At 32.2% G+C, this 72,089-nt stretch overlaps 1 protein-coding gene across 1 annotated transcript; it reads right to left on the bottom strand.

Annotated features, from left to right (window-relative positions):
• Positions 1 to 6,776: 6,776 nt before the first annotated feature.
• LOC113512126 (leucine-rich repeat-containing protein 24-like) lies at positions 6,777 to 53,901 on the bottom strand. Its single transcript, XM_026895912.3, has 2 exons — positions 53,798 to 53,901; positions 6,777 to 9,904 (listed from the first exon to the last, which is right to left on the bottom strand). The coding sequence occupies exon 2, from the start codon at positions 9,880 to 9,882 to the stop codon at positions 8,125 to 8,127; it is 1,758 nt and encodes a 585-aa protein (XP_026751713.1). The 5' UTR covers positions 9,883 to 9,904; positions 53,798 to 53,901; the 3' UTR covers positions 6,777 to 8,124.
• Between the last annotated feature and the right edge of the window lie 18,188 nt (positions 53,902 to 72,089).

Consider the following 72,089-nt stretch of genomic DNA (forward strand, 5'->3'; position numbering starts at 1 on the left):
AAATTAATCAAAATTTAATCAAACAGGGTCTTGCCCAGTCTATTTCCTTCTACAGAAAATGTTTAAGATTAGTTTAAATATGAGCTAAGTGAAAATTAAGTGCTAACATTTCACTTTAATAAACTCGAAGACACCTTTCATTTATCTTTACATTTCACCAGTGAAGCTAACTCTTCTGACCTTCGTTACATTGTAGTTTATTTAAGTTAAAAGATGAGAAATTTTACACACTTAATTTTAGGGTAAAAGTAGGTAATTAAATAATTTTTAACAGAAAATATAGCTGCTTAGTAGATACACAATCTTTTTTCCAACTGTTAGCAGCAAAAAGCAGTATTAGTACTGTTTTTTTAATGGATGAAAATAGCATGGTAACCCCGCCTGCGCTATTGGTATACACTGGCGGGGTACCAGTGAGAGGTGATAGGTGATGATGAAAAGGCAGTTCAGTTAACTTATCCTGACGAATTCAACGACAATTATTAAATTGAAGGTCCTAATTTATAAAAAAAAAGGTTTGTAAGAAATCTTCCTCTGTTTTCATTATTGTTGATTAACTAAATAAGTAAGACTCCAAAAAAACATACATACTGCTAACGACTAAGATTGATTTTAGGTCGAGATTAGTATTATTAGTGAATAATAGTACTGTTATTTAATAGTTCAATAAAACGACAGTTCTCAATGAGTTTTCAAGCAATGCATGACATACAGTTCGACAAGGGTTAAGATTGAGAGCATGACTCGTTCAACCCCTTGTCGAAGTTGACTCATTCGAATTGGGGATATTGTGAAGAGTGGACAAATTAGAAATACCCATAACTGATAAGCGTGTATACCTTTATCATATTTTTATTTACATTAAAATAGAAATAAACAATTGTCTATACACGATTATTTACTGCGAATTGTAAATGAGAAAATGCATCTTACTCCAGAAAAACGTAAGGTTATGTTTTGTTTTTTATACAACTTAGAATGGCAACCGATGGGGTTCATGAGTGGCGACCGCATATGAGTAAATGCAGTGTAGAATGACCCCCGCACTAGATGGGATGACGACCTGAAATGCATTGCAGGAAGTCAGTGGATGCAGGTGGCTCAGGACCGTTCCTTATGGCAGTCTATAGGGGAGGCTTGTGTCCAGCAGTGGACGGATAATGGCTGAAACGATGATGATGAAGATAATGATGATTATATTCATAAAGAAGATACAATCATAAAGAAATACAGGAATGTACGTTAAAAGGATTCCTAGAAACACTAAATTGAAAATAAATCCATTTAGAACGTGGACTCGTGTGTAAACTGATTTTTACAAACTTTTATTTGACTTGCAATATTTTGAGATTGTTTTCTACAAAAAACAAACAGACTCCATTTGTGACAAAAAATAGTTATTTTAATTTAAAAACTTAACTACTGTATCGATTTTGTTAAAATTACTGTTGTACGAATTTATAAGTATATCCTTTCAGACACAATGAAATTTTGCCAAATGGGGTATACAACTGACGAAGTTATAAGATGACAAACATATTTTTTTATACAACTTAGAATGACAAACAAGCTGACGGTCCACCTGATGGAAATTGGTAACCGTCCCCTATAGACATGAGCAGTACCATAGACATAACAGAGTATACTGTTTCGCCCATGATACCCCCCATACATTGCCATTCCTAAGGACTCAGGTGTTATTCCTCTGTACCCAGTAAATTCACGCTCAATAATTAAAAATATTGAGAATCTCATTTTTGAAGTTGGTTGACAAAATTTATGTCACTTTGTTTATTTAGGTCAAATCTTGCAAATTAATTTAGTACTATTGTTACGGCACACGCACAAACGAAAAATTGTATTTGGCTTTATGTATTTTTTTTATAATAATTTATGTTATCTCGCTTTTTATGTATATTAGTATATGTTGTAATTTGTTTGCTTTAAGTAATGCAAATAAACTATCTGTCTATCTATCTACTACTTCTTGACATCTGATTAAGTTGAATTATTACAAACATGAAGTTCTAATAACAATATACGTATATGAAATACTGAATATTGCATGAATTTCAAAATGGCCACTTTCAAAAGGTGATTAAGTGTTTTTATTTTTAACTGTCCTAATATAAATCTAATGAAAGGGCCTAAAAAGCAGAAAACATTATAACGTTGAGCGCTACCAGAGGGAGACTTTGTACAAAAGTCGATTGCTTGGGTACCTCTGTCCCATTCGTGTTTCAACCGTGAAGCAGTTGTGTTTGCATGGCTGTGTTTCGGTTTGAAAGGTGGGATATGGCGTGAATTTACTGGGTACAGAGGAATAACACCTGAGTCCTCAGGAATGGCAACGCATGGGGGGTATCATGGGCGAAACAGTATACTCTGTTATGTCCATGGTACTGCTCATGTCTATAGGCGACGGTTACCACTTTCCATCAGGTGGGCCGTCAGCTTGTTTGCCATTCTAAGTTCTATAAAAAAAAAAAAGCCATGTCAGCCATCGGTGGCTGACACTAGACTTTCCGTTTAGGCCGCGTCAGCCATCGGTGTCTGACTGCGTGTAACATGAGAACTATAAAATTTTACACTATTTTACGGAATTACAGAAAACAAAACAGACTTGGTGCGTAACGTATTCAATGAACGCCTATAGGAATCACGTTCCAAACGTAAACTACCTTCCATACGATAGGAAACACCAGCTCCTGCAGTACCAGCGCTTCGAAGCGGCGCGCGTGGCCTGAACGGGACTGCTCTAGAAATACGCGTGGCGCTCAACGTGTTAAAGTAAATGATATTACACTAAATTCAATATGGCCGCTGCTTCAAGATCACAGATTACATTACAGGTAGACTTGTTTGATTAGTAAATTAAATTAGTAGCTTCGATTAAATAAGAAACTCTATAGACTGCAAAAAAAATCCTTAACCACATAATCACATAACTATCACGCCATAAGAAAAAAAAACTAAAAAGTGTTTATTACTAAAAAAGAAATAACTGAAAAAAGAATCAAAAGTATCATTTATACTAGAGCTTGTATCTAGTTATGTTATGGAAAATCCGCATTACCATCAATCCTCAAACTAGGTCAGACTTGTATCTTGAGGGTAAGAGGAATCTACTAGCAAGATATATATACTATATCACTTGGCCATGTGGTCCCGGTGTAGAATAGGCCACCCTTTCCTTTCCCGTGAGTGTCGTAAGAGCCGACTGGGGGAGGGTGAGGGATGGGCAGCAGCGTACCTCTTAAAACATCTCGAAAGCCTGACTGCGGTTGCCAATCCGCCTGCTAAGCGTGGCAACTACTAGCAAAAACCCCCAAGGGGGAGGTTTATGTCCGGTTGACAGTTAAAAGCTGTGATGATGATTATACTATATTACTAACAACAAACAGAGGGAGACTTTGTACAAAAGTCGATTGCTTGGGTACCTCTGTACCATTCGTGTTTCAACCATGAAGCAGTTGTGTTTGCATGGCTGTGTTTCGGTTTGAAGAGTGGTATATGACGTGAATTTACTGGGTACAGAGGAATAACACCTGAGTCTAACTTGTATAAAAAAATCAATAGAGAACATCTGGCTAATAAACACATGTTCGAAAGTCGCTTAAAAAGCCTGCAATTGCAAATAAAAAAAAAAAAAAACTCCATAAATCCAGCAAAACAACAAGAATATCAAGCAACCAGGGATAGCCAAATCAGCTCCGGTGACATTTCAATTTGTATAAAATAATGGGGCCATTGTAAGTCTACGGGCACGCTCCCAGAAACTGACGCGCATACAAAATGGCCGAAGCTCAAACCGAATTTGCCTACCGAGCCCGACTATCAAACATAGAACCAACTCTTTATTGCGTTATAAATGAAGGCCATTTCTATTAAACATCGCAAAGGTCAAGGAAACTTATGTGGTGGGCGGAAAGAAATTGTTAGTAATAGAATCAAATAGCCCCATTACTGGAAAAATACCCTGTCAGGTCGACCTCCACGTAGTTCCCCCTGGAAACCATCGCGGCTAATTCTAGTTGAATTCGTCAGGATGGGCTAACTGACCTGCTTTCATCCTCATTAGTCATCTATCACTAGTGTCCCGCCGTTGTATACCGATAGTGCAGACAGGGTTACCATACCATTATCACCCATTTAAAAAAACTTATGTGGTGTTATTTTAAAGGTAAAAATCAGAAATAAAATCATTTTAATTAATTTCTTTTGATTCTTTATTTATAATTTAATTTAATTTATAATTTTATTTTTATTCTTTATTAGGTAATCAAATGTACAAAGGCGAGCTCAAATCTAATAGAGTTTTCTTCCAGCAAACCCAAAGTGGAAAGGAGCATCAATGTCAGCGGGTACAGCGGTGTACAATATTGTGAAAAATTTTAAAAAATATATACCTACATATATAGATAAATAAATATATATTCATAAAAATAGAATACACTCTTTAAGTCTACTCTTAAAAATATGAAGGGATTGACTTTCGCGGATAGGTATGAGAAGAGAAATCCACCAAAATCAGCTATAATTTTGGTTTTATTTTGTTACCACTTAAAAAGTCTTCTCAATTTGTGTATTTTTTTTCTCTATATCTTCTTTGATTTTGAACATTTCGTATATAAATTCATAAATAAGGGAAAACATCCTAGTGGAAGCGTTTTATAAGGAAAAATTCTGTCAGTCAAGAAGAACCAACTTGGCATCGGCTTTGTGACTTCTCTCTGCTGTAGATGGTCAGCAGTTCTTCCTCAAATCGAATGTGCACGTAAACATAATTTTTTACAGGTCCTTCAAGGCACATACAGTTTAAAACACTCAAATCATAAATTTCATAAGAGCAAGCGTTCGCGCACACACCTCCATCCAGTCGGTACTTTTATTGAAGTTAAACTAAGGTGAAAGGAAAACAATATTGACGGACGCCAATATTATAAACAAGTTTTTGGGTATTGCACCCAAAATCATAACTGTATATTTTTTTTTATTAAGTATAATATTGTTAAGACACGTGTCTTAATTATCTTAATACACAACTAAATCAATTAGTTTTCCGTGAAAGTTTAATGTTCATTAATTTACAGTTTATTTCTCATCAGTTAAATGGTAACTTATCTAAAGCAATACAGTTAGATTCGAGTGAGAATTCGTACCAAGCTGTTTCAGATGTTCTTGTTTATTTTCAATTTCTTATTAAAAGTTCTCGTTCGTTGATGTGAGTCCTTTGTTAAATTTTAGATTTTATCGGAGGGACCATTGTTTTTTATATAAGTCGTTTTTTTTAAAGTATTATATTGGCTGACCACAAAATGATGGTGAGAAGGGATTGTTAGTAAAGGGGACAAGTGGCCCCATTACTAGATATATATCTGATCCGACTGATCTCTACAAGTTTCACCTTGGAATATATTGTGGTTAATTTTTGATGAATTCATAACCTGTTTCTGTCCTTACCTGTCATCCTTTACTGGTACCTCGCTAATGTATACCGATAGTGTAGACGGGGTGATTCATTTCATATTCATCCCATAAAGATTCCCATTTATCGTATGATTATGGCATAGAATGGGGCATCCCTTCCTTTTCCGTAGGTGTTGTAAGAACCGATTAAAATATCTTAATGGTCGAGGGATAGGTAGCAGCGTCCCTCTTATCATCAAAGCCTAACTGCGGTTGCCAATCTGCCTGCCAAGCGTGAAAACTACTGGCAAAACTCTCCTTCGTGGCTATGCCCAGCAGTGGACAGATAATGGATGATATGATGATGATGATGAATGATTCCTAAACAGTAGTAAGTATATAGAAGCACCCGTTCATAGGATGCTCGCGTATTTTTCCGTCGTTTTATTTTGGCCCTTAAGTACGATGAAATAATAACTTCTTAAAAGGAAATTACTTTCAGTATAGCCTATTTTTACCATTTTAGACAATCTAATTTTCCAAACGTAATTTAAAAGCTTATTTTTTTTTGTAAAAGTAAATTGAATTTTATTTTGTTCGAAGGTCTGATGACAGTGATTAGTGAACACTGATATAATATTTATTTACTTATTTATTAGTACAAATATGTGTACATAGCGGACATAATGCTAAAAGCATTCTCTCCCAGTCAACCATAGGGAAGTGTCAGAATACTTGATATATAAACGATTAAATATATATATAAATAACAAGTATACTCACACATATAAAATGTACTATATTATACACGAAATCAAAATATAATATAAGGTACTTACGTATATATATATATATATATATATATATATATATATATAGTATGTAATGAGCTTTCTGCCGGGGATTTCCAAAACTGCAATATAGTTTTCCAAAAAGGGTGTATTAAAGATTTCTTCAGGGTTAAAACGATAGTTTACCCCTAGTTTTAAAACGATACAACATACGATGTATCTTGAACTTTACTTTTATAACAAATAAATTTCATTTCATTTCATTTCATTTCAAAGCAAAGGCCGTATGGTTCCAACATAGAAGAGGCCATCCCTTCCTTTTCCGTGGGTGTCGTAAGAGGCGACTAAGGGAGGGTCAACGATGGGCAGCAGCATTCCTTTAAAAATATCTCCAAAGCCTAACTGCCGTTGCCAATAACAACAAGGGGGAAGGGGGATAACAAGAGGGAGGCTTATGTTCAGAAGTGGACAATTAAAGATTAATATGATAACATATTACAAAATAATCTTAAACTTATTTACAAAATAATCCATCAGTGAAGAGGAAAAATAATAAATAGATTTATGTAAGTTGCAATCTTTTATTCTCTCTTTAAAATTTAAAGCAATGAACTTCGATCAAAAAATCTTATAAATACATACAATTATCGTTCAATATACAGGTATAGATTCTTTTTAACTCTTATTTAAGAAATAATATACAATTTATTAAAGAATTAATATTAACTATTTGATAAATATAAAAAAAAAAATGCATATCAGAGCTACTTACGCAACCACACTAGTGAAACGTGTTATTCAGTTATTTTTCTTTTATCTATATAAATCAAAATTAAATGCTATTTGCAGGTAAGAATATCACTTGGAAATGATTGGACAGATTTGATTATTTTTGTATTACTTTAATTACTTTGGGGGAAATAATTGGAAATTTGATTAGAATGAATCTTAGAATAATAAAAGACAAAGATACATAATAAGATATTTAAGACAATGCCTCGTTCAGTAAAATAATTATAATTTAGACAAGACATCTTCAATATGTTTTACAAACTTGCCTCTTTTAAAAGAATGTAAATTTGAATACAGATAATTTCAACAAAGCTAATAAATTGTATATTTACATAACGTAACGTAAATTTCGTATTTTTTTTTAGATTTAAAATAACTCGTATTACAACATGTTTTTTTTTTAACTTTGTTAAATATCTAATAAACTTTACATAAAGTAACTAAAAATACAGATTTAGAGGAATCTAAATTTGTCAGCAAAGCTGAATAAATAGTTCCTTTATTTTTAAATAAAAAAGTATTTGAAAATTTTTAAATACATGAAAAAATTAAGATTAAAAATTATTATTGTAGTATTATAATACCGTAGATCATATAGGTACCTCAACATGAAGCGTTGAGTATCAAAGAATTGGTAAAAAGGAAATGGCTGACTTTTGGCTCACGCATATATTTTTTTCAAACAAAACTGAGCGTGTCATTTCTAGGGTGTGTATTTTTCAAAAAGAACTGAGTACTACTTATATTTATATAAATAAACTCGTGTACATACAAATTAATATATACGTACTATTTAAAATTGAAGCAATATTAAATATGAAAAATAATCTAATAATGATATTGGTCATTAATCGTAGAATCTGATTGATATCGTGATGATCATGATAAAGTCATGATGTGGTTAAATTAATATCTAGAATTGATGATATCGTATACACTCTAATCAGTCCTATTTTCTATATTCAATGAAATACTGAATACAACATAATTATTTCTCTACATAATAAACTAACTGAATGACAAAAACATTATATTAACATCTATTTAACTGATATGTTACGTAATAGATTTTATCGTTCATTTATACACACAAAACAATTGAAATTCTGTACATTATACTTAAAGATTATTTTTACAGGGCAGTAAATTCAGTAGAGAAAGTCGACAGAGGCGTGGATAGATCATTGTCTTTATCTACTCCTACATTATCTGCGTTAGCATCTGGAAGAGACCAAGTTGAGCTACCAGCAGCAGTGATTCTAGGGCCCATATTATCGTAGGCCGATTTTAGGAAACATGTTCTACTTCGTCTAGGCAAAGTGGCTCCTCCCCCTAATAAATCTGGATATTTATCGTTATGGGCAGCAACTTGAACTGATATAAAGATATTTCCATAGGGAGCTGGTAAAGCAAACTCTGCTGGAGGTGGCGGAAATGTTCCTGGAGGGCCTTCTATTGTTATTTGCACTGGTTCAAGACATCTTTGCGTATCTTCACTCTCTAAAGACATAGATCTGTCCAACATTTCAAATCCATAAGAGGATCCTAAGTCAGCACTAGTCCTGTCACAACTAGCTGCCAATGATGTATCTAATAACTTCTTCTCTTGGTCAGTAAAACTCCTGCTTGGTGGCATTCTTCGACGTTTAGTTTTCCAGCATATACAGGCGGCTATAAAACCTACACTAGTCATGGCTATCATAGAACCAGCTAAAATGAAGAAGGTCGAGTAGTCTGGTGCAACACGAGCAGTAGCTGTTCGAGCTTTTGGTAAGAATAACGTCAAATAAGCAGATGCTTCACCTACAGGGCTCTTTGCACTACACTTCCACTCACCAGATAAGTCACTAGTTACATTAGTTATAGTTACATTAACCCACTGTGCACTCTTGTTTATAAAGTCATCTCTATATTCATCGAAATATTCTGCTTGATATTTATAAACTAATATATCACTATGTTTATATGTTTTGTTATGAATTTCATTGTGATGAAAAGTCCATGTAATTGTGGGCTTTGGGTCACCTCGTACAAAGCATCCAAAAGAGATTTCTGCTCCTGCTTCTGTTCTTATAACAGATGGAGTAGAATACGCGGAAGGAGGACACACCATATCAATACCTTTCAAGGTGCGCCAGGATTTATGCGTTTTTTTCTCGGGACCTTCACAAAATACCTCCTCATTTCCAAGATTACTATGCAAAAACCATTCGTGAAAGTCTCTTAATCTACAATCACAGTACCAAGGATTATCAGAAAGCGTTAACGTTTTTAATACTGGAAGGTTGAATGTATTTGGATGCAAATATGAAAGTTGGTTCTGATGAACATGAATTGTTTCCAGTGCTTGCAAGTTCACAAAGGCAAATGGGTGAATATTTTGAAGTTTACATCTCGAGAGTTCTAATTTCTTCAAATGTTGTAGCACAGGGAACTGCTCTACTACTAACGATGACAAAGGATTATCGTTCAAAATTAATAGCCTTAATCGGTCGTTGCCTCTGAAAGTGTCAGGTGACAATTGAAATAATTCGTTTTGAGACAGATCCAGTTCTATTAGTATACGCAGTTCTCTGAACGTATCTGAATGTAGAGAACGGAGATTTGTCATACTTAAATTCAGTCGTTGTAAATTCAATAATTCTATATTCGCAAATGCATCTTGGCCTAAAGTTTTTAAGGAGTTTCCGTGCAAATCGAGAACTTGAATTTCGGCTGCCAAATGAGGAAGTTCTTTTAACCCCGCCGAGACGCATGACGCTGTTTTCTTGCCAGAAGACCATTTGCAGATACACACTGATATATCACCGCAGCTGAGCCAATCGCTTCCGGTTAGATTTATCACTAGTAAAATCAACCAGCATCCACATCGAAGTACTCGAATGCCCATTTCATAGCAGAGGCCTGTTTACCTGAAACAAAATAAAAATAATTGTTTAACGGTATCCTTCAAATGGATTAATTCTTTTGTGGTCATTGGATAAAGACGTTCCGTGATGTTGAAGTAATTAATAAAAGTCACTTAAGCATGTTATATCTCAGTGACCTATCTATGGAACGTGCCTAATGAAGATCAGACGTAAGATAAGGACTTGTTTAATTACGAGGGAGCACAAAGGGCTCTGTGAAGATGTTGGTTATGAGAAGCAGTTGTTCAAAGGGTGCAAGCTTTGAGTTCTCTGTAATGTCGGTTTGCGGTATTGCGTATTAACATTCGAGCGGTTTTCGGTGAAATATGGGGCTCTTTACGATGGAGTAACCGTTAATAATGTATGTATTGGTGCTTATAGTTCAATAGGCAACTAGATTCTGTTATGTTACTGTTTATAGTAGTGTATGTTATTGTAGTATACATGTTTATATACTTCCTCATGTAACAATAGTTATTGCTTATATTACTTGAAACGGGAAATTATTGTATGGTTTTCTTTTGTTCAATTTTTAGTGGCTTCTTTTAAATATTATAGAAAAATATTTCGAACCTCGTACTGGAATCATAAAAAATCACTAATTTATATGTATATCATCATTATCACCAAAGGTTGACTGGAAGAGAATGCTATATATTATAGTATTAAGTCCGCCTTTTGTACCAGACTTTTTTTTATTGACCAAATTATTTCATTATTTTTATTCTTTATTGACCAAATTACAAATCCCAAAGAGGGTTGACGTCAGCCAGGTGGCCGGTCGTAAAACTAAAAACCAAATCTTTTTGTAATATGGATAAAATCATATTACGCCGACCCCAAATGATTGGGATAAGGGTAGGAAGATGATGATGATGATTGACCAAATTACAAAAATTTTGTCAATAAAGAATAAATAAATAAATCATCATTTTTTTACGAGACAGGCTTTGTTTAGTGTGGGGTCATAGCTATATTGTACCGTAGGCGAATTTTTTTTAAAGACAATAATTTATTATTATTATTATTTCAGCCATTATCTGTCCACTGCTGAATATAGACCTCCTCTATAGACTGCCATATAAAACGGTCCTGAGCCATCCGCTTTCATTAGCTTCCTGCAATGCATTTGAGGTCGTCACTACATCTAGTTGTTCTACATTGTATTTGTTCGTACCGTACCGTTACTATACCGTTCCCATCGGTTGTTGGTTCTTCAAGCCATATGACCAGCTCATTGCAACATCAGCATGCTTATTTTTATATGTATTTACATTTACTTAAATATATATTAGTTTCCATTATTGCTATAAGAGATAATCTTAATTTTCCATAATAACTATTTTTAATGTATTTAAACAAACAAATTATTTTGCTTTTTTGTGCCATCTGTCTAAAAGCTATGTCGTTAGAGGCCTTCATATCCTGTAATTTCACTGTCATTATATTTTTAAACGGAAATTAAACCATTTAATTAGAGTTGCTCCATGGCAAAAAACGTAGGATAAGGGTACAACCTGACCTTTGTAAGATGTCTCTCTGGTCTTTCTCTTTATTATAACCGTTGGGAACATCAATCAGCAATTAGTAATTGTATTTATAACAAAATATGGTTATTAGTTATCATTTCTTAATTTATTTATACTTTATTGACTACATTACAAAAAAAAAAATTACAAAAGGCGGACTTAATTCTATATAGCATTCTCTCCCAGTTAACCTTTAGCAAAACAGAATTTTAATTATGGGGTGAAAAAAATTTAAAATTGTTGCAGATAAACAATTATACGTACGTATAATACTATACGTACTATATATACTTACAAATCACAACATATACAGTGGAGAACTACTGGACATTATATATATATATATATATATATATATATATATATATATATATAGAGTTCAAGTATAGTGCCAGAGGGAGACTTTGTACAAAAGTCGATTGTTTGGGTACCTCTGTCACATTCGTATTTCAACCGTAAAGCAGTTGTATTTCGGTTTGAAGCATTTGTTTGAAGTTTGAAGGTTTATGGCGTGAATTTACTGGGTACAGAGAAATAACACCTGAGTCCTCAGGAATGACACCGCATGGGGGGTATCATGGGCGAAACAGTATACTCTGTTATGTTCATGGTACTGCTCATGTCTATAGGCGACGGTTACCACTTTACAACAGATGGGCCGTCAGCTTGTTTGCCATTATAAATTGTATAAAAAAAAATGTATAATTAAATTTATCAAAATAAAAGTTATATACCTCTAATCTCCAAATACAGTAATGAAACAAACTAATAATTAACCCCAAAAATCTTCAAAGCATTTCTCGTGAAAGGCTAAAGAATATTTATTAATATTGAAGCTAAAATTAGCTTTGAGGCTCAGACATCGTTTACTGTGGTGGAGAGGCTAACCGTGCCGACGTTCAATAAGGACGTATTCGTAATAAGTTTAGAAATTATTCGTGATCTTTTAAATACGAGCGGTAAATTTTATTGAAGCCGTATTCAATATCGTTTCATTGGAATTATTAAAATGGCAAAAGTAGTCAATGTAAAATAAATATTGGAAATAAAATAGAGGAACATAATGTTATTGGAATTATAAGAAATAAGAACGTTTAGGAAAATTAATATTTATTGGATATAAAGCTTAGAACAGGTATTTATAGATTTCAATTGTCTAGGCATATATTACTTCCCATTAAATAGACCTACGATATCCACTCTAATATTTTTAACAATATTTTTAGACATAATTATATCCCATTAAAGATTATAGTACCCACACCTTTATGGGGGAGGCTTATGTTCAACAGTGGACGGTCAATAGCTAAGATGATGACGATGAAAGATGACAGTCGTAAGATTATTTATTTATTTTTATTTATATAATAAAATTTTGATAGTATTATAAAAATATTTTGCTACATTATCACAGTACTCGCCCAGTTTCACATTTCAATATATGCTCAAAGTTCCGCCAAGTGCAAATAACTTTTTTTATTTTTATTAAAAATAAATATGAACATAAAATATCTAGTGTCATAGTACCTCAATATGACCCGGACATTGTGTGTGAACATATTTTTAATTTAATTGAACATGAAGCTAGCAGTGAATTTAAAACAAAAACATTTTCAACTAGTGTAAAATCAAAGTTTTGTGACTGGGCCACGTTTGGTATTTATAAGTCTAGGGCTAATCTTTACGAACTTTACGAAAAACGAAGCTATATATCCGATCCCTTATTTCATGAACATGTAAAATCTTATTCGAAAATATTTAAAAAGGTTTGTCATACAGCTAAGTCTCTCTATTTAGGTAAAATAATAACTAAATCTAAAGATAAAATAAAAGCCACTTGGAAAGTAATAAATAGCGAAACTGGAAAAGTTAATTTTCAAAATAGCAAAATAGCTTTAAATATTAATAACAAATTGGTAAATTCCGACACAGAGGTCGCGCATACATTCGAATCTTATTTTACTAATATTCCATTAATTACGACACAGGCTCTAAAATCTTCCCCGTCTGCTGCTGAAACTTTACTAACAGACAATGTTAGCAAGTCATCAGCTGTATTTAACTTTAGACATACATCATCAGTAGAAATAATAAAAATATTCAAACAGCTTAATAATAAAAAAACAGAGGATCTATGGGGTATATCTGTTAAAATACTGGATAGTATAATGGAAATTATTGCGCCCTCTCTTGCTTTTATTTTCAATAAATGTATAGATGAAGGTAAATTTCCTAACATAATGAAAATTAGTAAAATCATACCGCTTTTTAAATCTGGAGATTTAAATTATAGACCTATATCCATACTCCCAGCACTCAGTAAAATTTTTGAAAAAATAATCCTTATGCAACTTGTCAGTTATTTCAATTTAAATAATTTAATCCACAATAGTCAATTCGGTTTTTCCAAAGGTCGTTCAACTACAGACGCAGGTGCAGAGTTGCTTAGACACGTATTTGCTGCATGGGAAACTAAAATGGATGTGATAGGTGTTTTTTGTGACCTTTCTAAGGCTTTTGATTGCGTTGATCATAATACATTGCTAAAAAAACTTGCTTTTTATGGCGTCAAAGACAATGCTTTAAATTTAATAAAATCTTATCTATCTGATAGAATACAGAAAGTGAAGATTAGCAACGCTACGTCTGACGGGTCACTTGTGCAAATGGGTGTACCACAAGGATCTATTCTCGGTCCATTTTTATTCCTAGTTTACATTAATGATCTCCCATATGCCATGCAGGATAGATGCGGCATAGTATTATTTGCAGACGATACTTCATTGATTTTTAAAGTTAATAGAATGACTAATAATTATGACGATGTAAATAGTGCTTTGCGGCGTCTTGCACTGGTTTACAACTAACAATCTTATGTTAAACGCTAAAAAAACAAAATGTGTTAATTTCTCTCTATCTAAAAGTTTTAATACTAATTGCAATATTAAATTAAATGACGAATCTCTCGAATTTATAGAATCTACTGTCTTTCTAGGAATCACACTAGATAATAAAACACAATGGGGTGCACAAATTCAAAGCCTTGCAGCGAAACTAAGTTCAGCAGCTTTTGCCGTGCGTAAAGTTAGACATACACTGATACTGATACTGCTAGATTAGTCTATTTTAGTTATTTTCATAGTTTACTCTCTTATGGAATATATATATAGAATATATTCATATTACAAAAACGTGCCGTTCGAGCGATCTACTGTATATATATAAGAGAGAAATTCAAAGAAAATATTCTCACCGTTGCTTCTCAATTTATATATTCAAATATCCTATATGTTCATAAAAATCTTGACTTATTTCCAAAAAACAGCAATATTCATAATATTAATACTAGATTTAAAGACAAACTTGCTGTCCCCAAGTATCGTTTAGAAAAAGTTAATAGGTCTTTTATGGGAATAGGTATAAAAATTTACAATAAAATACCAAAGGATATGTTGGAATTACCCTTAAATAAATTCAAAACATCACACACACACACACACACACACACACACACACACACACACACACACACACACACACACACACACACACACACACACACACACACACACTTTTGTACTAAACATTTTTTGTTATGTGGTAAATAAAGAATAAATAAATAAATAAGACTGTAATTGGCTGCAAAATATTAGCTATGCCTCCAACTTCGTTCATGTGGACGAAAGGCAGCCTATTCCCTTCTCTATTCTAAATGTTGACTATATTAGTTATTTATTTAATAGTACATAGAATTAATGCTAAAAGTGTCAAAATACTCGAATGCGGTACCAGTAATAATTGATATACATACATACTAAAATTTATATATATAAACAAATAAATATATATAAATAAAAATATTTTTACACATATAGAAGATATACCATGTTGTGTATGAAGATGAGAATAATGGATAGTACTTAACACACACAAACACACATACACATATTTCATCATATTACTAGACTAAACCCCCTTTGAAAAACTCCCCCATCTCAATTCCGGTAATATAACTCTATGTCTTTCACTATCCCTTATTAGGTGTATGCAAAATTTTACAACGTTTATTGAATCGATAAAACACCAAGAGGCAATAAATAAATTGTTATTTTTATTTGCGTTCTAAAATAAAGAACCTGTTAGGTATTGTAAGATAATTTAGACAGGACGTTCGATTATTTTGCGCTATTTGATAACGGCAGCCACTCACTTTTGCTACAAACAACACTGACAACTCTAGGACCCTAGAGGCAGCTTGTATCACAAATACTCGTAGTTTGTCTGCAATATGAGGCCAATTAATGTTAAAAGCTTCAGACTAATAGCCTTTTTTCATTAAAAATAGTCTATAAGGTCTAAATAGGAGATTCTGAATTCGTCTATATTTTTAAAAGCTATATTAGGTGATTATGTCGTGTCTATTCTGAATCGAGTTTGGTATTTTTTTTTTGCAATCATCAAGATTTTTTCAGATGTTAATTTTGTAACGATTGAAGCTTTGTGGTTGTTTTTTTTTGCACAATTTTTTACTTCGAAAGATCTTGAATTAAACTGAATGTGTCTACAAAATAACTATCCGTTTGTTAGTGTACTTTACTTTTTTACTTGCTATATATTCTGCAGTTTTATATGTGTGAATCAGTACACAAAGTATCCTATGTATTAAGTTAGGATATAACCTGTCCGAATACCATATTTCATTAAAATCCGTTTTGTAGTTTATACATTGACCTTATAGGAGCGAATGGTGACATTAAGTCTCAGTATGAAATGCTATATATTTATTCATTATATTTGGAACCAACTTTAAAAAAAAGAAGGACAATTTGCGTGTATTTTTTTATATTCCTTACCTCATAACTCCGTAAATATTGAACCGATTTGGAAATATCTTTTTTATCTGAAAAGATAAACTTACAAATTGTCCTATAGATTTTTTTAATAACTGATATTGGTGCAATATAATGCTACATTTTTACATACAAAATACACGTTTATCATCATCATCCATTTATCTTTTATTCATAACAAACTTTCGCTTTTATTATATTAACAGGATTCGTTTTAGAATAAGAATTGTTGAATTACAAGTTATTATTCTTTTGTTCCGATTGTAGTCACTTTTTAAGGAGCAATTACAATTTTTATTGTGATTGCTTGTAGCGATTTTTCGGTTTTGTAATAGGAATTCTTTTAAAATATACTTCTCAAATTATTTTTATACAAATCAGAATTGCAATTTCATAGTTCGCTTTATAAAAGGTGGTAAGCATCGTATATAGTCTATAGAACTGAACAGCACAAGTTTTCACGGACAGCACTGTATTCTTCAGGTATTTCTGTTCCTGAGGATTATGATATTATTTTGTAGGTACTATCTGATATTCTGTCGTAGATATCAGATCAGATACCGGAGATGCCAATTATGGTACTTATTCTGAACCATTGCTTCAAGAGTTTTGGCTATGAGATCCAGTGTATCCCGGTCTTAGACAACCTTGGATTTTTCTGGTATTTTGATATTATTAGTTGCAGAAGATTGTATTTTCTATGCCGCATTATGTGTTTATGGTACATCAATTTATGGGGTTTTATGGTATTTAATATCTTTTTTTGTGTATTCTTTACAGAACAGGATTGTTCTCTATAATATTTCTCTATAATATCTTTAACATGGTCTATGGTTGGAGTGTTATGTGAAAGTACCGGGTGCTCTCTAATTTCACTGTATTTTTAGTATGTATGTATTCATGTAGCTGTTATTACTTAACATAATAAATGTTGCCTATTTATAGTGGAGTGAACGTGCCCTTTCTAATTTGGATCCAAGCTAAAGCCAACGGTTAGCGCAGTTCATTATATATGCGGTAAATAATTGTGTCCACCCTCTAAGCGAAATTAGTTTTGGATGAAATGTCGTTGAACCTGCATTAACTGGATAAATTTAGAAACTGAAATAATATTTTGTAATTTGAGACTTGTGTTTTATTTTATAACAAGCTTTTATCCTTGACGACGTCTGGAGTGACGACGTCATGGATAAAAGCTATGTGATATATAAAGAAAATGTATGGATTAGTTACACCGACAAGAGGAAACTCTTATATAAAAAAAATACATTTGAAATTTAATTTATTCCATATAGGATACTAATTAAATCGACAGTTTCCTGATTTGTCTCTTTGTTTTTGAAAGTTTATCGTTTTGAAAAGATTTAACTAAACCAAAACGTGTTCTTTTCTGAAGTAGGTTATAATCTTATAGTTTCATGACTTGTCTCATCATATAAGCCTTTAAATGTCCACTACTGAACATAAGCCTTCCTTTGAGCAGTTTTCTAGTAGTTGCCATTCTTGGCAAGCGGATTGGCAACCGCAGTTAGGTTTTGGAGATGTTTTTAAGGGATGCTGCTGCCCATCCTTCGCCTTTATTTAGTTGCCTCTTACGACTTTATTCTACGCCGGGACCACACGATTAGTGTTCTGCCTATTTACTTACAAATCCTAAAATAAATCTATTCATTAACTAATTACTGTGTAAAGCCTTTATACTATAATATGCATAGCGGCGATGGCTCCCACTTTAGCTGTCAGACTCATAAAATATATAATTAATTATTTTCTGCAAAATCCATTTAATAAATCTTACTAATATTATAAATATGAAAGTCTGTGTGAATCAACGAATATTTGTTACTCATTCACGCAAAAATTACTAAAGACATTTGAATGAAATTTGTTACACAGATAGGTTATATCCTAATTTAACTTTATAAACAGACAAGGATACAGCGGGATACAGCTAGTAAAAATATTTATAATTTTATTATATTACCTATTTTTTACATATATAATATTTTTTTATATTATTAATTGTTATTAATTTTAGATATAAATATTTATTTTTACATTCATACAGTTACATTTTCACGTTGCGTGTCGAATAAAAAAAACCGGAGTGCAACGTGTTAGGGAAAAAGGCGAGGTGTCGTAAAAAAATAGTAAAATTTTGGTAGTGAAAAGTCGGTTTCATTTGAAACTGTGACGCAAAATCTGAATAATAGACATACCTGTATATCATACTGAATTCTCTCTAAGGTTTTCGATGCTAGATTTTTCCTTTTTTTTTTATTTACTAGCTTTTTGACTCGTTAGTATGAATCAATTAATAAATAACTTTATTTGCTTATATACATGTTATTACATTAGAACAGGTTATTAAATTACACCAGAGGAAGATTTTGTACAAAAGCCGTTTGTTTGGGTTCCTCTGTCCCATTTGTGTTTCTACCGTGATGCAGTTGTGTTTGCATGGCTCTGTTACGGTTTGAAGGGTGGGATATGGCATGAATTTACTGGGTACATAGGAATAACATCTGAGTTCTCAGAAATGGCAATGGGGGGTATCCCCATGCGTTGCCATTTCTGAGGACTCAGGTGTTAATCCTCTCTACCCAGCAAATTCACACCATATCCCACCCTTCAAACCAAAACATAGCCATGCAAACACAACTGCTGGGCATAACATGGGCGAAACAGTATACTCTGTTATATCTATGGTACTGCTCATATCTATAGGCGACGGTTACCACTTCCCATCAGGTGGGCCGTCAGCTTATTTGACATTCTAAGTTACATAAAAAAAAAGAAATATTTAATGTTAAAAACAGAATTTATGTATTCTACCGTGTGGCGTGCAAATATTTAATTAAAAACTTGTCCTTAAAATAATCTTTAACCCTTCTTTGCATACTGGTGAAAATTTTCATCATAACATTGAATGCTCAAAAATTATATAAAAGAACAATTTCACTTTAAGTTGATCGTGTCTGGATACCTTTTTAATGTCCATTGCAGAAAAAAAAAACCATAGCTGTCAAATTTATTTTTTTAACCATTTTCCTTTTAATTTTGAACATGAATTATATCACCTTGATTGATTTCACCAACAAAAAAAAAATCATGCTAAAAAGGGTTAACTGACTAAGAATGTGGGATAATCAATAAATTAGACCACTTTTAGATAGCATATTAGAAATGTCAAAGGTATAAAATTTAAAGGTCTGTTTCTCTCTCTCTAATCGATTAATTTGAGATCAAACAAATTAAATTTTATTTATAGCTTTAATAAATCTTCCATCAAATCATTTGAAACGTTCAAATGATGCGTATAATTTCACAAAGTAAATGGAATAAATAACATTCCGTTTCGAATATAAACTAAAAATAGAAGTGAATTTGTAATAAGGATTTCTGTCAAGAGACGTGTTACTACTATTAAATCGTATAACGGTAGTGCCCTCTAGTGTCAAAGTTTATTAGTTGTTTCCATTAATACATGTCAAGAAAGAAGCAAGGGAGGAGGTAACTAGTAAGTAATCATTACCATCACGATAATTGGCTTTTTTTATACCACTGAGGTGGCAAACAAGCATACGGCCCACCTGATGGCAAGCGGTTACCGTAGCCTATGAACGCCTGTAATACCAGAGGTATTACGCGCGCGTTGCCGACCCTGAAGAAACTTCTTTACCCCCCTTTTGAAGAACCACATGCTGTAGTCTCTTGGGAAAACCTCGGCAGGGAGCTCATTCCATAACTTGAGTGTTCGTGGGAGAAAGCATCTCTGAAACCGCGTTGTACGCCACCATTTAGGCTGTAAGGTATGATGGTGAACTCCCTGTCGATGGCGAGCCGTACGATGATAGAAAGTGGCCGTAGGCTATCACCTGAGCCCTCTCGAAGGTGAAAAAGACCTGCGTAGTAGTTCATATACGAAATAAAAAAAGAAATCAAAAAGGAACAAAAAAATATTCGACCAATTTTACCAAAATTTACATCTACTCAGAGTAAGATAGGGTATTTTATATTTTTTGTAAAGAATCCGCGCAAAGTCGGTGCGGGTCGCTAGTCTTACTATACTTTTCCATCACAATCTGACATCAATAATAATTTAATCGTCTTTTTTGCTGAAAGCCTTTGTGCAAAATGAATATTCATTATAATTATAGTTTCTTTTCATTTTTATTATATCATGTTTTTATTATACCATATTAAAATTTGCTATTGTAATTGTAAAGTCCCACACAAATTTAAGCCTTTTAAATGCTCTATGAAAGGGTCAGTGTCTACAACTAGTGAGGCTTCGTACTAGTTCACCTTCAAGACTCTTTTTTTAATATTTAAAATATGCTTTGGCTATTTTGCTAAGTCTTTTATTAAGAGATATATTTTCTTATTTTTAAAATTTCATTATAGAAGTTATCTTAATTATTTTTTCAAATTTTGAAATCTTTATAGAAACTATCTTTTTGGAATGTAGGTTAGAATATTAAAGGACAAATAAATTTTGCGAATAATTTTTTACTATCGGCTACGAAATAATATACTACGAAAAAAACAAACTCACCAACTTTCACATACACATATACTTTCATACATCAGTATACGCACACATACACGTATACTTACACGTACACGTACACAGAACCGCACATACACTGGCCACGCACACACCTACTTTCACACACACGCACACGTATACGCATATGTACACGCATACGTACACAGAACCGCACACACACTAGCATATGTACACGTACTAATCTTGTAGTAACAAAATTTTTCTTATTCTTATAAAGTATCAAATCTGTGTGCCTACCAGTGAAGACATGGCCACTCTCACATATTTATTCGCATTAGCCAGGTATTGCAGAGTACCCTTCGGTTATCATAGTTACTCCCCCTTCATCCAACCTTTCCCTCTATTATCAAAGGTAATCGCTCCAAAGTGATGCGGGTTGAAATACAAGGTTCTAGGATGCCCTAGATAAATGTTCTAATTTATTGGACAGGACTCAATCTTTAGTTTCCGTGGATTTGAAATCCTCAATACTTCAATACCTGCCTATATACGCGTTCTGTGAAGCTCTAAATGATACCTTCGGTCAACTCTATTTAAAAATAAAAAAAAAAAAAACTAGTACCATATAAACAGCATTCGCCGTCTGTGTCCCGGCATAGAACAGGCCACCCCTTCCCTTCCAGTGGGAGTCGTAAGAGGCGACTAAGGGAGCTATTGGCGGAGGGATGAGCGGCAGCATCCCTCTTAAAAAATCCTCGAAATCCTAACTGCGATTGCGAATCCGCCTGTCAAATGTGGCAACTACTGGTAAAATCCCCCAATAGGGAGATACCTATGTTAACAGCCGATATAATGATGATGATGAGACAGCACATTATTGTTAATTTTAATTATAGATTTCTAATATTGCGCTTCTCAATATTCGTTGCCTGATTTCCTGGTTTAATGTCCAGGCGATGGACATGTGTCATTTATTATTATTATTCCTGTAAAATTTCTAAGACCTTTTCATGGTAGGTACATAGTAACCAGTAATAAGAATTACAGACCTACTATAATCTGCTAATTGGCTTGGTCGCGTGGGCAATAATGCGGTAATATCATTATGGGGCATCTGTTCGCTGTTGATGGATCTCTGTGGTGTTTTCTGTTAGGATAATTTTCGCCTGTGCTAATGCTGTACCATTTTATCTGCAATTCCGACTACCGACCGTCGAGTACCGACGCTTTTATTGACGTCTAAAAATGGGTTTTCCCTTAAACGTCATTAAGCCAAAATTAATTATTTAATAATTTGTCGAAAATTTCATGAAGATTGAGTCTGTTAAGACTCTTACATATTTCGATTTGGAAAATGAGATTAATGAAATGTGGGTGTGACTTCCACTTCATTTAATGTATTTTACTAGGAACGGTTTAAAAATAGGGGTGGAAAATTTACCGACTGTTACATTTTTCCTTCTATAGTATAACTTCAGATATTGGATAGCAGAGACATATTAGATCGAACCCTATTGAATTAAATCATCGAAAGATGTGTATTATTTCATGCTATTAATAGGAAGACTCGACCCATGTGCCCCAGATGCAAAAATTTTTAACATCGCCCAAAAGAGTTTGATAAGCCAAAAGAGATTCAAAGCCAGAAACAAGTGTTCGCTCAGGATTATGCTAGACAGTAACAGGGATTACCCAGGACACGTAAAATTTAGTTTGTACAATAAAATACGTATATGCCAAAAGCGAGTCCATATATGGAGTTCGTCAAGAACCATGTAGATTGGGAGATTCGATCCATGTGCCCCAGATGCAAAACTTTTTAAAGTTGTCACGGAGCATCTCAATGGGGTGCCGGGCGTTGGGCTGGCAGCTAATTTGCATATTGAATAAGCCTTTCCATGGAATAGGGAAATGATGCCGCTTTACCTCGACGACTTACTCGAGGAAGGTCTTTAAGATCTGCTTACTTAAATTGAATTAAATTATTAATGTTTAAACGCGATATGGTGTGTAGGAAAACAGATATAGCTTTACATGAAGAAGTTTTTTGATCCATAAAGTCGTCAGAAAATTTATATAAAATCAACGTGACATGGATATACAGATATACAGATTGCAAAGGGAAGTATTAAAATTAGTAACATAATCGTATTGTATTGTATTGTAAAATCTTTATTGTACATGATTCAAATTAAGCACTAATAAATGATTTAATATACAATAATCATGTGACGTAATGACATAGAAAATACAGATGAAATTGAGAATCCAAAAGGACTTTTGAAGTCACTTGAAAGAAGTTGATTTTACAATATTTTACAGATGTTTGCATAACCTTTTACTAAATATAATTTGTTCCAAAGCTATTCCTCTGATCTCAATTTGCTAGGCCGCGCCAGTAATTTGCACTGTAATAAAATTATGCGACGCCGCAGCTGCTGGACTTTGATATATTTTTTAATTACTTTTAAAGCTTAGATAAATATTATACTATAACTTTACTTTTATGAGATCGTAGTAAAAAATAAAAGCTAGTAATAAACAATAAGGAGGATAGCCATAGAAAATGTGGATAAAATTTAAAAGATATACCATAAACCATATATCATACCATAAATCCAAAAATGTGTTATGTTCGTCATATGTACAATTTGTTAAATATATATGCTATTTCAATGCTATGGTCAACTATAATAAAAAAACTTACAATGCTTTTCGAGTCCAATATAATAACAATGCCTTCAGGGCATTGTTGGGGCTACTTCGTCGCTGTAGTGTGTCACACATATTTGCACGAGTGTGTACGGATGATTTTTATGCAATACGGCGCAAACGAATTGGTTCGCTGTTGGATAGGGTGCATATTAGCTCAAACAGTGTTCTGAAGACAATTGCTGATAAAATGGACTGTCCCATCCTAAAATATTGGGTGGGACAGGTTATCAATGCAAGAGCGTTATGACCGCTCATTTACTAACATAGGTTAAGTCAATTTATAACTAACAAAATGGGCCTTATGTAGTCTGATTAAATAAATATTATTATTATTATATATATAAAGTTAAACAAAATGATTAATAATATCTGTAGGTAATAGAAGAATGAGTCTAAGTATGAATGGTAAGCATTAGAAAAAATAAAAAAAGAAATAAGAATTATATACGTTGATTGTTTAAGAGAGGAATATAGTGAAATGGTAATGGATTGGCCATTGATCGAAGACTAAGGTCATTATACAATTATTATGGTCAAAGAATTTTTCTCGAAATCCTTTAAATTTAATGTACAGGTTCTGCTACAGACTAAGCAATAGCGCAAGCTACTCATATTCGACCATGTATTTAGACACTATAGACCTTCTACATGTGATTATGATGAGCAAAGTTACCAGCAGGAGAAGAGTTGATCGTAGAAGAAATTCTTGAGTCTACAGCATGAGTGGACGGGCATTGTGAGTGCAGTCGAATTGTTCAATTTTGCTAGAGACCAGGATATATTTAATGAGCTGATAGTCAATCTTCACTAGTTGAAGAGGCTTGCTTGAGAAACACAAGTGAGATTTTTCGTCCTCCCTCCGGTAATCCTGTATATTTTACCTAAATCATTGAAGAAAATATTAATACCTTTTTTTATTAAAAGCCTGCCAAGTAATTGTATACCCGTAGAATCTAATAAAGGAGGAACTAAAGCAATTTTCGTTTTTCACACGTCCTTCGTTAACGGCCCTTTTATCAATTACGCTAAGAAAGCACGAGTCAAGTGAGTAAGTCTATGTTGTAAAATTCCCTGTAAAAACATAAAATGATTTAGTCAAGTTGGTAAGATCACCAATGAGCAAGGAAACGGTTCTATTTCTTTCTTAGTAAATAAATTGAGGAAATAGAGAGAGGGAGACTTTGTACAAAAGTCGATTGCTTGGGAACCTCTGTCCCATTCGTGTTTCAACCGTAAAGCAGTTGTGTTTGCATGGCAGCGCTTCGAAGGGTGGGATATGGCGTGAATTTACAAGGTACAGAGGAATAACACCTGAGTCCTCAGGAATGGCAACGCATGCGGGGTATCATGGGCGAAACAGTATACTCTGTTATGTCCACGGTACTGCTCATGTCTATAGGCGACGGTTACCATTTTCCATCAGGTGGACCGTCAGCTTGTTTGCCATTCTAAGTAGTATAAAAAAAATAATTGTACATGCACATCCTTATTTGTTATTATTTTAAAAAGCTCCGTCAAGGGGTTTTTTGAGAGGACTGAAAGAGGCGACTAAGAGAATTTGATGGTTGAAGGATGGGCAGCAGCGTTCCTCTTTAAACATCACCAAAGCCTGACTGCTGTTACCAGCCAGACTATCAAGCACAGCAACTACTCCCCAATAGGGGGGGGGGGTTCCGCAGTAGACAATCAACGGATGAATGATGGTGAATAATAAATTATGTTTAACAAGACGACCTGCTAAGAAATAAACTACACCTTACACTTCTACTTATTTACACTCTACATCTTGTTTAAACGCAATATGCACGTACCTAATCATGCATGCATGCACAAGCTTGCACGCATGCACAAGCTCATAGTCCCCAAGATACAGGTCAAGCCTAGTTCGGGGACTGATGGTTTTTTTTTATACATCTTAGAATGGCAAACAAGCTGACGGCCCACATGATGAAAAATGATAACCGTCGCCTATAGACATGAGCAGTACCATGGATGTAACAGAGTATACTGTTTCGCCCATGATACCCCCCATGTGTTGCCATTCCTGAGAACTCAGGTGTTATTCCTCTGTACCCTGTAAATTCACGCCATATCCCACCCTTCAAACCGAAACACAGAAATGCAAACACAACTGCTTCACGGTAGAAACACGAATGGGACAGAGGTACCCAAGCAATCGACTTTTGTACAAAGTCTCCTTCTGGTATTTCTTTATTATAGTTACATTCCTTTAATACCATTGTTTCATTAAATTAAATACAGCGACATATAGTTCATAATATCGCCTACAGTAAGTTTATACCATGTCCTATGTTTAACAGTAGACAGTTAACGTCAAAAAGTTAATATGATAATGGAGTGTGGGTACACTAAATTTCATAGTAATTGGTTAAGCCGTTAAAGCGTTTAGAAAGTAACAAACAAACTCGTCTTCACTTTTATAATATTTATGGATTTCTCAACCATTTTTTTTCCTTTTTTGGAAAAAGGTGACTGTACCTTTTACACGGATAAAAAAAAGCTTTTTTTAATGGGGACCCTTTTTTAATTTCATTCTAATTCTATATAACGACCAATAAAATATTTTCAATTCCCCTCCAATCATTAATATGGCCATTCTGCCTTGACACACTTTATACTCCCCTCGTAATAATTGTACCGAGAGGCGCATTAACTTTAATAGCATTTCTGTTTTTTCACGTTGCTCAGAAGAATTACAGAAGATTCATTGTGAACGAAATGGACGTCCGTAAATAGCTATTTTGTGCTCCGTCAGCCAAAGAGTCGAGCAGGTACAATTTCCTATAGATTTCCTTCGCACCGTGGACCATTTCTTCTACGCTTAATTAAGAATTGTGCGAACTCTCTTATACTTAGCGGCAATTGTTATTTTTAATCCTCCTTGTAGAAAGTTTAATTTGAAGACTCTGCCAGTTTACAGGTGAAATCTAAACCACTACTGTTCTTTTGCTTAGGAGAGGGTTTATTACGAATTGTTTTTGTTTTTCAAAGAAACATCAATTCTGTCAGCTTTCTGTGTACCTTGATGAGACTTGTGATTAAAAATCAGCCCTTAGTAAAGTATAAAAAGCAGTCTATTCCCATACAGTTATAAATATTATTGTATCTCTATATGTATTTTAAAAAACTAACAGTGTTTCGTGCCTGCACTCAAACTGTTTATAATTACTCCTCTCTATCCAAAGGTTGCCTGGAAGAGATCGCTCTTAGCGATAAGGCCTCCCATTGTTTTCTTAGTCTAATCTTTTCTTGTAATTGTTAGTATTTATAATAATAAGTTAACTGCTGTAATCTTTTGAAGAAAACAATAAATAATATCTATTTGTATGTATTATCCGGGATCGAATTCGTAAAAGATAAGTCGCTACATCCGCAATATTTTCAAATAATAAACTAATCACTAACGTAATTAATTTTTTTTAAAGAGTTTTTGACTTGCAAGTATGTCTTTTAGTTATTACATATTAATAATTTCATTTTAAATTTAAAAGTAGAACGTTTCTATTGAAACGCTTCGACGAAAACAGGTCAACTTTTTTATCCTTGTGTGCATGAATGGAGCTATAAAGAAAAATGTATATTTTCATGTTAAGTTGGAAAATAAAAAGAATATAAAATTATTGCGAATACATTTGAAAGATTTGAATTTGGGTTAACAGTTAACCTATAAAGAACCATAATATTGTTTATTTTTACTGATTGATTTATATCTGAATATAAAGAATTTTGATTAATACATTTATAATTTGTAAGTAATGCTTTTACATATTTATATTATAACAAAATCAGAAATGGCAACGCATGGGGGGTATCATGGGCGAAACAGTATACTCTGTTATGTCTACTATAGTACTGCTCATGTCTATAGGCGACGGTTACCACTTTCCATCAGGTGGGCCGTCAGCTTGTTTGCCATTCTAAGTGATATAAAAAAAAAGAAAAAAATATTTATTCTTTATTGCATAATATTACTTTTTACAAGTGACGAGCTTAATGCAGTATGGCATTATTTACCAGCTAACTATTAGGTAAAAACAGAAAGCGTTTGAAGGGCAGTAATGGTGGAAAATATGTGACATAATTATTATAACATACTAAAATAATTATACATAATACACAAGAAATACACATACAGTACATAAACATTACTTTTAATATATATTAAAATACACATATTAAAACAACGATAAGCATTATGAGATATAGTAACTATTGATGAATTTATAGCTAGAAATGGTATTGTTAAGTTAACAAATAATTGAATAGCCTTCTTACTGGGTGTTTTTCGTAGGACTACAGGAATTTTATTCTAAAGGCTGATAGCAACGACAGTAAGAGAATTGAACATAAATCAGGAACGATGTGATGGGTCACGAGAAGAAGATTGTGTGATGACCGTAGATTACGGGAATGGGAGTTTGAAGAACTGAAATCTATTTTTTAAATAAGATAATAAAATAGTTCCTAATTTAAATTAAAAAAGAAATTTTCAATTTAATCAATTACTACATTGAAGAAATATCGTGATTTATTTTAAATAAATGTCAAAATGTATTCAGCCAAATGTCACATTTAATTTTGACACTTTTTCGACACTTGAAGCTCTATTTATATAATTCAAAATTACATATGTAAGCCCCGAAAAATATCTAACTATTAACATGAATTAGTACCTAAAAAGAATTCTTATCCCTTATTTCATTAACTAAGAGTACCTACGCTCAACTCGCCAACTCACTATTTATCAGCGGTGAATTTAATGAATGGTGAAATTCTTGAACTTCCAAAGTTCACAACCTACTTCCAATTGTTCGAAATTGGTTTACTTATAAATTCGGACAGTGTGGTTTAATTTACATACATTAATTATATATATATATATATATATATATATATATATATATATATATATATATATATATATATATATATATATATATATATATATATATATATATATATATCAAGAAATAATTATATTGTTCTATTCAATCAAATTATATGTTACGAAACATTATGTTTGCGGTGAGTATTTTTAAATCAAATAGAAAATAGTGTTAATATATTTGATTTGATGTGAAAACATCACATTTCTGAATTACATTTTGACGATTGTATTTAAAATAGATTCAGAAGTGTCAAAGTTATCGCGTAATACTAAATACTTGAACACTGCCGTTCTAGAATCGTTTAAAATTCATTACAACACTTTTTTTTATGTTTCATTTGAACGTATTACACGCCAGTTTGTTAAATTCTAGCTAAATTAAATCAAGTGAACCAGTACAGCAGTGCGACTGGCAATAGGCCAGCAACACGAGTCCCACACGCCGTACTATTGGAACGTTCTTTCTTAAAAGAACGAGATAGTTTAATGTACGTACATTAAATAGCGCCGTCTCGCTCCCACGCGTTTCCTTTCGGAACAGCTGCATTGTTCGAACATTAATATTGTTTTATCACGGTCGATTGCTTTCTGGACTACATTCGTGATAGGAATGCTTCAATGGTCACACCGGTAAAAATGTTTTTGGAACTTATCTATCTATATATAGATAGATACTCTTTATTGTTTCCTTCAAAAGAATACAATAGTAAACTTATTATAGATACAAATAATATAGCATATTTCCTTCCTTAGATATACAATATATGTCTTAAATATATATCGTTATATACAACTCTATATTTCTCAGACATATTAGAACGATTTTCATATATAATTATCCAAGAAGTAAAGCCGTGTTTTCTGTGCCTATTGTGTGGCAGAAAAAAATAATTTTTTTTTTGGTAGTTTATGTATTTTTATATTTTCAATTACATTATATATTCTTTTTTTAAATCAAATTACTTTTTTCGTAACAAAAGACTTTTTCTATTTTTGAATTTATTTGAATTAATTATATTTTTGAATGAATTATCTTAACATGTGATAAGCGCTTTATTATTTGACGACGTAATTTTACGAATTTATATATTTTCCTATAGAAAAAGAATTGATATCAGAAAGCGATTGATCAAGCGAGGGCGCGTGTGGGTGTTAAGTAAATTTGCTATCGTGTCGCTTTATTGGCTATCATCTTCGGTAGTCAAATTGAAAAATAGCGATTCAAATTCAATGTAATGATGTATCGATTATTGATATATGTAGGTATATAGTATAATCGATACTATCAGAGGATCAAATATATAGTTATCTCTGAATAGTATTTTTTTTTATACAACTTAGAATGGCAAATAAGCTGAAGGCTTATCTGATGGAAAGTGGTAACCGTTGCCTATAGACATGAGCAGTTCCATGGACATAACAGAGTATACTGTTTCGCCCATGATACCCCCCATGCGTTGTCATTCCTGAGGACTCAGGTGTTATTCCTCTGTACCCAGTAAATTCACGCCATATCCAACCCTTCAAACCGAAACACAGCCATGCAAATATAACTGCTTCGCGGTTGAAACACGAATGGGACAGAGGTACCCAAGCAATCGTATTTTGTACAAAGTCTCCATCTGGTAAAAAATAAAAAGTATAAATCAAAGTCGTTATTCGCATATGTTTCTCCGCATACTTGTTTTAAAGTAAGCAAAAAAAATTTTTTATACAACTTAGAATGGCAAACAAGCTGACGGCCCACCTGGTGGAAAGTGGTAACCGTCACCTATAGACATGAGTAGTACCATGGACATAACAGAGTATACTGTTTCGTCTATGATACCCCATGGGGTCTACTTAGAAATTGCGGCCAACAGCAAACACAGTTAGACAAAAAAAAAACCAACGAAAGAACATCACTGGTTTGTTTTATTTGGACACCAGAGGGTGCTTGTCGTCGATCAGTGCTGAATTGTGTGTATAAATATAGATTGGCTAATCGATATAATGATTATTCTGGATTAATAAATTTAGTTAATTGATAGTAATCAAATATTAGGCAATACTAGTTCAAGGCAATATTAGCAGTGAGGCCGCCTTTGAGAGTGTTAAAATTGAAACACATTTTCAGTGAAATTCCTTGGATAAATTAGAAAGTTCCAGTTTAGTGAGCTGCGGCGAATATCAGTAGAGACGGCTACGTTTGTATTAAATTAAATATGGGATTATTTTTATAGGACGTAACACATAATGAAAATATTACAGTTTTTTTTTTGCTAGTCGCTTCAAAGGCGGAATAATGAATAGTCGTGTTTCGGTGTATTGAGTAATTTAATTAAATAATAATTAAGTAATAATTAAGTAATTAGTAATTTTATGGAGGAAACAATAAAGGGTATCTATTTATCTATCTATAAATTGATTTTAATAAATTTTCTATAAGATTACATAATCTGTAAGTATATGCTGTTAGTTAAAAAAATAATTTTCGAAAACAGTTTATAAATGACTCATAGGCAAGGAGTTGGTTACATGTGACGCGACATAAATGGGATTTTACGCATCGAATATTAATTTTCCAGATCCCACCAAATTGAGGAGCGCGGGGCGTTATTATGCACCATTCTATTTGACAATTACTAAGTTCGGTTTGGAGTGTGCAAAGAGTTAGGAAGTAACAAACTTTAAAAAGATACAAAATTGAGAATCTGTTTTTGAAGTCGATTGAAAAACTGCTTGTTGTGAAGCAAAATCTATTTATAACGCCAAGGCAGACAGGCAAAGACCTTCTTGTCACAGGATACGTTGATTATTAAGCCAGAAATCCGTTCTAGTCCCATGTATGTTAGAATATAAGTTAATTTAGAACAATTTCTATTACATACTAGCTACCGAATCTGGCTTCGTACGGGTACACTAATAGAAGTAAATGAAACCGAATCTTTCCTCCCATTTACTTACTTTTTACACGGAGATTTTTAACACAAATTTTTCATTTTTCCTTGAAACTATTAAAAAATTTTCTAGTCGTTCCGAAGCGAGGCGCTTATATATATTTGACAATTGATTTTTATTTATATAGATTACTAGCTATATCCCGTGACTTCACCCGCGTGAATCAGTACATAAAGTTATTTATTTGCTAATTTAGGATATAACCTATTCGTGTATCAAATTTCATTCAAATCCATTTAATAGTTTTTGCGTGAAAGAGTAACAAACATCCATCTATCCATCTTTCATTATGCATTTAATATATGAAACTAGTTTGGTCCCAGGACTTCGTCCGCGTGATCGAGATATGTTTACTTGACAAAATAAAAAGTAACCTTCGTATACTAAACTTCATAGTCATGGGTGAAGCCGTTAAGGCGTTATTATGTAAGAAACAAACTCATTTTCGCTTTTATAATATTAGTAAGGTTAACAGGGCAATCTGGAGATTATTAAACTTAATTGGTATAAAATTTAATAATATTTTTCATAATATAATTGTTATTATTAAATTATATAAAATAATTATATATATAATTATTGTTATTTATTATTATTACGTTATTAAATTATTCACGCTTGTATACTGTAAACAAAAATACTTAAATACGTTAAGTTTAAGCTGGCGAGTGTGCTTAAGGGATAGTCGGCTCAGTGCCAAACTTGTCGGCTTAAACTTAGTGCTCTGAATGTAAGACAAATTCACTGTTGACCCGCACCAATAAACTTTGAGGCTTACGCCGGTGGCCACAAGACGGGCGGAGCCTTACTAATATTATTAGTGTTAATGCGAGTTTGTTTGTCTCCTTATCTCGTCTTAATAACTTAACCAATAACTGTGATTTTTTATACATGAGCTATATTATTTATTTTGTTTTATTTATTTAATGAGATAAATATATAAATAATAAAATATATATTTAACTGGGACTTGGATTCTTTTGTATTTGTTTTTTTATAAATTATATATATATATATATATATATATATATATATATATATATATATATATATATATATATATATATATATAGAAATTTTTTAAAAGATTTATTACATTGTATATAATATACAGCAGTCCTCTAAATACAAGATTTTTTTCAAAAATTAAAAACAAGACGATGAAGTATTTTACAAAAAGACAAGATGATGTAAAGAGTATGCAGGTAATTTATATAATATATTAAATAATGGCTTTTCCCTCGCCATCGTCTGTGTGAACGAAATATGTTTACTAACTGGGATAACAAGTAATCTATATGCTTCTCTTTCCCTTATAGTATGTGTGTACCAAATTTCCTAGAGATTGATTAATTAATGTTCTACAAGGCAACAAACAAACTTACTTTCACATTTATAATACTAGTATGTAATTGTAATTTTTTTTAGGAAAGAGTATCTATCTATCTATCTATTTTCCGGTCAATTTTTAAACCGCTGTTTTTATTTCCACACTTATTTAGGTTGTGGGTCGGCGGATTGGACAAGTTTCTACAACGGTATCGACTAGTTAAAGGTGTCTCGCAGAAAGTTCAGAATAATAAAATGAGAATGAGGTCTTGGAGGATTTAACATCAGCTTCTTAACTGTAACTTTAGTTTGGATACTGGTGGATTACCGTAAACTCTCGATTAACTTGTCAGATTTACAGTTTTGAAAGTGATGTCGCCACTGTCGTCAGTAGTGTGACTATATCGTAATTAATATAATAAAATGTATGTATGTAAAGATGTTTAAAATCGCTGTGTGGTCCCGGCGTAGAATGAGCCATCCCTTCCTTTCCCGTGGGTGTCGTAAGAGGCGACTAAGGGAGCTTAATGGTTGAGGGATGCAGCAGTGTCCCTCTTAAAACATTGCTAAAGTCTAACTGCGGTTGTCAATCCGCCTGCCAAGCATGGCAACTAGAAGTGTTTACCTAATTCCAAAATTCACGCGTACAACGTTGCGGACAAATGTTAGTAATAAATAAAATCGATTATAATTTCGCGAATTCTTTAATAATAATAATAATAATTTAAAGCAGTAGTTTTTGTGTGATACCGAAACAAACATACAGATAAAAATAATTATTGTTTTAGCTGTTCTTATTAAGACTTTTCATATAAATTTTAATTATATATATATATATATATATATATATATATATATATATATAATAAGAAACCTCTTTATTCTCCTTTTGAAGAACCCTGTGGTCTCTTGGGAAAACCTCGACAGGGAGGTCATTATATATATATATATATATATATATATATATATATATATATATATATAATTCAGGTTGGCTATTAATCTCTACTCAGGTTATATATATATATATATATATATATATATATATATATATATATATATATATATATATATATATATCAAAAGTGACGTTTGGCTGATTAAATTTTTAATGACACATTTTTTTAATCGAAACAGAACTTGTCATTTTTTAGCGTTGTAAGTGATAATATTTGTGTTTGCATGGCTGTGTTATCGCTAAGAGCGGCCTTTGATGGAGAAGAGTAATTATAAATAGTTTGACTACAGGCACGAAACTCTCTTCGTTGTTTAAATACATATAAAAATATGCATGAGAGTGAATTTTTTACAGGGTACATTTAGATTAAGGAATAATCTGTCATTCGTGTTTCTACCATGAAACTGTTGTGTTTACATGGCTGTGTTTCGGTTCAAAGGGTGGGATATGAGAGTGAATTTACAGGGTATAGAGGAATAACATCTAAGTCCTCAGGAATGACAATGCATGGGGGGTATCATGGGTGAAACAGTATACTCTGTTATGTCCATGGTATTGCTCATGTCTATAGGGGACGATTACCACTTTCCATCAGGTGGGCCGTCAGCTTGTTTGCCATTTTGGGTTGTATAAAAAAAAAACGTGAAATCGCGGGTAAAAGCTAGTCAACAATTAAGACATAATACATATTTTAATAAAGCTTTCGGTGTTGTTGTAAATCCCTAACAGAAACTTCATATTGGAGGTATTTTTTATATTAAATTTGAGAGCGTTCTACGTCATTCTCACCTGTTGTTAAGTGACGATAGGGTGTAAGGTATGGAAAAGCATTAACGGACAATGGCGAACGTATCCCATGATGATAGATGAATTTCATACTGTCAACCTTTGAGAAACTGAATGGAATCTCTTCATTGTTATTACCATCAGCAATACAATGTATCTTTTAGAGGGGGAAGGAGGGATTGTTTGTAAAGGGGACTAGAGGCCTTATTGCTTACAATATAGGGTATATCCTCGCAGGGAAAGGGGGGAAGAAAATGTTTAGTAATGGACGTTATAATCCCCTTTGCTAACAATATACCCTGTCAGGTCGACCTCCACGCGGTTTTCCCTGGAAACCATCGTGGTTTATCATCTGTACACTGCTGAACATAAGCCTCCCCGTTGGGGAGTTTTGACAATTTTTTCATATAGTTTTGTGTGATAAACACTTATGAGTGATTCCTTTATAACTTCTATATTTATTTTGTCTTATAAATTTTGCACCTTTTTAATACGTAAAAATTCATTTTATTTATTAAATAATTAAATATAGATACGTCAAGATAAATTGTGTGCGTGTGTATAAAGATATTAATAAAAAAAAACAAATCAGAGTTATCAAATTAGCTGACAAAAAGTTGACTCGTTTTTAAAACTCGATGCTCTATCTACTATATGTAATCTATGCTAGTAGTAAATATTTCAAACAAACTAATGAACGAATTTAGTGGTAAGCGGTGGCTATAGAATTATGGTCGCCGTGTGGTCCCAGCATAGAATAGGCCACCCCTTCCTTTCCCGTGGGTATCATAAAAGTCGACTAAGGCAGGGCGAGGGATGGGCAGCAATGTCCCTCTTAATAATAAATAAGCCTAACTGCATTTACCAATCCACCCGCCAAGCGTGGCAACTACTGGCAAAACACCCCTAATGGGGAAGGCTTATGTCCAGCAGTGGACAGTTGACGGCTGAAATAATAATAAAAAAATAGAATTATGGAGAACCATAACTTCAGGAGTATATGCAATTGTTCCACCTCACATAAACAATATAAGTACCTAGAAACCAGATAAATAAACTCCTTTTCCAGTGTATATCAGACGTAAGCTCCACAATAAATTTGTCTCTGGACTATTCGGCTGTAATTCAACTAGTTCGGACTGCGTTCAAGACGGACCAGTCTCTCTGTGAGAGTTCTTAATAGTATTTCACTTTACTGTAGTGTTCTTTTTTTTACGTTCTTATATTATTGGAATTCTAATAATGTTAAAAACTAGCGATTCGGCCCGGTTTCGCACGGGTAGATAGATAGAGAGATATATTAGTATTTTATTTATTTATATTTGTTTAGTTTTTGATACTTTGGGTTACATTATTGAAATTTTTGTAGGTATTTTGTTTTGTTTGTTAGTAATATATAAGCAGTAACGTAACGTAAATTATATATATATATATATATATATATATATATATATCGTAATTAAATCCAAATTTTTTATATATATATATATATATATATATATATATATATATATATATATATATATATATATATATATATATATATATATACATATCATCTTTAACTGTACCCTGTGAACTGAGCATAAGGCTCCACCTTAGGAGGTTTTGCCAATAGTTGCCACGCTTGGCAGGCTTTATATTAATTATTATTAATCATTGTAGTATATATTCATCCATAATACCGCTCGACATCGACAGGGAATTTACCCTCATACCCTTCAGCTTCAATAGTCGCGTACAACGCAGTTTCAGACATGTTTTTTCCCACGAACACTCAGGTTATGGAATAAGTTCCCTGCTGAGGTTTTCTCAAGAGACTACAGCATGGGGTTCTTCAAATGGAGGGCAAAGAGGTTTCTTCAGGGTCGACAATACACGCGTAATACCCCTGGTATTGCACTCTTTCATAGGCTACTCAGTGTTACACAATATGACAGAAGACATTTTGATCGATCCAATCTGTTTAACAGTAAAGATTGATTTAGAGCATGTCCTGTATATCGACGATAAGCATCGAGCTTTAGATCTTGTTTTATAATTATTGTAGCGGGAATCTTCATTTTTAGATGATGGGGGTTCGACGAATTTTGGCTTCAACAGCCTTTGTAGTTCTAACAGCATGCGCCCGCCCTGATGTTTTCTGATCTTCGACAGAGGAAGTGTTGTTGTATCTGCTGATAGCACGATATACGAACATACGGTTTTTTTATTGATGGGTGAAAATGGTATGGTAACCCCGCCTGCGCTAACAGGATACGCTGGCGGAGCAGCAGTGAAGGGTGATAGATGAGAATGAAAACAGGCCAGTTAGCCCATCATGATGAATTCATCAGGAGTTAACCATGATAGTTTCCCGGGGGACCGCGAGGAGGTCGACCTGGTTTGGTATATTGCTAGCAATGAGATTCTCAGTTTCCATTACTAACAATCCCTTTCCCCCCACGAACATACGGTTGATACCAAGCTTTTGAAGTGTCTGGAATATGACTGATGGCTACCTACTTTGTGCAAGTTGATCACTGCAATCCTATTTTCTTTAACACCCCATTCCATATTGTGATTTGATATTGAACACGAAAAAATACGTAAAATGGCGCGAAATCAAAAGAAGTTTTTAAAATATATTAAAAATAATTAAAAAGTTGGAAAAAGTTTATATGTAAGAGTATTTATGGCCAGACTAGTTATATCTATCTATCTATTTAAGAACTGCGTTCCTGTCGGTGGAGCTCTTGCCACTCACTACGATTTTCAGCGAGTCTCTTTACCTCTTGATACGACACGACACCAATTCCTTCCTTGATCTGCCTGATGTAACTATGTCTCGGTCTCCCTCTCCCCCTCCTTCCTTCTATCTTACCTTCTATTATAATGTTCATAAGTTCGTCGTGTCGTGTCAAGTGTCCCAACATTTTTTAGTTATATATATATACGTAATATATTTTAAAATTAAACACTGAAACGTACAACCTGGCTGTTTATAACTTTACACATATTACGAAGAGATATTTACTCTGATTATATCCTTTGTGAGCTCCGACATTACGACGCCATTACAAGTCGTCCTTTTAACATACGAGCTTACAAAGATATAATTGCGGTATATTTGTTATTATATCTTTTATATAAAAATGTGTATGTGCCTTTATATTTGTTAATTTTAAAATTTCGCGTTGTTTACATTTATTTTAAATACACAATCGGGACTTGAAAAAGTCTTTACAAGTAATTATATGGTACACGTATATATTGAAACTTTTTTGTGGCCATAATGCAAATTTAAGTATGTCCACATATATATGTTGATATTATTTTTCTATATGTATATGTGTATATATATATATATATATATATATATATATATATATATATATATATATATATATATATATATATATATATATATATATATATATATATAATTTATAGTGGGACGGAAAAGGATTCTTCCTATACAGTAAAAATATCCTGGTCAAGCGAAGGAAGTCACGGCTAAAAGTTAGTTAAGAATAACTATGAAAGTTTGTAAGGATAGACGAAGGTTTGTTACTTTTTTACGCTAAAATTACTAAACAGATTTGAATGAAATTTAGCACACGGGTAGGTTATATCCTAACTCAGCACATAGGATACGTTATGTACTGATTTACACAGGCGAAATCATAGAATACAGATAGTAAATAAATATAATTACGTTTATTTCGTATTTGCTATTACTTCACTAGTACTATTGTTGCATAAAGTACTATTTCTATAACTTAGTTTTTTATTTCTTTTATTTTATATTTTGTTTTATTGTTCGCAGTTTGGGCGTCGAACGGTTGACACTAGACTGTGAAGCGATCTAATAATTCGCCTGAAGATGCCTCGTTTAGAGATAAAACACGTGTCGCAAAACGTGCGTGAACAAAATGGCAATCGGAGATCGATGGCTAATATCGAAGATTGTAAAACATATACTAGTGATAGTGGTGGTGAATCTTCGAGTGCTGGCAGTCACACACATACTAATGGTAACAGAATTAAACAAAATAATTTGAATCAAATAACCAGTGATATGTGATTGTTTTACAAAAGAGAGCCATACGTTCTATTTATGGTATGGGTTCAAGAGAGTCATTACGTCAGTGCACACACATACATTTATGAAAATATTATGTATACACGGAAGAACTTAGAGAGTTTTAAAAAACTCAAAGACTGTACAAGTAGAAACTTACGAGCTTATTTTTAAATGCCGTCTGCACAAAATCAGTAATTCATTCTATGGTAATTGCATAAGATTTTATAATAAACTGCCGGAATCTGCATTAAATCTGACAGAGAGGCAATTCAAATCTTATATTAAACAATTTTTATGTAAGAAAGCCTATTACAGGATAGACGAATTCCTAGATGACAACATATCAAGTAAATAATTAGTTTATTAGCATACAACGTTATAATTTTATTTTCTCATTGCTTTCTTGATTTAATTGATTAATTTTAGAAATATGAAAGCGTAGCGGTTTTTTATATTAATTGCCGCATGCATTCTTATGTAAAATGTGAATACTATAACTATCAGATGGCAATTGTGAGTAGCTTTGACGTGGTAGTAGTCATGCTCACTAAAATGTCCAGACTTGTGGCGGCGTGGTGGGCCGGGTCATTGGGCTCCCTAAAATATGGTCGAGCGCAGTGATGGCTGGCTCATCCGTCATACTCGTGAACGGGTGCTGCTTGTAGGGACTGGTCTGCTCTAATCACTATGACTGATTTCCTCTTATTAATTGTTTAACCAGTTGGTTATGTATTCAATATTTTTTTCTTTTTGAGTATTTAATTGAATTAGTGCTAATTGGTGGTTTGTATTCACACAATTAAACTTAAAAATGTAAAGTAATAATAAAATTATTTAAAAGAGCATCACGCAAGTTTCTTGCTCGTTCTTCTTGTGATGAGACAGCTTTCCGAACGAGCTGTAAATTAAAAAAAATGTAATGACTTTTCAAAAGTGCTTCAATGTAAGTTTATTTGAATAAATGATTTCTATTCTTCTTCTTCTATGGGCTTCCGCAAGATAACTAGTTCAGTGAAATATTTTTTATTTTATGTTTTGTTTACGGGGAAGGATATTATTAATAATGGGGACTATCGTCCCATTTAATTAGCGATCTTTCCTAGAAATCATGTGTTATTATTTCCTAGTAAATTAATCACTAACTCGACTTCATCCTCATCTATAAACCTTTACCGATACCCTGCCAGCGTAAACCAATAACACAGGCGGGTTTACTATTCCACTTTCATCCTTTTATAAACCTATTGTCTCTATTTACCTTTATCAGTAAAAACTCAGCATTGATAAGCATCAAAACAACGAAACTTGATGGGCGGAATAAATAAGAATCCTATTCCTTTGTGCGCCTTCATTCGACGGCCACTTTCCCTTTTCATTGTTGACAGTGAAAGAAATGTTTTTTTTTAATGGCATAAAATATAAAATGTACTATGTAACCGTACCTATAGTATGAAAGTATCATTAGATAATGGTGTTCCTATTTGAATTTCAAAATATTTAATCATTTGCCAAATAACCTAAAAGAAGTGCCTAATACTAAATTCAAATTATTATAAAAAAAAAATGGCTACTTGAAAATGCTTTTTACAATTTTAATGAATTTTTTGCTTTTTAACTTTTTTTTATATTAACATTATAAATCATTTAATTAATATATAAAGTGATCATTAGTGTATTCTAATGGTGACCATGAGTTAGTTTGTGACTGTTGATTGACATGCTTCATTTTATTTTCAACTTTATTGACGATTTTATTGTATGATTTAAAGATAATTAATGCTGTGTAATTAATGTATTTTAAATTTTGCACGCCAAATTGTGGCGAAATTGTATGAATAAGTTGACACGCTTTTTTTTTGGGGGCATTTGTGTGGAGACATTCTGTCTATATAATTTAAAACTTGACTAATTAAATTATAGAATCGATTGTTTAATTTAATTAATTAATTTAATTTCAAACTGTTTCAAATCAAATCAAATCAAATCATTTATTGCAAGAATATGGGTACATACATTAGTTGAAAAAAATAATTACATGTCCATTATTCCATATTCTACCATATCGGCATGTACAATATAAAATTATAGTAATAATAACTTATAACAATAAAAATAATATCAATAATAGTAATAAAATGTAAAAAATGACAATAAAAATAATTAAATTGCATGTCTAATATTTATCATTGTAATAGTGTTTATAATGACTTCTCTCCATCCAAAGGTTGCCTGGAAGAAATCGCTTTTAGTGATAATGTCAGCCATTTGTTTTCTCACTGTGATTATTTCTTGTAATTTGTTTGTATCTATAATGAGTTTGCTATTGTAATTGGAGATAACAATAAAGAATATCTATCTATCTATCTAATATTATTGTATGCCCGATGTATGGTAAGGCTGTGTTTTCCTTTAAGACGTTATAACATCTTACGAAAAATTGCAATGTACAGCTCATAATAAATATTTATTCTAATAAAAAATGTGTCCAATTTATTTTATGAAGTCAATCGATGTGTTTTTATTTTTCTATTTTTATCTGGTTAGTAAAGAGGCTGAATAATATTTTGTAAGGCGTATATCTTATATCGTAGACGTGTGGTCTCGCCGTAGAATGGCTCACTCCTTTTTTCCCGCGAGTGTGGTAAAAGGCGACTAAGGGAATTTATTTGTCGAAAGATGGGCAGTAGCATGTTTCCTGTAACATCACTAAATCGATGTCGAGCATGGCAACTACTGGTAAAACCCTCTCTTACTTATTACTTAAAATTGCTTCACGGTACAAATACTAAGGGGCAGAGGTGCACAAGCAAATGACTTTTGTACAAAGTCTCTCTCTGGTAATGATGTTTAAAATGTGTGCACACAACACGTAAGTTTAAATTTAACAGGAAGTGTGTTTATAATTGAAGGCGCTTTTCTTTATAGATCATTACTTACTTGTTACGCATAGCATTTATAAACAGACAGAAATTAAAACTCCGTTAATTTATTTATTTATTCATTTAACTCTTTATTGCACAATAAACAAAAATATACAATGACAAGTGAATAATTCAAGTGAAATACAGTTATCAGTTCATATATATATATATATTTAAACTAATAAGTGTTCCTTTTATTTGCAAGATAACCCTTAACAAGTTTACTAAGTTTTCTTGTATCATCCGTTAACTATCCACTGCTAATAATAGTCTCCCCCATAAGGAGGGTTTTGCCAGTAGTTACCACGTTTGGCAAGTGGGTTAGCAAGCGCAGTTTGACTTATAGTAGTGTTTAAAGAGGGACACTGCTGCCCATCTCTCCACCATAAGCTCCCTTAGTCGCCTCTTACGACACCCACGGGAAAGGAAGGGGTGGCCTTTTCTATGCCAGGAACTAACTAAGTTTATTGTATATTATTCATATATATTTATCGATGAATGAATTCATATTTATTTTTATCGGAAATAATGGTGGAACAAATCTGTTAAGCTGATTACAGGGGCTGTCGACGCTTGATAAAATCGTTTCTCTGAACGTTTATAGGGTTGTCACTCCTTACTTATTTCTAAAAATAATTTATATTTGAAAATAGGTACGATACCCACCTTAGCACCTTAAACGCACAACTAATTACTATAAAGTATGGTAAACAGGTTTTCTCGCGGTCAATAAATATATCCTAGTCAGATGATGGTTAGCACGTTAAAAGTTTTTCAAAAAGGGTATATTAAGATTTCCTCAGGGTCGGCAATGCGCATCAGATAAGATTATCTATATATATATATATATATATATATTATATATAATATATATATATATATATATATATATATATATATATATATATATATATATATATATATATATAAGTGGTAATAAAAAAAAACTAGACGTCGTCGCCTTCACTCTAGGAGTGCAACGTGGCTAGTCGCTTGGGGATTAACTTCTTAAGAAGTAAATGTTTATTTATGTATATTTATTCTAACTACAGTGTAGTACAGTTAATCTAAAAATTATAAAGTATCATTGGGATAGAGAATGGTTTAAGTAAATTGCTGTGTTTTTTTTTATGCAACATAGAATGGCAAATAAGCTGACGGCCTGGTAATCGTTGCCTATAGACATGAACGGTGCCATGGACATAACAGAGTATACTGTTTCGCCCATGGTACCCCCCATGCCTTGCCATTCCTGAGGACTCAGGTGTTATTCCTCTGTACCCTATAAATTCATTGCAATATCCTTCAAACCGAAACACAGCCATGCATACACATCTACACGGTAGAAATACGAATAGGACAGAGGTGCCAAAGCAAACGACTTTTGTACAATGTCTCTCAAAAGTCTGTCAAAGTATTTAAAGAAAAAAATATATATATATATAACTGGATATAGAACCTCTTTTTTTGGAAGTCGGTTGAAAATATTACAATTGACGAGGAAATTACGCAAAACAACTTTTCCTTTTGTTATTCTCTTTATTATAACGAAGGTACAAAAGAAATTATTGTTGTTTCTGAAAAGTTTAGAAAAATCCTCATAAGTACTCGAGTTCAATTTGCAAAGAGAGATTTCTCTTAATATTAATACGAGATTGTATTAATTTATATTTACTTCGCAATTTAAAGGTGGCACAGTTTATTTATTTTTATTTATTTCAAGTAAACAGTTACATAGACAATATATATTATTAGTGCTGCGAAACTGCATTGTAGTTTGTCTGCAGCTTTGCGCTCTTGTACATACAGCTTTATAAACAATTATAAACTTATATCCTAACTCTATATACTAAACTTATACCTTTGTACATACATATACACAGATATGCATATATACACAGATATACATACAGAGACACATGCATATACTATTGTGTACTCATACCAGTAACATCCATTTTTTCCACAATATTCACCATCCAAATTAAATCTATTAATTTTTTATTTATTTACTTATTTCTTATTGCATTCTATAATATAATTAGTAGATAACATTTCAATTATGGACCCTGTTGGGCACAGCGAGTAGGATAGAGGAGGACAACACTTTTTTCACTTTAGTAATAGTCTAAGGATCTGTTACAGTATTATCCAGTCATTGAAATTGTATCACGATAGGTATAGGTATTTTCTTACTACTATTATTATTCATTATTTAAGTTTTGGTATGTATCTATTCATATCGTAATTGTTATTAGTATTATATAGTTATTTTATATATTCTGTAGTTTATAATTATTTATATTCATATTGTAAAATTAATTAATAAATAGTTTAATAATAAAATTTCAGCGATGTCAGTTTTAGCTATGTCTTAAATCATTATCAATTCATAATTAGTTATTTATTTATAAATTACAAGACAAATTCTGCTTGTCATTCAAGTATTCGTCAATAGTACAGTAGCATTTAGTAATTAATAACTTTTTAAGACTTCTTGCAATAATATTGTCATCTTCTTCATTTTTTAGTGTTTCTGGCAGTCTGTTATATATTTTTATTGATGACACAAAGAGACCAGCGGAATATAATAAATCTAATACTGATCTATAAAAATTTTTTTTGACTTTTAAAATATTTTATCGTGACATTATTTAATAATCTTATGTTTCTCGGTAATATATTATAATATTTTGGAACTTAATATATTCTTGTTTTATTTACCATATGGTATTATTTACAATAATATTTATTAATTTTGGGTACATTATATTCTTTGTTTACAACTTTACGTGTGGTAACTTTATGAGTAACAATTTTCTTTTATATTTATCGTTTTATTGATATGTTTAGTTTTATATTTTAGATTTTTTTTCAACAAGTTTTGGTGTGTCAATTGTGTGGTCCCGGCATAGAATAGCCCACCCCTTTCTTTCCCGTGGTTGTCGTAAGAGGCGAACAAGGGCGTAAGCATCCAAGTACTAATGTGTTTGTTCAGATATTTATTTATTTATTTTATACTTTATATTTTATATGTTTATAATTCAATCAATACTATAAACCTCTATATTATTAACTTTTTTTTATACAACTTAGAATGGCAAACAAGCTGACGGCCCATCTGATGGAAAGTGGTAACCGTCGCCTATAGACATGAGCAGTACCATGGACATAACAGAGTATACTGTTTCGCCCGTGATACCCCCCATGCGTTGCCGTTCCTGAGGACTCAGATGTTATCCTCTGTACCCAGTAAATTCACGCCATATCAAACCGAAACACAGCTATGCAAACACAACTGCTTCACGGTTGAAACACGAATGGGACAGAGGTATCCAAGCAATCGACTTTTGTACAAAGTCTCCCTCTGCTAAAATTAAAAACTTGAGCTGGCATAATCAAACCAATATTCAGTCTCAAAGTTTCTAAAAATTACACGACCGAGAATTGAATCCAGCACTTATATCTTAATAAGCAATATGCGGGGGAAAGGGATTGTTTGTAATGAGATTTAACAACCTCATTGCTATGAATACACCTTATCAGGTCGACCTCCACGCGGTTCTCCCTGGAAACCATAGTGGTTATGTCTTGTTCAAGTGGACACTATGGGCCAACTGATCTGTCATCAGCCTCACCTGTCACCCTTCACTGGTGACCCGTCAATGTATAGCGATAGCGTAGACGGGGTTACCTTTCTATCCTTACCCATAAAAAAAAATAAGCAACATGCCTACAACTATGTCACAGAAATACTATAGCAACTATTCTATATTATACTAGAGACAGTATCTGTAGACGGTGACAATTTTTCCAAGTTCAAATAAGATTTATTTAAAAAGCGACCTTATCTTATTATATATAAAAGTTTTCGATGAAAGCAATATTTTTTTTCAGATGCCAAGTTCACCTTGTCACACGCAGTACTAATATGGACATGTCGACACGTAGATACAGGTTGATATACCACTGTATTTCTCGTCTATTATTTGAGTTACCTTCATCTGAATTTACTTTTTAGTTAAAACTGTTGTTAAGAAACATAAGCTTATTGCTCATTAAAATTTTTAATTTTACCAGAGGGAGACTTTGCTTGAGAAAGAAAAGTCGTTTGCTTGAGCACCTCTGTTCCATTCGTGTTTCTACAGTGAAGCAGTTATGTTTGCATGCAATAAATTTAAAACTATTATTAAGAAACACTTGTTGTGCAAAGCCTATTACTTGAATAAGAAACGTGTATGGTGTTAGTCGATTATACATAGGTTTTTAAACGATCATATTATTATAAATATATTATATTTATCATGCAAACCATTATTTAAGAGCCTTGGTTTACTACCACTACCATCCATGTATATCTATGAAATTTGCAATTTTGTAATTAAACAAAGAACATTGTTTAAAAAAGTAAGTGATATGAACTATAGATTAAAAAGAGATCTGGACAGACTTGTACTTATCGAAATACCAAGATCAGACAAATATAAAAGGAACTGCCTTACTATGTGCGTTCATATATATAATAAAATTCCAAATGAATTTAAAGATTTGAATGTCACTTTATTTGGGAATAGATTATATAATTAGTTAAAGGAACAGAATTTTTATGACATAAAAGATTTCCTTGGTAGACGTTTTTGACGTTTTTGACATTTAGTATTAACAAAAATTTTGTATATCTAACAATGATTGATAATAGGAAACTTAATTTGCATGCTATATGATTTTAGCAAGACATGTGCACTCTTAAATATAATTATAACATCACTGTATACCATGTTTAAATTAAATAAATAATAATATTATTTAAATAAAATACACACAAAGTTCTGTTAACATTATTCATTTAAAAGAGTAATAGTTGAATTTATTATGAGTTCTTTTTAGCAGATAAAAACATAACTACCCTAGTAGTAATAATAAAAAAAAATATACGATTTACAATGAAAGATAGTAAAATAATTTATCTAATGACGTACATAGACAGTGTAATAGCTAACAATAAAAACAAATTTTAGTCATTTAAAATTAAAATAGCGTGTCTAAAAACTAATCTATTTAAATGAAAACATTGTTCATTTAAATTTTCACATGATATTATCATTGACAGACTATGGGGAGGTATATGTTCAGCAGTGGACAGATAACGGCTGATATGATAACGATAACGATGTTCGTCATGAGAATAAATATCCAGGTGGAAGAGACACTCATGAATATAATAATAACTACATTTGTGTAATGACGATTTGCGTCCTGTTAAATGTTAAATCACCAAGGGCATGCAGGCAACCAACAGGACAGCAAAAGAATACGACAAACTCAGTAGTATATGTGTTTTGTCATTGTAAAATTATTTTATTAAACACTATTTCTGTGACAACCCTCTGGACCTACCCTTGTAGGTCTGAAGGGAAGAAAGCTACATTTCGATGGCAATACGTCATTTACCCGGATAGAATAAGCCATCCCCTTCCTTTCCCGTGGCTGTCGTAAGAAGCGACTAAGGGAAGACGAGGGATGGGCAGCAACGTCATTCTTAAAACATCTCTAAAACCTAACTGCGGTTGCCAATGCGCCTGCCAAGCGTGGTAAATACCAGCAAACCTCCCCAAGCGGGATGCTTATGATCAGCAGTGGACAGTTACAGGCTGATATGATGATGATGATGATGAATCTAAAACATACACATTTTTAATAATATATGATCATTTATTTATATTCCCAAAGAGGGTTGACGTCAGGCAGGCGGTCGATTGTAAAACTAGAAGCCAAATCTTACACACACACATACACAAAGGAAAGATCTAAATGCCATTTCTACCCAGTGTATTAATTTTTATATCTATGTACAGAATGAATTGCCTTCACATAATGTATATACTTTTAATAACCAGCAATAGTTCAATAATTGCTGTTATTAATATTTTTTTTGTTTTTTTTTTTTTATTACAATAGCAATTATCATGCGATCGACAATAAATATCGATGCTGTCTCCATAAAGCGAAGTAAGAACTAAAATTACTATTGTGAATTAGTTTTATTTTTTAATTATTGGATCACTAGCGACATTTGTCAGAGGAAAGTGTATGCCTGTCTAGGGAATGTATTCGCACATGTACGAATGTACACATGTACATGTACGAATCATACATTCCCTGATTCGTCCAGCGGAATGCCACTACTTTCAAAAATTAGCAATCGATCACGATGTGAAAGTGCAATAGTTGCTAATTGACAATTTATATGTAATCAGATAGTAAATGTTTCAATTAATCCGAGCGCACAAGTGCCTCTTCCATGGGTTTAATAATTTATGTTGATGTTTTAACTTTTAAAGATATATTTAAAATTTTACCAAATATCAAGAGTTTGTACAAAAGTCGATTGCTTGGGTACCTCTGTCCCATTCGTGTTTCAACCGTAAAGCAGCTGTGTTTCCATGGCTGTGTTTCGGTTTGAAGGGTGGATATGGTGTGAATTTACAGGGTACAGAGGAATAATATTTGAGTCCTAAGGAATGGCAACGCATGAGGTGTATCATGGGCGAAACAGTATACTCTGTTATGTACATGGTACTGCTCATGTCTATAGGCGACGGTTACCACTTTCCATCAGGTGGGCCGTCAGCTTGTTTGCTATTCTAAGTTGTATAAAAAAATGCGTTTCGGATTCAGGTGTGGATGCAGGTGGTTCAGGATCGTTCTTAATGGCGGTCTGAGGACTCAGGTGTTATTCCTCCATACCCTGTAAATTCACGCCATATCCCACCCTTCAAACCAAAACACAGCCATGCAAACACAACTGCTTTACGGTTGAAACACGAATGGGACTGAGGTACCCAAGCAATCGACTTTTGTACAAAGTCTCCCTCTGAAATAAATCTTTTTGTTTGAATTTAAAAGGCATGAATAATAATCATTTTGCATTATAGAATTTCGTGTGTGTGTGAATATACCATACTCATTTAAATAAATAAATAAATATTAAAAAATCTAATTAAATGGATATTATTATAAAAACATTTGTACACCACCATATTTATTATTATAAAAATCTGTCTAGTTTCACCGTTTAGGCCATTTTTTTTATAGTAAACAAACTTAATTTTTTAACATCTATTAAAAAGTTTTTTAAAAAATAAATTTCGAAATCAACTCGTAAATCCTTTTGATTAACCAAAACATTTGTGTTAACAAAATCTGCTTATAGCAAATAAAACATGTATCAAATATGAAATCCTTATAAAGTCGTTTATTATTATTATTTATTATTTTCATCTCTTTATCAACTTCCATTTACGTAATACATCATCGTTTGTTTTATTGTTACTCAAACTCTCGTAATATTGCCAAAGTACTCGTATTTGTATTTATAAATAAAAAAAAAAGACTTGGAAACTGGAAACAACTGTAAACTGACAAGATTGCTGAACTCCATACAACGCGGTAACTTTTCAAATAAATATCCGTGTTTACACGAGAAAGGTAATATTGGTGATGTAATATTTTTTCTCGTTTACTCGCACGGTGGGTGGGTACAGAGATTTGGGAAATTTATAACGCCCGCTCAAGTATCGGGTTCGGTTGTTTGAAAAAGACTTTCATTTCATTCAATGGGTACATGTAAATGTTTATGTGTGCGTAAGAGATGCGACCAAAATCTCGCTATATAAATATACACTTTTGTTTGTAATTTATTTATTTATTCATTAGTACATATATCGTCACAGTCGTAGAATACTGACGGATCTGATAAATATTACATATAAAGATCCGTCGGTATTCTACACCTATGACGATATGTGTACATGACGGATTTAATACTAAAAGCATTCTCTCCCAGTCAAGTGTCAGAATACTCGAATGTATCGCTAGTAATTATAGATATACACACATACTAATATATATATATATATATATATATATATATATATATATATATATATATATATATATATATATATATATATATATATATATATATAAATATATATATATATATTATATTATACACAATATGAAAATTATATATAGTATTCACTGCTCGGATAAAGTATAAAAGTAACTAAACAAACATAAACTTAATAATAATAATTCCTTAGAAAAAATATTTATAATACTGAAAAGTTCAATATTTTGTTTTGCTAGTAGTTGACACGCTTGGTAGGCGGGTTGGTATCCACACCATCTCTCCACGCCATCCCTCTACCATTTAATCCCCTTAGTCACCCCTTACGATATTGACGAGAAAGAATGGGGAGGCCCCTTCCATGCCGGGACCATACAGCTAACAATATACATGATAGTGAAAAATTCAATATTTATTTTTTACATTCCAAAAAAATATTATTAATTGTTATATTCCTATGAAAATAATTTCCACTCTTTCATACTAAATCATTTGAAAGATTAAAGAAATGTTCCTATATTAGGGCTATACGTTTTGTTCCCTCAGTCCTTTTACGCAGACCACAATGAAAAGAAATGACGATACAATTTATTCTTACCTCATTACTACTTAATGGATACTTAGTAAATAAATAATTTTGTATAATCTTGCTGAATGTAACTTTTTTTTATCAAAATTGACTAGAAGAAATCCTTTTAAGGGATAAGTCCGCCTGTTTACCTAATCTGTATTACAGGTGAATGTACAAAAGCATATTTTTTTTTATTTATACAACTTAGAATGGCAAACAAGCTGACGGCCCACCTGATGGAAAGTGGTAACCGTCGCCTATAGACATGAGAAGTACCATGGACATAACAGAGTATACTGTTTCACCCATGATACTCCCCACGCGTTGCCATTACTGAGGACTCAGGTGTTATTCCTCTGTACCCTGTAAATTCACGCCATATCCCACCCTTCAAACCGAAACACAGCCATGGAAACACAACTGCTTCACGGTAGAAACACGAATGGGACAGAGGTACCCAAGCAATCGACTTTTGTACAAAGTTCTATACAAGTAAAAGAATTTTTAAAATCGATTAATAAGTTTATCTATTATGAATTACATCTTTAGTTAATATTAAATTTAGATATGCAGACATTTATTCTTTTGTTTATATTTTTATGATGTTCAATTGAAATAGATTATAGTGGTTTAATATATATTTAAAAGCAATTTATAAGCAATGCTCACTTGAAACAATGTGCAGTTGGAGCGGTTGTTACGAGTTGCCGTCTTGATCACAGTAACTCTTGTTAACTGCGACGTCGGTTAAAAGGTAGTAAAACTTACGTCGTAACTCTATTTGCATTTGTTAGTGTCGCGGTTTGGGATAATAATCTAATAAAATATAATAGTTTGGATTCGTATAATGGAATTAATTTAATATACACCACGACATGTCTGTGCGTTGGTCTCTCCTGATATGACAAGAATATTTCATTTACAATTCATTATTTGTATTGTTATTTCTATATATATTATATAGATTAGATGTAATATAATTTTCATTATTATTATATTTAAAATATAATATTAATTAAAATTATATTATTAATAATATTTTAAATTGTTCATTATATTTTCACGCACTCACACACATGCATATAATGCACACATGCATGCATGCACGCATGCACACGCACATACACTCATTTAATGGTACAGACGTAAGCCTTAAGGCATTATTATTAATACGATTATGGTAAAGCATCATGTAACGTTAGTAACATTTTAATTAATAATTATATATATAATTACTAATTAAGATATTGCGTTACTAATTAATGATTAATTATTTATTATAGTTAAAATTATTTTTTGCTTACTTTGTTAATAATTTGTTATTATTACTGTGTGTTTTAGTGCAATACAATATATATAAAGACAGTCACAAATTTTGACTTCGATCATAAATATACTGTGACCATCCTAGGCAGTATTCGTATAGAATTGAATAATTTTTTTTTTTCTTAAATCAATGTACTATGGGTTTTACTTTGGTTGCCTTTTAAAACATAATGGATATGAAAGATTGTTTTTATATTTCTTACTAACTCCCCAATACGAACTAATGCTTTTTAAAAATTAATAAATATATTATACGTTTAAATTTTGATAAATGTTTATAAAACAAAAAAAAATATAAAAAAATTTAGTCTTGAAGATATGCGAGTAGATTTTGATAAAACATATCTAATCTATATTATTTCTATTTAACAATACGCTGTTCTTTACAAACAAACATACTCACTTTGATATATACTAAGAATTTATGACTTTATTTTCATAAACATTAATTTAATTCACGTAATATAAATAAAAAATACAATCTGACCCTTCGATTATACAAACCACTCTTATTCAATGGAAATACATGGTTTCAATTCCGATTCAACGTCGTAAGTTAATGGCCAAATGTTTGGAATCTTGCAACAGATGGGACCTTTTCGACCCAATAGGGTCGCAATGTTTTATGTATTTAAGCTATGGGAAACCGAAAGGGTATCGGAGACGAGTTCTTCATTGACCAAATATATAAAGAAGCAAGTATATAAAATACAGAGAAAAAAAACTAAAGATGTATTGAAATTAACGTATGAAAACAATTAATATTAATAAATAGTGAATTATTATTATTTAATAATAAATTAATGTTTTTATACTATTATTACTTTTCTCCATTCAAAGGTTGCGTGAAAAGGATCACTCTTAGCGATAAAGCCGCCCATTGCTTTCTTAGTGTACAATTTTCTTGTAATTGTTTGTATCTATAATAAGTTTACTATTGTAATCTTATGTAGGAAACTATAAAGATTATATATCTATCTATCTATTACTATTTTTAATAAGTCATAAATGTCAATTGTTATTACATATTGATTTTTTTTCCTTTTTGGAATAGTTTAAAAATTAGTCGAGTCTATTAGATTATTGTCGTCTCACCACAAAAAAGTTAAATTCGTGATAGGCAGGTGTTGAACATATATAATTATTAAAACACCTAAATGTCTTATTACATAAGCGAATGTAATATCTCTTTGTGTCTAAAGAAAAGAAATTAAAAAAAAAAGTGTTTAAATAGTAAATTTTTATTAACATAATAATCAACATAATAATTGAAACATAAAATTTCAAATAAACATTAATTACACTGAGTAAACTATATTAAATTACTTAAACAGATCTTTCAATTAACTCTGTTTAGATAGACGGTGTTTTAAATGATTTTTGTGATGAGACCTAATATTATATTACATTTATTAATAAAGAGTATACACAGATATAGTATTTCATATTTATAAAAAAAGAATTTACTTATATTTTGTTTATTTATTTTTAGAAAATAAGATGGAATGAGAAAATCTAAAATCTTTGTGCTGTACCTAAAATTAACATATTTAATTTATAAATATAATTAAAATTAAGATCCGTTTATTGCCAAAAAGAAATAACAAAGACAGAACAGTATATGATGATTCTAAAGAGATTGAAATCAAGTTTGTTAGAATACCGATTATTTCTATTCTATTCTATAATTTTTCTCAAAACCTAAAGTTACTTCGAAATAGAAAACGTAAAATCAGAAATAGTCTCGTTACAGTAAATATTTCCTTTTAAATATTTTATAAATATTATGTATACCATTTATTCTATGTTGAATTACTCGAATAATTAATTATAAATAAATTAAATCTGAATTGAACTAATGAATTCACTTTAATAAAAATTATATATATTGCTTAAAAATATTTTAGTTGTTTGGTCTTTAGTAACAAGTTAAAATGCTCACTTTAATCCTTTAAAAGTTTATTAACAGAGCATTATAAAACTAATCAGCAAAATTTTACTCCATTTATATTTCTCCTATTACTATATGTTATAAGGCTAAATAACTGTAGTTTACAGAAAATAATTTTATTTTCTAATACAATGAAAAAGTAAATAATTAAGTTTTATTTTCAATTTTCATTTATATTTATTTTAATATATTCGAATTTAATTAGTAATTGTAAATGAATTAAACAAATTTTAATTAAATATTATTTATGTTTATAAATTCAATTAATCAACAGCTCAATGAACACATGCACACATTTAAAAAAATACTGTTAATTTTAAACTATAATAACGTTGAAATTAAATTTAAAATCGATAAAACTTATACTTAAATAAGATAATATTTAAAACTGTTGTCCAATATCTAATTAGTATAAAATGAATCTGAGAATAACATTTCAATTAACAAAATAAAATCATCGAAATCGGTTCAGAATTAACGAAGTGTGTCTTCGTAATACACACACACACACACACACACACATATATATACCTAAAATATATAATCAAATTAAAAATCCCCTTCTTTCTGAAGTCGACTGAAAATCGAATTAATAATAAAAAAAAAACAAATCTACTTACAATTTCATAGCGATCACTACCACAAACGACAATCCATATCACGACACGACACGACACAACGACAGCGGACGTGCGATATCGCAACACGTGCGTTTACCAAGCGGCCTCGCACCAATCTGCCGTAGCCGGGACTCTGTCTCCTGATCTATACGTAAGTATATAATATATTTTGTTGACTTATTTTACAAGTGGATAGCGAATCTTCGTATAGACAATACAAAATTTCCAACATTTTGAGTCTAGATTTTTAATAGTGGCATCTTAGATTTTATAGATGGAGTGTCTCCATTTACCAGAGGGAGATTTTACAAAAGTCGTTTTCTTGGGTACCTCTGTCTCATTCGTGTTTCTACAATACACATACACACATACACTCATACATACACACACACACGCACACACACACACACGCACGCATGCACGCACGCACACGCACACGCGCACGCACACGCACACGCGCACTCACACGCACACGCACACGCGCACGCACACGCACACGCACGCACACACGCACGAACACACACACACACACATACACACATTTTATTTTGTATATTCGTTTTCACAAATTTTAATTTTAGCTTAATGCAAGCTGTACATGGTGTCCGAGTTGGGGGCCTGGATTCCTGAGATACAGATCTCTGATCTAGTTTAGGGTCCAGTCTCCCACAAGTTTTACAGACCATTTTAATTATACATACATATATAGTTGTATTTTTTTCATGTAACATTCTGTATGATTTGTGGAGAAAATAAATAAAAAATAATAAAAAAAAATAGATGGAGTGTCTCCATTTACCAGAGGGAGATTTTGTACAAAAGTCGTTTTCTTGGGTACCTCTGTCTCATTCGTGTTTCTACAATACAACTTAGAATGGCAAACAAGCTGATGGCCCACCTGATGGAAAGTGGTAACCGTCGCCTATAGACATGAGCAGTACCATGGACATAACAGAGTATACTGTTCCCCCCATGATACCCCCCATGCGTTGCCATTCCTGAGGACTCAGGTGTTATTCCTCTGTACCCTACAAATTCATGCCATATCCAACCCTCCAAACTGAAACACAGCCATGCAAACACAACTGCTTCACAGTTGAAACACGAATGGGACAGAGGTGCCCAAGCAATCGACTTTTGTACAAAGTCTCCCTCTGGTGTACCATGTAGCTGTTCAAAATATATCCGCAAAACGGCAGCCCATTTGCCTCGAAGTGCGTTCAGAATGGGCGAACGTGTCACTTTGGCTTGTTCGGAAAGGCATAAACCTCAAACTAATTAATCCAAGACATTTTGGTGTGGTATGTGAATTAAAATGGAAGGACAAATAAAGGGAGAAAAGTCTCGGAAACGGTGCTTGTGCGTGAGGGGAATGATTAAAGTGGATAAAGCCAGTTTTATATAGATGATTCCTTCTGTAATCGATTGTGCAAAAATAGCGACAGTTTCCTCTTAGGTTGGTCCCATGCTGATATTAAGATTGAAGTCCCTACATCATTTGTTTATATTATTAATATTTACAACATACACGTTTAATAATTTGATCCCCTTTTAATGTTTTTAGAGCATAGTGTATGCTGTGAGTGCCTCTAAATGTAAGACCAGTTACATCTAATCCACTAGTGTATTTTATTGAAATAAACTTTCTGTATCTTATGTTAATGATCCTATAAATAAATAAATACAGTATCTAGTATAAATATGCTTACATATTGTACAGAATTAAATTGAAAATATTAACGAATTTATGCTTTTACCTCATAAAAGATAAACTTGTGATAGACTACCTATCTTCAATACCAACCTGTTTTATGACATATGTTTATTAAATAAACGAAACTCTGTCTTATAAAATACAATAAAAGGCATTTAAAATAACAATTTTCAATTATTGTAAATAAAATTAAAAATAAACATTATTACACCGTCTAAACTTTATTTAATTACTTAGACTGAGTTTTTTTAATCACTATTTAGACTATAAATACTGTCTGTATTTAAATTATTTTTGTAGTAAGGCTTTTAAACTAAATATTTTCTCCAAAGACACAGGTTCAACCATGTTAAAATAGCGTGTATGATATCTATGTCAAAGTGGATAGGAGACACTTAAATTTTGTTGTTTTTCAACTCATGTTTGTTGGAAAAAAATATTCAATTTTATTAACGGAAAAAAATCTTTTAAATAATGCAATTATTTTAAATTCACACTGTATTAAAGATGACAGTCTTGCGTTATAAAATATCAGTTGACTAGAAACATCTCTTGTTCTCTCGTATTTTGTTTCAAATCCTCTTTTCTATTATTGTTGTTGATAATTGCATTGGCATTATTCATGTTATTATGACATACCTGTATGTGGTTCGAGTTCCTTATCCTTTTTATATTTTAATCATCATCATCATAATCATCTCTGCTATTGACTGCTGAACATGGCCCTCCCCCGCAGACTGCCATTAGACGGTCCTGAACCACCTGCACCCACTGACTCCTTCCTTTTATTTTATTATTTTATACAAATTAATTAAAATTTAAAATAACTTTTTTGAAAATCACTTGCCCTCTAAAAAGAATCATTTTAATTCGTTTGTATTTGTGTTAGGTACACAAATACGCGATTACGCGCCAAGTCTGAATAGATTTTTATAATATTTTTACAATAGATAGGGTTGACATCCGTTTTTGTCTCATATTAATTTTGTGACGATTTAAACTGCCATTTTTTTTCAGAATCAACAAATAGATCAGATTATTGCAACAGATGCAAAATCTAGTTTACAGACATATGTATATAAATGTTTTTTTTTTCTATTTTGTATTCATATATGAATGATATATTTTTCTATTCTATATGACGTCAAATTTTAAACTTAAATAGTCTCATTCTATATTCTATTCTGCAAAATATTGGTCGTTAATTGTGGTGTTTAGTTAACCGACTTCAAAAAGAAAGTGATTCTGAATTCGGTTATATTTTTTTTGTCTTTTACCTCATAACTTGGTCAATTGTAAATTGATTTGGTAAATTCTTTTAGGATATACAGATTGGTCCCATAGCAATTTTATCAAAACCGGTTCAGTAGATTAGTCCTTATATCAAAATAACAGATTTAATCATAATTGAAGTTTTTTTTGTACCTTTTTTGCGGAAATATATATTTTTTTACTGACATAAAAGAATCACATAATAATGTGCAACAACTTTATAATAAATTACTAAAATCCTCATTTATTAAAAAAAGTTAATCCCAAAATTAAATTGAAAGGATATATATAAATATATATATATATAAATATATATATATATATATATATATATATATATATATATATATATATATTATCTATATCGCTTTACGCCTGTACTTTGGTCAAGCGTCATCCGAAGGAATATTACATTGAAATGAGTGAAGAGCCCCATTATGGACAACTGTCAACCCTAAATTATGCCACAGAGTCTTACTTATTAAGGAGCCGAACAATAACCAGGCCAATGCAAACATCGTACGGTTAAGGAGTGTTCGTTTTAAAATCATATTCATAAACTCGGCGTTACGCGACGATAAATTACGATTTTCTTTATTCACGAAAAACAATTTCACGTCCAATTATGCGGTATTGTTGTCGGAGTTTCTCATTTTGCGAAAAATAGGGCGAAGTAAATATGAAATGTTGAGATGGAATCGAAATTTATAACGGTGATCCGTGAATTTTGAACGCTGTGTTGCTAGCAAGATAAACGTTGGATTAATAAAACTAATAAACGTTTAATTAAGACCTTTGTTTAGTTTTATTAGGTTAAAGTGATTTATATTATAAATTACGTTGTGGGATATCTCTAAGTGAGATCAAAATTAGGTTTTTGCTATTTTAATTTATATTATCTAAAAAAGGTTGTAAAGGATAAGCAAGTTGGTGGTAATGAGTTGGTTACATAGCTCGAAGCATTGATAACTAATGGGGAAAAAAAGTTCTTGAGTGGCGACTCCGTACAGTCAAACGCAGTATAGAACAATTCCCAGCTAGATGGAGTGACGACTTCGAATGCATTGTGGAGAAAGTGGATGCAGGTGGCTCAAGACCGTTTCTTATTGCAGTCTATGGGGGAGGCTTCTGTTCAGTAGTAGACAGTCAATGACTGATATGATGATGATGATGACGACGACGATGATGATGATGAAATTATATTATAAATTACATTAAATTATATTATTAATTTAATAACAATCCCTTTCTCCCCTCTATGTCGGGATATATGCAGCAAGGGGGTAGTTTATCACAGAGAAATAAGTGTATAGTAAGTACAAATTGTAACTTTTCTGTATAAATCTATTGGGAATACCAAATGCGGAATTTACGGCCGAAATGTTAAGACAGTAAATTTAGCTTTACTTATACTATAATATTCCACCTAACATGATAATATAATTCATACATTTTACTGCTTGCCATATATTTTTTTCAACTTCCTACTTCCATACAAGTCGATTGCTTGGATATCTCTGTCCCATTCGTGTTTCTACCGTGAAACAGTTGTATTTGCATGGCTGTGTTTCGGTTTGAAGGGTGGGATATGGCGTGAATTTACTGGGTACAGCGGAATAACACCTGAGTCCTCAGGAATGGCAACGCATGGGGGGTATCATGAGGGGAACAGTATACTCTGTTATGTCCATGGTACTGCTCACGTTTTACTACTTTCCATCAGGTGGGCTGTCAGCTTGTTTGTCATTGTAAGTTGCATAAAAAAAATATAAATAAAGACTTTTATAAAAAAATATAAATAAAGAATTTTAGCCTATTTAAATAGAGATCCTAGTTAATTCTGAAATATATAAAAAATTATGTGACAATTATATTTAATTTTTAACATTTAAAAGAAAATTACAATAATCAAAAAAGTTCTTCAAAAATTATATAATATATTAAGTTTCTTTAGACAACTGTACTGTAGACAACGTGCAGGTGACACCCCTAGTGTTGCAGGCGTCCACAGGCTACAGTGACTGTTTACCATCAGATTGGCTCTATATTTGTTTGCCACCTTTGTGGTATAAAAAAAAAATACAAAATCGAAGATGTTTTGGGACGATTCGACTTTTTTTTTAAATATATGATTTATACAAGTTTTAGTATAGATTATTAAAGTTATAGGTAGCATGTTTTTTTTTTGATGTGTGAAAATGGTATGGTAACCCCGCTTGCGCTAACGAGATACGCTGGCAGAGCACCAGTGAATGATGATAGATGAGAATGAAAACAGGCCAGCTAGCTCATCATGATGAATTCATCAGGAATTAACCATGATAGTTTCCAGGGGAAACCGCGGAGGAGGTCAACCTGGTTGGGTATATTGCTAGCAATGGGATTTTCAATCTCCAATACTAACAATCCCTTCCCCCCCAGGTAGCTTGTTACATCAAAGCGATTATTTACTGACCGTGCATATTTGTTGAGGTAATTTTATACCCAAAGTTCTCAGGGGTATCTCCCAAGGGCGAACTCTGCCCTGACTCGCTATTATTCATATTTTATGTTCACAATTTTTCCACCATTTAACTATTTATGGCATTTTTAATATAATATGACAGCGGAATTTCTTTGGCGACAACAATTCTGGGGTTCCGTAACAAAAATGTAGAAAATTTCTTTATAGTACAGGTAGGAAGTATGAAATAATATGAAATACTCTTGTAAATAACAGTTACATATTAGCGTCTCTAGATTACGGTAACTGCTTACCATCAGGCGAGCCGTAAGATTGTTAACCACCTTTGTAGTAGTAAAAGTGATTAATGAATTAGTAAGATTTTATTTCACAAAAATTAGGCTTAAATCTTGATAGATTTACTATGAAAACGACACAAAAGTAAATCTATTCATTTAATATAAAATTATTAAAATCGATTCAAAACTTACATAACATACAAAAAAAAAAAACAAATTTAGAATCTGAAATCTGATGATGAAAATGTGACTGACTGAAAGTGAATGACTTTTAACTGTGTATGGTAGATATATATACTTACTTACTAAATTATATATGCTTACTTAATTTTATTTATCTTAATTTGACGGCTGTTTAGTTCAATTCACTGCTTATTATTTCACTATTTTACACATTAGCTTAGCTTTTTTGCTTATAAGACAATATCGCTACTGCCACATATATAGAAGATATGAATACAGGGAAAACAAAGTATATTCTATGTATCCATCTATGTACAACATCGTGCCCTTACGGTTACGGAGGAACCACTCTTTTTAATATCAATTTACTTGATATATGCAAGCATTTTACTTTTAAAAATCGTAATATATTTTATTTTTATTTGTTACACATATTTATGTTAATAGAACAAGTTTAATTTTTAAACTTGTACGATAGTATTACAGTTGCCATGTATCTTATTAAGTCAATTAATAGTTCAAATAAAACATATCCTATGTATCCATCTACATAGGTACAACGTCGTACACATTCGCTCTCGGGGCAACCATTCTTTTTACTATGATTTTTTTTAATGTATGCAAGCATGTTACATCCTAAGGATTATAATTTGATTTACTTGTGTGTGTGTATAGTATTCATTATTATATTTATATTAGAAGTACAAGATTAACTTTTTAATTTTGTTAATAGCATTTATCTATAAAGTACCATCATTATCATCATTTCAACCACTATCCGTCCATTACTGGACATAAACCTTCCCCATAGACTGCCATAAAGAACGGCCCTGAGCCACCTGCATCCACTGACTCCCTGCAACACATTTCAGGTCGTTACTTCATTTAGTAGGGAGTCGTTTTACATTGCGTTAGCCCGTACGCGGTCGCCACTCAAGAACCTATAAAGTAAAGAATTTTTTATAATTACTTCTCTCCATCCAAAGGTTGCCTGGAAGAGATCGCTTTTAGCGATAAGGTCTCCCATTGTTTTCTCATTGTGATTATTTCTTGTAATTGTTTATATTGATAATAAATTTACTATTGTAATCTTTTGGAGCGAACAATAAAGAGTATTTATCTATCTATCTATACTGCAAATGTAATATATAGTTCAGAGCGATGCAACCAAACAACTCAGCTTGTATGTTAATTGCATTTTATGCACAATTGATGCGCGACAAAGGTGTGAGTTATTTGGTAACCAATCAATATGCATCGAATCAGAATAGCAGCTGGTGGCACACTAAAATTTTTATTACCATTTTATTAGTTTACCATTTACCGATTAATTAGTTTTACATAGTGTGTGTTTAATTCTAATTAAAGTCTATTTTTACCAGACTATATTTAATATACTTTTACTATATCATTTCAACACAATAAGGAAATCAGTTTCAACTATAATTTAAGATTGTTTCATAAAATAAAAAGTTATTTACATTTAAAAACTAAAATATAGAACAGATTTTGATAAAATATCCATAGGATCAATCTGTAAGTATATATAGGAAGTATGGTTTACAATTGACGAAGATATGACGTAAGAAACATACAAAAATAACCACCGAATTGAGAACCTCCACTTTTTTAAAGTCGATTGAAAAAGAGCAACCCCGTACACTTATTCTATGTATCCATCTATGTACAACATCGTGCACTTACGCTCATGGAGCAAGCACTCTTTTTACTATCAATTTATTTGATGTATGCAACCACGTTACATGTAAGGGTCGTAATTTATTTTACTTGTGTACATTATTCTTAGAAGAACATCTGTTTCTAGTTTACAACGTAAGTGTGTACCGCCTTTCATCCTCGCTCGTCAACAATTCAGATTAGTGTCGTAAACTGTGTTTTAAGAGTTTTATGTTTACAAATAATCGTTATTTCACTTAAGAGAGTTCGTACTAACGCAACGTTTATATTGTCTGACAGTTTCTGAAAACAAAAAATAAAATATTAAAGATCGATCTGAGAACTCCTTTTATATTGTGGTATATTCTTGTTAATCGAAAATACAAGAAAATTGAGAAATTGATAATGTTAGATCAAAATTTAACTAATATAATAAAATTTTAACTAGACCATGTTTGTTTTGACATCATGTAAATATTACTGCACTAAATCGGATGCGGTTCGATTTCATATCATTAAATTCGATTTCATAGTTTCGTTCCTCAAGATTTAACTTAAAATCTAGTGTTTCCGCGCATGTTTTATATTTATACGCCATCGAGAAGCGATCTATTTCATTAGTTTTCCTATTTCTAAAACGACGCGTACAATTTACAATAAAAAAAAAAATTGCATATTTTGTAATCGCATTTTAAAAAATAAAGCAAATATTTAACTGAACTAGGTGTTATCTTGCTGTAATCATGTCACTGGTTATTTGATTAGAATTATTTTGTTTAATTCCGCTACCGTTAGTATGTATGGGCACACGTACTAATGATAGCGGAATTAAACAAAATAATTTCAATCAAATAATCAGCAAAACAAAGCAATTCAAATAGTAATTTTATATGAAAACTATATATATATATATATATATATATATATACAACTTTGATGGCAAACAAGCTGACGGCCGACCTGACGGAAAATGGTAACCATCGCCTACAGACATGAGCAGTACCAGACATAACAGAGTATACTGTTTCGCCCATGATATCCCCCATGCGTTGCCATTCTTGAGGACTCAGATGTTATTCCTCTGTACCTAGTAAATTCACGCCATATCCCACCCTTCAAACCGAAACACAGCCATGCAAACACAAGTGCTTCACGGTTGAAACACGAATGGGACAGAGGTGCCCAAGCAATCGACTTTTGTACAAAATCTCCCTCTGGTAAAATAATTTTTTAATATATTAAATAAAAGGAAACCAAAAATTTTCTCAAAAGTACGGTGACCTCTTGCCTTCCTATATTTAAGAGAACGTAAAGTTAAGTTAAACAAGTTTTGTTTCGTTCGTAATTAAACGACATTTCCAGATTATGAATTCTTGGAATTTCACAACAGCCGTCGTGTAGAAACATTCTTGTTTGATTCTCAATAATTAACGGCGAAATTTAAAGTTTTTGAATAAAGATGGCGGCATTTAAGAATACAGTTTGTCAATTACTTTTATCATCTATCTATCTATCTATATTTATACTTATAATAAATCTGTAGAGAGGTCAATTCTGTACATGAAATAAATTTACAAAATAACTATCAGGGAGTGATTAGTGATCGATACTGATGCCAAAAATGCAATCAATAAAATTTTTGTCTGTCTATCTGTATGTTCGTTATCGAAACAAAAACTACTCGACGGATTTTAAATTTTAGGAGCAGAGCAGTGAAGGGAAGGGAAAACAGGAGAAGTTACTCCATTTTTAAACTTCTGTCGCGTGTGCAGCTTTAATGGTTAAAGCTACGTAGAAATTATGTATGACGAAAATGTTCAGTTATATATATATATATATACATATATATATATATATATATATATATATATATATATATATATATATATATATATATATATATATATATATATATATATATATATATATATATATATATATATATATATATATATATATATATATATAATTTTAATGAGATTTTAATTGTATCAAGTAATCGAAATAATTTTTTTTTTTTTTTATACAACTTACAATGTAAACAGACGAATAATACAACCATGATACAGTCTGCTGGGGGGAAGGGATTGTTAGTAATGGGGAGCTTAATCCCCATTGCTGTCAACATACCGTATTAAGTTGACCTCCACGCTGTTCCCTCTGGAAACCAACGTGACTAATTTATCGTTGAATTCGTCACGACGGGCTAACTGAACTGCCTTTTCATTCTCAACAATCATCTCTCACTGGTGCCCCTCCAGCGTATACCGATAGCGCAAGCGGAGTTACCATTACATTATCATATACTAGCGGCCCGTCCCGGCTTCGCACGGGTGGACATTTTTACAACATTTTAAAAAGTGGTTATTATGACATAACAATAATAGTTGGACATATATTATCGGAAAGTTGTTTGTAGTTATTGATATTTTCTTCAATATTGTAGAACATACTTTTGTTCTATCGCCAATAGTTTCCGCAGCGCACGCGACGAAAGATATTTTATAGCATTTTTTACAACTTGAGTTACGTTACTAAAGTTTTAGTAAGGATCCCTAATCTTTTCTAGCATTAAATATATAGCCTATGTTAATTAAGGTGAATGTAGCTTTCTAATGGTGAAATAATTTTTGAAATCGGCAAAGTAGTTTTTGAGTTTATTCATTACAAACATACATACATACAAAAATACAAATCTTTCCTCTTTGAAATATTAGAGTAGATTTTTTTATACAACTTAGAATGGCAAACAAGCTGACGGCCCACCTGATGGAAAGTGGTAATCGTCACCTATAGACATAAGCAGTATCATGGACATAACAGACTATACTGTTTCGCCCATGATACCCCCCATGCGTTGCCATTCCTGAGGACTCAGGTGTTATTTCTCTGTACCCTGTAAATTCACGCCATATCCCATTCTTCAAACCAAAACACAGCCATGTAAACACAACTGATTCACGGTTGAAATACGAATGGGACAGAGGTACCCAAGCAATCGACTTTTGTACAATGTCCCCCTTTTAAAAAGAAATACAGTCAGCTGATGTCTAAAAATAGTACAAATAAACAATCAATTAATTAGCTGATTTTATATTTTTTATAAAATGAGGGTAGTTTTGAAATTGATGTTTTATTTTTAGTTGATGGTCAATAAATTGCGCTCATTAAAAGTAGATATTAAGTGCATGTTCATAGTTTTTATTTAAATGATTTATGTACAATATTTAGAGAATTGAATGGCTCAAACCGTATCGTCTCGATTTGTCATTAATTATCATTCAGAGTGTATTCCTGTAATAATTTCAAGACATTTTGGATTATACTATAATTAAATTGTATTGAAATAATCTGTAAAGGTGATTATGTATAGGCTTTCTCTACTACGTTAACCACAATATCAATAATCTATTAATGTCTTTGGATTATGTATTCTATTCGAGGTTATTCAGTAACGCGTATAATACAATAATGCATTCTGGGAAATAAGGCTGACCAGATATTGCAGCGCGTCAGGAATAATGTGGAAACATATATGATACTAACTGTGAAACAGTATGTAAAGTGTCTTTTTTTATACGACTTATAATGGCAAACAATAATAGACATGAGCAGTACCATAGACATAACAGAGTATACTGTTTCGCCCATAATACTCCCCATGCGTTGCTATTCCTAAGGACTCGGGTATTATTCCTCTGTACCCTGTAAATTTACGCCATATCCCACCCTTCAAACCGAAACACAGCCATGCAAATACAACTGCTTCACGGTTGAAACACGAATGGGACAGAGGTGCCCAAGCAATCGACTTTTGTACAAACTCTCCTTCTGGTATTAAGTCAGCTATTTGGTCACTCAACCTTTCTTTCCAGAGGATGTTGTAAGAGTCGATTAAAGGAACTTTATGGAGAGGTGGGCAGCAGGGTCGCTATTAAAACATCACCAAGGCCTAACTGCGGTTGCTAACCTGCCTGCCAAGTGTGGCAACTACTGGCAAAATCTCTGTTTTGGAAAAAGGAGACCTATGTTCAGCAGTGGACAGTTATCGGCTGATACAACATTATATACGTATTTTATAAGTATAATATATATATTTTTATTGTATTATTCTTTAAGTGTTGCAATAACGAATAAATAAATAAATATTTTTAAAGTATTATAAAAAAGTTAAGTCTGGGAGAAATGAATATTTAATATCATTTATGTTTCTATGTTTATAGAGATGGTGATATATATATATATATATATATATATATATATATATATATATATATATATATATATATATATATATATATTTATAAAAGAAAAATATATTTAGGGCAATTGGCACTTTCATTGGCAACTTTTATAAAGCATACTAGAAGGTAAAAGAGGAAGGAAAATACAGACAAATAACTACATGGGACAGATAAAGGAAAAACTAGGTGTCATCTCGTATAGGGAGGTCAAAGATATGAGGGGTTTGCCAGTAGTTGCTACACTTGGCAAGCGGATTGGCAACCGCAGTTGGGCTTAGAGATGTTTTAATAGGGACGCTACTGCCCATCCCTCGCCCTTCCTTAGTTGTCTCTTACGACACTCAAGAAAAACGAAGGGGTGGCCTATTCTATACATGTTTATAACATTCTTGCATATTTAATAGCCTTTAGGATAAGCCTGTACACCTATGGTGTATTTCTTTATTACATCAAAAAAATAATATAAATATATAATTTACATTATTCATTAATCATTTTCAACAAACGACTACTAGATGGCGTTGATTACAAAATAAATAATGGCGACACGACGACAGAAGGATAAAATTTCATAAAGTAGCACCCAATTATATAAAATGAAAGTATTTTCAAATGAGGACGCGAAAATCCACTCCACTCGCATGGCAAGCCACCATTTTAACCTCTAGATAAGGAGACTGTACAATGAATTTTTATAACCGTGACTCTAATGTGACTATATCCTAAATGTGATAGCGTGACCCGTGAAGCCCTATTGTTAGGATTAACTCGAATAAGAAATAGGTCACGCGGTGCAAAGAATGGCCGATGCATTCAGACCCTTCAAGTGATATCGGGGCTGGTTGTGGAGAGCGTTCTTTGTAACTAAAACGCCATTTTGAATTCTTACAAAAATCAATTATATACTAAATATTATATTATTATTTTTATGTTTAGAGTTAAAATAATATACAGGTAGATTTGATCTACAAAAAATAATTCTTTCTCTTTTTTTTTGCAGTATTTTTGTAATAAATATAAATAATTTATGTATTTACATATTTCCTAATATTATTATTGTTATATAGCCAATGCTGTGAATATTTTTAACATATCTTTTTCTTTATTTTGTTGAAGTATATGTAACACTGTTGATGTACCAATAAATAAATAATTAAACAAACAAACAAACATCGATTTCTAGTGGTAAAGCCAGGTTTTGAATTAAAAACTAAGTTACTGAACGGATTTTAATGAAATTTTTATACAACTAAAATATCCAAATAGGTCTATAAATGTGGGAGTTCTGAAGTAAATGGAAAAACCCATAACTGAAATGAGAACCTTCTACTTTTTTTAATTCGGTTGAAAGAACAATATTTTGATTACAATATTTTCTAATCCAAAAGCTTTTTAAATTTAAATTTTACAATATTTTGAATAATCTATTGTTAATTATAATTATATTATATTATATCAATTTAAATGTTAAATTGGTAAAAAAGTTTAAATGTAAGATTTGGTTCAACACAGTTTGATAAATTTAAATCTATACTTATTTTAGGTCGCGTAAAATGTAAGCCGAATACCGTAATTATCAAATAGCTGTACCCTTACGACGTATCTATGTATTCATCCACTAACATAGTTCGTCTAATACATGCACGCCGTTCATTTAATCAACTTTATAATGAAATGACTTGGAGGAACAACTGCAGAAAATCAAGTTCTTTTGATAAAGGGTAGCCTTTGTCCTGGTAGCGCTATGTAGAAAATTATCTCCAATACACGCCAAGGAAAAATAGATTTATTGTATTTAGGAATAAAAGGCAGATTACAGAGGATTCATTGAAACGTTGACATAGAGGACTGGTTATCGAGCGCATTGTGAGTAAAAATGTGCGAGGAAAGTTCTGGAGCTCATTATTTTGTCAGATATGATTTGGTATAGATGCAATATTTCGTATCAATTTTCCATAGATGTCGCAATTGTGATTGCCAGTTATATAAAAACAATACAACAATAAATTAAAGTTGATATAAAATTCCTTAAATACTAATACTAATGATAAGTAATCCCCCAAGGCACCACACCGAGGCAGCGTATCCAGATACTGGCAGCATTACCTCTTTGGATTGCCAAACTTATCTTTTGGGCAAAGTAGCTACCAGCTTTTGGATCCCAGTAACCTCGATGAGGCGCGCTGCGATCGTTAGTCAATTTCTCTCCTAAAATAAGGCTTTATTTAGTAAAAGAGGTAGGCACGTCCTCTGTCACTTTGGATTCTAATATGCTAGGCGAAATACCGATTCGAGGCATACCGAGTATTAAATTCAGCATAAAGGCAACAATCATTAAATGTCTTTGATTAAATTTAGGATTATTGTTCTAAACATCTGTTGTTTCTTTTTATCTTTGGCTATATTTTCATTTCGCCGTGTGTCCTGGTATAAAATGGGCCACTCCTACCTTTCCCGTGGGTGTAGTAAGAGGCGACTAAGGGAGGGCGAGGGACGAGCAGCAGCGTCCCTCTTAAAACATCTCTAAAAGCCTAACTGCGTTGCTAACCCGCTTGCCAAGCGTGGCAACTACTGATAAAACTCCCCTTATAGGGAAGGCTTATGTCCAGCAGTGGACAGTTAAAGGCTGAAATAATAATAATATCTTCTTTTATATATATAAGAAAGTGACGCTCAAGATTTAGTGATGACATTTTCGAAAAGGGGAGAGGAGAGTTTATTATTAATAAAAAAGGCAAAAAGATTGAATAAACAAAGCAAAGAATTCGATAGGTATAAACCAAAATCCGAAGGCTCCGAGAATTTTATGTGAAAGATTAAAAATGGGATGAATAAAGCTACGTTGGACGAAGGATGGTATATGAATAGATAACACATATTTATATCCATAGATATGTTTTTATAGATTTTTTTTTATATAACTTAGAATGGCAAACAAGCTGACGGCCCACCTGACACAGCCATGCAAATTAGATAATTACATATAATACAGTCGCCAATATATAGTGTAAATAATTTTGGAACATGAATTAGATTAAAATAGAATTGAAATCATTTATTACCAGTAAACACATAATCACAATAAAAAAATACATATATAAGGAGTGTTCCATACTAGGCAAAAGGCAATTAGCTTATAATTATTAGCATTATTTTATTTAATTGACAATGTTGCTGTAGTTTTCAATAGTATTGTTTAATTTAGTATTATTTAATTTTGTGTTTTCTTCACTTGTATTAAATTTGTGCAAACTTCAGTAGCTGTCAAATTACTATTTAAGTTTATAATTATGTATTGTTCTAGCTGTTTGTTTGCATTAAATAAATAAATATAAAAATAAATAATATATATATATATATATATATATATATATATATATATATATATATATATATATATATAAATGTATGTATTGTTTGGGCACCTTTGTCTCATTCGTGTTTCCTAGCACTGAGGAATAACATCTGTTTTCGTTATTGGCATGATACGATGATGGAGCACCAGTGAAGCATGGTAGGTGCGCATGAAAGAAGGTCAGTTGGCCCATCGTGACAAATTCTCCAGGAATTTCCCATGATGACATTCAGAAAGACTCTATATAGTTTATCATCATGGACAGTTCCTGGTAGAAGTCGACCTGACAGGATATATTGCTAGCAATGGGACTGTTGACCCCATTACTAACAATCTCTTTCCCCTCCGCCCCAAGCAAACTGACCTCGCGTTAACAGCACCATAGATTGAATGCGAAACCCCAAAAATTGGAAACAATAAGTACGTTGAGCTTCGATAGGCGACAATGGCTCGATCGGAGATCCCAAATTGATTAAACTTTTTCAATCATAACTGTCAAACATTTTGTTGAAACAACGAAACGTGCCCAATATCTGGTGTTATCTCCATTTAACTTTTTGTTTTTGTTTTCTTTTGATATTACGATTTTCATTTACAAGACTAGAATGTTTGGAAGTTTTCAGATGACACGAAGTAATGCATTTTTACAACTGTATCCACGATGTAGTTAGAGGTTGAAAGAATGAATGAAGGTAGCATTTGCCATTTTAATTTGTATTTTGCCATTTGTTTGCCATTCTAAGTTGTATAAAAAAAATTACTGAGTTTGAAATGACAATATATTTTTTTTATACAACTTACAATGATAAACAAGCTGACAGCCCACCTGATGGAAAGTGGTAACCGTCGCCTATAGACATGAGCAGTACCATGGAAATAACAGAGTATACTGTTTCGCCCATGATACCCCCCATGCGTTGCCATTTCTGAGGACTCAGGTGTTATTCGTCTGTAGCCAGTAAATTCACGCCATTTGGTAACCGCAGTTAGGCTTTGGAGATGTTTTAAGACGGACGCTGCTACCTATCCCTCGTCCTCCCTTAGTCGCTTCTTACGACATCCCCGGGAAAAAAAGGGGTGGCCTATTCTATGCTGGAAGCACATGACAAGTGAGAATGATAGATGAGAAGTAAAAGACAGGTCAGATAGCCTGTCGTGATTAATAAACTTGGAATTAACCACGATGATTTCCAGGGGGAACCACGTGGAGATAGACCTTTTTTTTAACGTCTGGAAAATGCTTTATGCAGATCCATACACCTTGTGGGAGGTGAATGGGTACTGTGGGAATCCTTCCATAAGGCGGGGGTGTACCCACCAAAAACCAGACGATATACCCTCGAGGTGCCATATGTCGGAGACGTGGGTTCGCTTTCGCACTCACCACATCTCCGACGGCAGCGACCCGCCCCTTGATAGTAAGAGCAGGTCTCCTCTCTCAAGATAGGGTAGATGGCGTGCTCACCCTACCACTCGAGGGATGCGCCGGTATATTAGCACACCCCCCAGGATTAGCAGATCCCCCAGGCGTGGAGATCGACCTGACAGCGTATATTGCTAGCAATGGAGCTGGTAGTACGTATTACTAACAATCCCTTCCCCCAATAGTATCTGTCGTCTATAGATATGAACAATACCTTGAATAAATTGACTTGCTGTAACAAGCAAACGTTTCATCATCATCATCATCTCAGTCACCATCATTTTCTCTGTCCACTAGTGAACATAGACTTCTCCTATAGACCGCTATAAGGAACGGTCCTGAGCCACCTGCAACCACTGACTCTCTTCACATGACAAACGTTTTACTTGATTATTAAAATCACGTTTAAAGCAAAAAAAGGTTAAGAGATTTTTCTATGACGTATCTTATTCTTGTTGTTTTTGTAATAAAAAAGAATAAAAAAAAAATAGCCAGTCAAAATATTTATGTTTTGGATTTTACACATCTAGATAGATAGTGATAAGAAAACCTCATAATTATGTGCTATATGTTTACAAAAGCTTAATTATTAAAAAAAAAGTTCAATTTTTCGGTATTGTAAATAATGTATGTAATATTTTGGTATTCATAAACAAACTGACAAATGTACATACAAGGTGATTGTAGTCTACGATAGAAATTCACTCGCACAGAAATAAAAAATAAAAAAGGAGACATACTCCATCTAGATGTATCTGATCTACGGTTTATATAAAGGCCAGTTGCGAGGTAAATATAAAATTATGTTAGTGCTGGAAAATTATCCTACGCTCAGGTGCGCGGCTTTTAACATTTATTAAGACAAAGTCCTATCCCGCGGGACCATTAGCCACCGAACTGCAGCTTTCAGAGGACGTGAATTTTGGAATTTCGCGAATGTAAATAGAACTATGTCGCATTATGTCTAATAACACAACGTAAACCTGCTATGGAAACTATAAAGTTTCGGCATGCTTACTATGGTGAAGTAACAGCTTGCTAATTCGAGGAGCATTTTGAAAGGAAAATATTAGTTTTTTTTTATCTAAAAGGTTAAAGACTGATTCCACTGAAATTATTCCAAAATTGGTCAAGTAGTTTACTGTTGAAATACTGAAGTCGCATTTTTTGTTTGTGGAACACAATCTTAAATTATATTTTTTGTAATAAAAACTGAAATCTCATTTTGCGTCACAAAAATAAATATATATATATATATATATATATATATATATATATACACACATATATATATATATATATATATTATTTGAATAAGTCGATTATATTTTTAAATTTATTTGTAAAGCATCGAACTAATCTTGATAAAAAATTCTATGAATCTAAACTGTGAGTATATCCTTTCGTATAAAAAAAAAAATCCAAATCGGTTTTCAGCTGACGGAGTTATGAGGTAACAAACATAACAAAAACACAATATAATTGACAACCTCCCTCCTTTGAAGTCAGTCGAAAAGGAAAAGAAAAAATCAACAAAAACGTAGCCATTGTTATTTCCTTATTCTAATTATAATTTAATATGTGCATATTATCTTTATGGGGTAAAACAAACCAAATATTATTGTATTATCTCTTATTTTCCCTAATAAGTCAACAAAGGAAAAAAAGTGTTCTTTTATTTT

Source organism: Galleria mellonella, unplaced genomic scaffold (genome assembly GCF_026898425.1).
Source record: "Galleria mellonella isolate WM207_F2 unplaced genomic scaffold, CSIRO_AGI_GalMel_v1 utg184, whole genome shotgun sequence".
Lineage (NCBI taxonomy): Eukaryota > Metazoa > Arthropoda > Insecta > Lepidoptera > Pyralidae > Galleria > Galleria mellonella.

Excerpts from the sequence above, each read along its gene's own strand:
- LOC113512126 (XM_026895912.3), bottom strand. The coding sequence starts at position 9,882 with ATGGGCATTCGAGTACTTCGATGTGGATGCTGGTTGATTTTACTAGTG.